The 70027-nt window shown below is 42.3% G+C and overlaps 4 protein-coding genes across 5 annotated transcripts in view; 3 read left to right on the forward strand and 1 right to left on the reverse strand.

Moving 5' to 3' along the window:
* Window positions 1–4824: 4824 nt before the first annotated feature.
* On the reverse strand, window positions 4825–24035 carry TACC3 (transforming acidic coiled-coil containing protein 3). 2 transcript variants are annotated; one of them, XM_058838361.1, is made up of 16 exons: window positions 23959–24035; window positions 20171–20351; window positions 19886–20031; window positions 16485–17567; window positions 15281–15380; window positions 14660–14852; window positions 13621–13667; window positions 12621–12754; window positions 11879–11996; window positions 11035–11187; window positions 8671–8747; window positions 8537–8580; window positions 7431–7591; window positions 6018–6124; window positions 5677–5797; window positions 4825–4994 (listed from the first exon to the last, which is right to left on the reverse strand). In XM_058838361.1, exons 2-16 carry the CDS (start codon window positions 20348–20350, stop codon window positions 4929–4931), a joined length of 2730 nt encoding a protein of 909 aa, XP_058694344.1. In that variant the 5' UTR covers window position 20351; window positions 23959–24035; the 3' UTR covers window positions 4825–4928. The 2 variants fall into 2 exon arrangements, with proteins under 2 accessions (XP_058694344.1, XP_058694346.1); XM_058838363.1 differs by lacking the exon at window positions 23959–24035 and having other exon boundaries at window positions 11885–11996; window positions 20171–20371.
* A 1639-nt stretch (window positions 24036–25674) lies between these two features.
* Window positions 25675–33108, forward strand: TMEM129 (transmembrane protein 129, E3 ubiquitin ligase). The gene is made up of 4 exons (XM_058838942.1): window positions 25675–26019; window positions 27121–27595; window positions 29840–29999; window positions 32482–33108. The coding sequence occupies exons 1-4, from the start codon at window positions 25815–25817 to the stop codon at window positions 32728–32730; spliced, it is 1089 nt and encodes a 362-aa protein (XP_058694925.1). The 5' UTR covers window positions 25675–25814; the 3' UTR covers window positions 32731–33108.
* Window positions 33109–35951: 2843 nt separating this feature from the next.
* LOC131578852 (uncharacterized) lies at window positions 35952–64899 on the forward strand. The gene is made up of 25 exons (XM_058838089.1): window positions 35952–36204; window positions 37597–37713; window positions 39559–39663; window positions 48382–48513; window positions 49289–49438; window positions 51309–51425; window positions 51828–51935; window positions 52240–52353; window positions 52496–52600; window positions 52968–53099; window positions 53888–54037; window positions 54831–54971; window positions 55578–55694; window positions 56097–56204; window positions 56890–57003; window positions 57146–57250; window positions 57618–57749; window positions 58533–58682; window positions 59474–59614; window positions 60223–60339; window positions 60742–60849; window positions 61254–61367; window positions 61743–61856; window positions 62579–62771; window positions 63638–64899. The coding sequence occupies exons 1-23, from the start codon at window positions 36152–36154 to the stop codon at window positions 61846–61848; spliced, it is 2736 nt and encodes a 911-aa protein (XP_058694072.1). The 5' UTR covers window positions 35952–36151; the 3' UTR covers window positions 61849–61856; window positions 62579–62771; window positions 63638–64899.
* Window positions 64900–67391: 2492 nt separating this feature from the next.
* LOC131578800 (histone RNA hairpin-binding protein-like) overlaps window positions 67392–70027 on the forward strand; it is a 7586-nt gene continuing 4950 nt past the window's right edge. The window contains exons 1-2 of the mRNA XM_058837979.1: window positions 67392–67705; window positions 67948–68079. Coding sequence (XP_058693962.1) covers window positions 67662–67705; window positions 67948–68079 — 176 coding nt within the window. The 5' untranslated portion in view covers window positions 67392–67661. The remainder of the gene's footprint in view (window positions 67706–67947; window positions 68080–70027) is intronic.

Genomic DNA, 70027 nt, shown 5'->3' on the forward strand with positions numbered 1-70027 from the left:
CACACATTTACTTGTGTTGGGTGGGTGGTGATATTGATTCTTGATTTAGAGAAAAAAAAAATTATATTTACTGGAGAGAAGATATTAGAAAAAATGAAAAAGTAAAAAGTAAAGTAGTTGGCTGGGCTCCAGGATGCAATGTTGCCTAGCAAATTTGGAAAACAGAGATAAAAGAAAAAAATTAAATGATTCATTAGCTAATCCAGTGTCATCCTGCACCATTTCCTGCAGAGGAGTCTGAAGTTGACTCTGGTATTGTACAAAAGTCGTCAAGTTTGGGGCTGAGGTGATACAGAAGTTGGTAGTGGAAGGGTTTGAAAATCTTCCCCACAGTCTTGTGCTGCAAGTCTAAGTGGATTTAAAGAGGAGAGAGCAAGATTCACCACATTTGTGTCCCAAGTGGCTCTTTCCTCAAGCCAAACAAGCCAATCAACACCAGTGGGCACACTTGGTGCCACAACACGTGCCAGCCCTGCTGAACAGCCACAGCTGCTTCTGGGCCACTGAGGCCCATCACACACACAGTCAGGCAAGCTGGTCCCCAGCTCCAGCAGCTCCTGTAGTGGTCTACCCAAGGGAATGTCCTCTTCCACACTCAGAACCAGGAGAGACTCCATGGAGATGAATAAAGTTACACCACAAACCTCTTGAGGACAGCAGAACTTCATTGTGAAACCCTCTCACAAGGAGAGAAAAAAAAATAATCAGGGTTTGACACAGGTTCTGTCTGCAAACTACAAGAGAGACTTTCAAATGGCAAAGACATCACCAGCAAAAATCTGGTAGCAGAAGCTGAAAAGCAAATAGCTGATGTAAATTGCAGTTAATTTTACATGCACTATCATCAAAAATAGGACAAAATTCATGAGGAATTTCCTTCCTCTTGACCAATACAAAGGATTTAGTTTGTCTGTATTAGATGTGCTGGAGAGGAAAAGAAATCTGTAAGAAAGTAGATGCTGTGACTGATCCATTTGTCAAAGTCAAACTACACAGATCTTCCAGAACCATAAAAGGATTAGTCATGTCATGATCTAATGACTTTTAAAGAAATGGAGACCTCCTCATACAGCCAAAGAAATTGCTGAAATTAAATGTTTTTACCATTTGTTTTATAATGGAAAATTAATACTAATTTCCCTTTTCTGCTTTAAGTTATTCCTGTAGGCTTTTGTTCAGGTAATAAATCCATCCTCCAAACTGAGTAAAAAAGGGAGACTGTTGATTATTTCTCTGATTTTCTTCTGTGTTTTAATTTTTACAAAAGGGAGGAGAAAAATACTTGCTTTGGAGCTGTAACTTGAAACCTAAGAAGTAAAGCTGCTTAGAAGTCCAGCTGAAATCAGAGTTTGATTCAGTCCTTGCCTGGTTTTAATTTCATGCCAAGATGACTCCTGAAATTCCCTCATGTCAAACTGTGACGTTTCTTCACATACTCTGTGCTGTCAAAGCTTTACAATAGGACTGGAAAATTGGTCAACATGCAACCCACTAACTCTAGAATCAATCTGGAGAGATTCCCTGACTCCAAAGAGGTTTAAAGCCACAATGTCAGAACAGCAGTCTTTAACCATGCAGGAGACTAAAGTCTGCGCTTGGACAATGATGAATGTTCTGCTGAAAATTTGTTTTGGTGGAACAGGAGTGAAAATGGCTGGGAAAAAGGTTCAGTGCCTTTGCTCTACCTTAATCAGCTCTGAGATAAAACACATCCTTCCCAAGTACTTCAACTGGAAACAGGTTGTCAGGAGAAGGAAGTATCATCCTCTGTACAGCACCTGACAATTTTTCATATAAGTAATAAATAAAAGGCACCAAGTAGTATCACTTTTCCATCCTATAACCTGCTTGCAGAACAGGCAGTTCACATCAGTAAGTAAATGGCAATAATACGAAAAACAAGACAGCATAATTCTTAGTAAGCAAACACTAACTAATCCTACTGAAACTCATGTATTTTCCACACAACAGTTCACACAAATTGACTAATATGTATTTAGGCACCTCCACTGTAAAGCTGAGTTCTGAGGGGACTGTCCAGCATTAGGATAGTCACAAGAACAATTCTTTAAATAAGGAAGGCAACACTTAAATGATGCTTTCAGCTAGGAATTACAAAATACCAAATTCTTACAGGTGTGAGTATTAATTTGGAGGTACAGATTGCACCTGCAGAGAAAAATCATCCAGCTTTTCTGAGCATTTTAAAATACAGAGGCCTTCCTTGCCCCCTAGCCTTTGGTAAGGAAAATAGTTATCCAAGGTTATATCCAAGTTATCCACTGAGGTTAAGCCCCAGGGACTCGTATATAGAAAAGTTGCTCACTCCTCCCTGCTCAGTGCCCTGGCATTTTATAGCCATCTCCATTCAAGCATTGGTTTCCATGTACTGTCAGTTTTCTTGTAGGTACTGACACAAGCAGCAAACAAGAGAGCCCTGGGCAGATTTCCCATGGCAGGGGTCACAGATTACAGTAGGAATGTGGCAATTTCCAGTATTTAATATCAACAGGCAGTAACTGGACACACGAGGAGTGATTCTTAACAAAATTTTTCATATCAGACAAGTATTTTCAGGCGTCAACACAACCCTTGCACCTGTATCTGGCATGCTGGTCTCTACTGGTGTTTGTATTCACCTCCATCAACACACTGGGGGTGGTGGTGTCTGTACAGCCGCTATATTCAATAAACAACAAAATACATTTTAAGTCTCTCCTCACGTCACCTAGCACACTAGACCAGAGATATTCTGCATCAATAATAGAAAGCCAGGGGAAGAATACAAAGTCATTTTAGCCTGAAAAACACAAGGAGGAAAGGAAGAGCCCAGTGCTCCCTGATGCAGCAGTTTCCTAAAGGTGCACACAAGTGGTGCAATGCTTTAGCACCTGTAGCACAAGAACTCCAGAGAACATTGTCACTATTTACAGTTTACTGTTTATCATACACTGTGCAGTTCTTTATCCATTCCAACAGAAATACATAAAAACACTTGTCTTACCAGCATTAAGCACAACTCGAGAAGAGGGACAGCCTCCAGCTCTGCAACGTGAAGCAGCAACCCCATAAAGCCCCTATTTCAAAGGGCAGCAGCTACACCTTGTGGAAGTATTTAGGATTGCAGGCTTATCTCTAATAAATATCCCTTCATCCCTGAAACACTCTGCCCTTGGCTACCCCTCTTTCTATGCACAAAGTGAACCTGTATAACACAGTGATCTGTTGTAAAACAGCAGCTTCAACCAGTCACTGCTCTTTCCCCCAGACCAGTCTGGCTCATCACACCACAGCAATGATCCAACACCAGGGAGCAAAGCACAGGTCTGGCCTCTGGGACTGAAGGCTGAGCCCTTGTTAATTGTAGCCTAACAGCAGCAACTTCCATGCCAAGCTCGTGTCCTGCCCAGAGAATCTGTGGATAACCCACCCTGGGAATTGTTCAAGGCCAGGCTGGATGGGGCTCCAAGCAACCTAGTTTCATGGTCCCTGCCCATGACAGGGGGGCTGGAATGAGAGGAACTTTGATGTCCCTTTCAAACCATTTTATTGCAAATCTAGTAAAAATCTGTTTCCATAACTATGACATTTCCCAAATTCGACAAAGTATAAGATTTCTCATCAGTATGGTTGTCTATTTAAAAAGGAACATCCCAAGGGAATCCTACAACCTGAAGTTGAAGCAAAGGATAGTGAGTTTTGGTTTTGTACACTCTTCTACAGCTATTTCTTCTCTTCCATCTGCCACTTTCCTAAGCTACAAGTTAAAAAGTACAGCACAACTTCTACAAGAGCCAGGCATTTAATATCACTGCCACTGCTGTCACTCTCTCACATTAGTGCAGAAATCACAAAGAAAACCCCACCAATCACAAACCTGAAGCACATTGATTAACTGACTTTGATCTATAGGATGCTCCTGCTACCTGCACTGAGCAGTAGCTGCCTCACAGAGGAGCTGACTCTGGACTTCAAGGCATTGCTGCTCATTTTTCCACCTGCCCAGGCAGACTACATTGATTTAAGGGAAGGGCTCCAAGTGCAGCTCAGCACACTCAGCAACAACAGCCCTTCTGAAGAAGATGCATCTACAAGTCAAGGAAGTGAGGAAATAAACTCCCATGTAATTTTATAAATCTAAAGTTATAGCTTGCAGAGACAATCCTGCTGCTGTCTGTCAGGTAATAACAACTTATCCAAGATGTCAGCTATTGCTTAGGGCTGACTTCATCACAACCTGTGACCTGCAGCCCACAGCTCTCAAGACTCTCCATTACAGGCAGGGCCAGGGAGATTGACTGAAGATTTTGTAGTCAATAGTGTCAGACAGACTAATGACATGGAAAATCCCAGAGAAGGAGAGCAGCAATCAGTCCTGCCATTAAAACATCTGCTTGGCTTATCTGCAAAAACAAAATCACTCCAGCTCATCTTAATAATAATAAAAAAAACCCAAACCCACAAATCAAAGCCAAAGTTAAGTTCCAAGTCTTTTTAAATTATTAAATACTTTATAGCATTTGTGCAGGCTCAGTTTTACTTCAGTCTTGTAACTTTGGAATGCCTTGATTTAAGTGATAGAGCAGCAAATGCAAAATAGAGACAATGCTCATGGCAACCTTCCCCAGCAAAGCCAGGTCAAGAGTACAGAGCTTTGGAGTTCTTATACAAGGAACAGACTAAAGGTACACTCATTAAAAGTTTTTCCTTTGAGCAATGTGTGAAAATGCTATCAAAGACATCATTACTTACTGGAAACAGCAGTTGAACTTAAGTTAATAGATGTTTCCTAGAAAAGATACAGCCAATAATATAGAAGACAAATGTGAATCAAGAATTTTATTTTTTCCCCACATACATAAAAAGTGAGTGAACACACAAGACAACAATTTAGAGAAAATAAACATATTTACAAGACAGTTAAGATATCAATTTTTTTCCATCTTCAAGATCAAGTCATCACAGATTTTCGTTAACTCATCATTTTCTTTAGTCTGTGGAAGAAAAAAAGCAAGTTTCAGGTACGTCCAAGCTATGTTACAACCTTGTAGTGAGCTGAACTGCAGTAAGTCCTGTTTGCTAATAAATGCAACAGAAAGTCCATTTACATGATGGTGGCTCATGCAAATTTCATGTAAAGGACAGTCTACTATGCCAAAGGTCACAACATGGCATCCTTAGGAGCCTCAGGAAATGATCCAGAATCCACTATACTGTTTCTCTTCTCCCACAGACATACCCATAATACATGGAGACCAACTAATCCAGGGAAACAAGGCTTTTGGGACTCAGCCTTTGTAAGGTACACCAAAATTCAAGATATGGACAGTTTTAGATTTTAATCTTCACAAGACAGACTCTGTAAAATGATGCCTTGATACTTCTACTGACATGTGGCAATTTCCTGTTTGTAGAATTCTTTATAATCTTCTCACACAGGAGCCCAGATTGGTTTGGAAACAAACCTTGTGCTCCAAAAAAATCTGAACATAGAGGCAAGTCCTGACATGACAGCTGTGCCTTATGCCTCAATGCCAATTTCCCAAAGCCTGCCAGGACAGCAGCCATCCAAACCACCACAGTTAGCAAGGTATCTTCTAGCCTTGATACAAGGCAGTTCCTGACCTATTCTAAGGCAATAGCTTGAAGAGACTCACCCATAGCATTGTGACTGACCTTTTGCTCAAGGCTTTTCTCTAAAGACTGGATCCTCATCTGTTCTTTGCGCAGAGTGGCTTGAAGTGCTGCAGTCTCTGATTTTGCTTTGCTGCGAACCTGAGCAATTTCCTCATTGGCTCTGAAACAGGTGCAAGATGGTGTTTACATCCCCTCCAGACAGCACAGCAAAGCTCCCGCAGAATCTCACTAGATGCTTGTACTTTGGATTAATCACCAAATGAAGTATTTATTTAATTTAAATTTAAGCCAAGTTTTGGCACTATTAAACCACATTCTGCAGCAACTGTGAAAATTATATATGTCACTCCTGCTACCTGGCTTCTTGACATGGTACTTACTGCTTCAGCTTTTCTTCAGCATGTGCTTTGAGTGCCTGGTATCTCTGCTCCTCTTTCTTAATTCTAGCCAAGTAATCTTCTGCACATTTCTTCAGAACTTCTTCATTCTGTCCCAAAACCCCAAGAAGTTCAGTTAGCTGTTTAAGCTAGTAGATGGAACAGTCTCCCCACTTGACAAATGGGTTATTTGACTACACCTGAGTGACAGGACTGACTGGAATAACAGGAACGACTATGAAATCCCACAGTCCTATATGGACTAAACTGCCTCCTTTCAACTACCTTAACTTTGCAAACATTTATTCACCATATTTCCCCACAATACATTATTTAGTAGCAAACTCTACTAAAGAAGGTCACTAAAATGACAGTCACTATTTGGTTTTGTTTGTTTTGCTCCAGTTTTTTTTTTTAAAATCAGCTTTGTATTAAGTTACAAAGGTCACAAGAATAGCTAGAAATCCAACTTCTTTATAGAGCCCATGGAAAGATTCAGGCTTTGGACCCTGATGTAAACAGCAAGAAAATTACCTTGGTAAAAAGTTCACACTATGAACACATTTTATTAACTATTGTCGGAAGTTGGAACTGTTTGAAACAATTGCTAAGACTCTACTAATTGTAGATCTTGAATTTAGTAACTGTGTTTCCTAGTTGTGTTTATCTCTGTGCTAAGGAAAGGGCCTCTGGATTTTGGGTGGAGATGGAAAGGACACAAGATGAAGGAAGCCTGACATGCTAGCAAAGAAGAAACTGAAGTTGTTACAGCCACTATGCCTGTTTCTAAAACTTAGACTTACCATAAAAAGTCTAACGGGCTAGTTTTTGAGTTTTAGTAAACAGGATCATTAAAGGAAAACTGAATAAAAAAACCTGAAGGTACTTCTTTTACACACCAACCAAATCAATTTTTATGCATTTCATAGAGTAAGAAACCATAGCTTATACTCCTCATTAGCTTCCTTCCTCTAGCCTCTGAAGAAGCTGCAGAACGAAGGCTTGACTTTAGCTTTAGAAAAACCCTGCAAGCATTTTAGTAGGGAGAAACTAATAACCTATTATTCTGACTTGTAAGTGCACATCTTCTTGATTATCCATTAAATATGTAGGGGAAACAAACTGCTCTTATGCAGCAGTTGCCACATAAGAGTATCACTAAGATTAACAAAAAAAATGTGTTGCAGCAAGAAACAGCTCACTTCTGTCTGAAGAAACTTTGACTTGAAGTAAGATGATATCTTAGAAAGCAGTCACTAAATACAAATTAGTAGTTTTTTATAATCTTTAAATAAACAACTTAGCACCTGGTTTTACAGGTAGTTCCTATACTATCTAATTAATGGCTACTCCAGAAAGTTCACCACTAAATCTCTTTTATTTTGGAAGGATATTATTAGCATTCAATCATCTTACTTTATGGTAACCCTCCAATGCATCTTTCTGTTTTTCAAGTCGCTTGAAGAGCTCAGAGAAGGACTTCTCCATAGAGTTCAGATCTGAAATAGCTTGCTGTTTCTCTTCCATCAGCTTCTGTATTTCTTTCCTTGAGATTTCCTTCTGCTTCTGAGCATCCTCTAGAGAAAGTGGAGTTAACCCATGATAGTTACTGCTTTAGCATAAGACCAGTTCCACAGAACAGACAAACAACTCCCCCACCTTCAATTCTTCCCTTGCAAAGGTCTCATAACACAGCCTCACCTGTAAAGACACCATGTCTGTGCTTTTAAGAAGTCTTTGTATCTTTGTTATATATTTCCTCACACCAAACACCATGACAATGCTTGCCAAAAGCATTTTTTCTCCTACACTGTAGTCAAAATACTCCACTCAAGTTTACCCTAACAGGAGCCCTGAATGCTGTGATAGAAGTAAGGAATCCAAAAATATTTTTCATTAAACATACACAACAGCTGGAAGATCTGGAGGAGACTGGGATAACAAGTCAGACTAGCACAGCAAACTTTCAGAAGAGGCTTGGGTTAGCACACCCAAGTTATGTTTCCCATGGCCTTAGAGGAGGAGCACAAAAGAGCTGGCACAGATGTGCCTATTTCAGCTTTGAGCTAACAAAGTGTAACTATATAACAAGAGCTTCACTGCATGTCTTTCCTAGTTTCGAAGCCACGAACTTGACTAAAGCAAAAGGCCAGATCTGTCCAGCAAGAACTTCTAGTGATACCTTGCCACTTAAATGATGTAAAATTATAAACAATTAAACACAAAGTGCTGACAACTGGATTTGCCAGTTATAATAAACTAACAGCTCACACTCCAGTGGAGAATAATAAAAAGTTGTGTTTATGCTTGATTCAAAAAGCCATCATTACCTATCAAGTGGTATCACATCTGTATGAATATGCATAAAATTGTCAGTCTACCTTGTCTTAAACCTTACACTTACCCTGGACGCACTTGAAATGCTAATGTCAGAGATGAAAGACTACTAACTTCCTTTAGTAACTCTGGGCTAAGCATGCCCCAGCCCCCCAAGGCACTCAAAGTGTAAATATGGAACTTACCCACAATTTGTGTTATTGTCTGTTCAAATTCAGCAACTATTTTTCTAAAAACCAAGAAAAAGAAAAGTTGAACATAAGTAAAAAAAAGCATCTGGAAAAACAAAGTAGCTATAAAAGTCAGGACAGATTCATACCCCATTTCCTTGTATTCCATGTGAAGCTTATCATACTTCTGACTCCATTTCTGAATCTCCAGCTCTTTCTCTTGAACCTTTGAGGGTGAAAAGGTAAACCTTTACTTTTTGCACAAAAATAGATAAAAGATTTAATACTAAAAACAGTCTGAAGGGCAGGTTTTAACCTAATACAGAGAAAAAAATTAAGTTCTTATTACTTAATACAATCAAAATTGTTTAATTACAAACTTGACTCAAAAAAACTTATATATTTTGCATATATGATTCCCAGCACATTGCCAGTATGTCTTCAAGTGGCAAAATCAGAGCCAACTCAGCCCAATCAACCTCTTGGCTACTCTTACTCAGTGTCTGTGTAAATAACTGTAACTTCTGAGAGAACACAATGGGCCAAGGAACATTCTCTCAAGTGACACACATTTCCCTCATCTACAGCACAAACAAAAAAAAGCACTCCACAAACCTGCTAATATTAACATGAGAGAACAAATACCAGAAGCCTGTTCAAGATCAAATTGCTATTTGCAGTAACTTATATTCAACACTAAATTAGGGAATGTGGAAGGGGGAGAATTAAAAGATGCCTCAATTCATTTGAGAATAATGATACCTATTTCATATCAGCTAAACTAAAGCAGAGCTTACAGTAACAAAATTAAGCAGCACAAGTATTCTTTGCTAAACACTTTGTGCAAACTCCATAACAAAGACCTCAAGACAAAGTTATGTTTAAAAACTAACACAGAGCTGACTGCACTGTGGGAGGCCTTCAAAGACAAGAGGCTGAAAATGCATAGAATAACCTGGAATTTAAAGAAAAAGAGAAAGAAAAAGCACACGATTACTGCTAGTTTTGTCACAAACCTACATAGTAAACTATAGTACCCCGATTTTTCAATATTTGTTTTAGAGCAATCTAATTTTAAATATATTGCATATTTCAGGTGACAGGAAGCAGGACACTAGTGAAAAAAATGTACAAACTATTAAGAGAATTAGTAATACCTAAGCTAGAAAAAAAATTACAAAAGTAAAAGTATGTGAAGATAGAAACAAGTTAGAAACTTGCACTTGCAAGCTCAAAAAGGGTTCAGTAGACCCCAAAAAAGCAAGTGTTCCTAAGTGCTGTATTTCATCAGAAGGAAAAAAGTTTTCACTTTCCTCATATTCCTGAGTTGTTTCACAGAAAAAAAAAAAAAATAATAATAATTTAAAAAATTTAGTCTGTCTTCCTTTCCGGTCCATGCTGTAATTCCAGACCTTTTTATTTCAGTGACACAGTTGAAGTCATCCAGTCATACCTGCAACAATGTTTGCAGGATTAAAGTAGTTCTTTGCAACATGAAAGAGCAGCACTTTTAAGATATTGCAAGCTTTACCCCTTGCTGTTATATAGATTCTCAGTTTTAGATCAATGTACTAAAAGCTGTCCCCTGTCAAAGCCACATTTACTTTCTTGTACTAAACAATATGATGGGTGAAAGTCACCTCCTAAATGACGGAAAGGAAAAGTTATTCATAAAAAAGCCACCATCTCTGTGCTCTAAAACAAAAGAATAACTTAAGCAGCAAATAATCATAGGTCATCCTTGTTTGGTGCCCCTAGTGCCAGTGACTACAGTAGAGCAGTCAGGAATTTTGAAAACTCCAATTTTTGCTAAGCAATACAATTAGCTTTAAGGACATTTATGCTTAAATACTCCTCTTACATTACTTAGTGTTTGTAAGGGTATATAGCTCAGAAGTCATAATGAATCAAGTAATCAAATTTTAGAAATGAGTGGATATAAAAGTCTTCTTCCATCAGTCAGAAGACTGGCTTTTAAAGGCAATTTCTGTAATTACAGAACGGGCTTAAAATCTTTCCAACTACTTCCCTCCTTCACTAACATCCTTCTTCTCTGGAGTGAGCTCCAGATCTCACCTTCACAGCTGGACAGACTATTATGCTTTCCCATCCCACAAGAAAAGAATTCATCACAGCACTGGACTGGCACTAGAGTTTTAGCTTGTTTTAGGGAAATTACATAAGTCACTCTCTTCCATTAGTATGAAAATGTATTTCCTGCCACTTGAAAAAGTATCCAGGTCACTGATTTTAAGCCTAACCCATCTCATAACATGTGACGAGATCTAAGGCAGAACCTGACTAATAATGAAGTTTGTCCTATTCCCTTAAGTGTTAGCTCTAAAGAGTCCTATACCTACAGCACCCGTCAAGTCCACAGAAAGTTTTTCATAACAAGATACTTTTGTCAAGTATGATAAAAAAAACTGTCAAGTAGAGATTTATCCAGGACAATCCAAACAAAAGGACCTTTCAAGGATATGGCAAGTTCTGCTTTGGAAGGGCCCCCATACCTCTCTCTTGACCAGTTCAACAGCTGCATCCATGTCTTTTTGGCTATATTTTAGCACATCTATAATAGCATCCACTGCAGTGTTTGCAGAAGTGGCAAAAGGGACCGGAGGAACATCACTACTCAGTGAGTCTGGAATTAGGGGAGCAGCATCCTGAAAAGAAAAACGCAAAGTTCAGATTCCTACTGTCATACATTGACTAGGTGTACACATGTTATTTGATGCCAAGTCAACGTCTCTCACTTAAACATGCAAGATACCTCCAGAACTTAGTTAGCATGAAACTTTCTTACTTTGAAGTTGACCAGCTCTTAAGAAATATCTACAAGGTAGAAGCAGAACTGCTATCCACCAATTACAGCTATCAGAAACAAAGCAGATGATACCATGCTGCTCCACACAAGTGAAAGAGAGACCATTTCAGGATGAGCTGCTGTGGGCAGATCTGTTCAAACTATAAACCATAGCTGCAAAAGCATCCAGTTTAACCTAAGTGCTTTTCACCCCACCAATGCAATTACAATACACAGCTTGCCTTTTGTAGTTAGACTTATATTTAAAAAAAGATTGCTTGACTAGACCACTCTTAATAACAGCTCAAATTCCCTCAGATCCTGTGCAATGACATCAGTTTCCAAAAAAATACTTTTAATACTTAAGAAAATGTTCATCACAAAGTTCAACTTTGATATAAATGAGTATCCAACCTGGTTTAAAACAACAGTTTAAATAAACATTTATCACATTCTGCAATCCCTAAAATATCTGCATAATTCTTAAATCCAGAACCTAGGCTATCTCCTTCCCAAACCATCAACATAAAAGCTGATAGCATTCCAGACACCCTTACAGAAGTTGTAAATGTTCCCAGAAGATCTAATCCTTTTGGTTTTTCTTCACTCTGAAGACTCACTAGAGGCTTTCCAGCTTCCTCACACAAGTTACTTAAATCAGCAACAGGACTGAAAATGAACAAACATAACACCATAAAATTCAAGTACCATCTTTATTTGCAAAGCTCTTGTACCAGCTCAGTCTGTCCAGCCAGGCCAGGGCAGTGATTGTCCCCCTGTACCCAGCACTGGTTAAGCCACACCTTGAATCCTGTGTTCAGTTTTAGGCATCTCACTAGAAGGACATTAAGGTGCTAGAGCATGTCCAGAGAGGGGCACAGAGCTGGGGAAGGGTCTGGAGCACAACTCTGATGAGGGGCAATTGAGGGGGCTCAGCCTGAAGAAAAGAAGGCTCAGGGGGACTTTCTCACTCCCTAAAGCAGCCGGAGGAGAGTTTGTAATGATGTGGGAATTGGTCTCCCAAGGAACAAGTCTAGATGAAACAGCCTCAAATTTCACCAGGGGAGGTTTATATTGGACATTAGGTGAAACTTCTACACTGAAAGGGTGGTCAAGCGTTGGAACAGGGAAGTCACTAGACCTGGAGGTATTTAAAAGATAAGTGGATATGGTACTTGGGGACATGGTTTAGTGGTGGACTCCCCAGTGCTGGGTCAACTGTTGAACTTGACAATCTGAAAGGTCTTTTCCAAGCTAAACAACTCTGATTTTCTGTACTAAGTCAATACCTACCCAGGCTGAGATGGAGCTGTCATGATGCTCTCATTTGATTCAAAAGTACCACAAACTGGCTTTCTTGGACTGTCTCTCAACAGAGGGTCAAACTTCAAATACAGTGACTGTTTTCTCAAGGCTGATTCTTTGAACTGAAGGGAAAGAGGCATAAACTGGGAGATCTGCTGCTTCAGAGCACAACACACACATCCCACCCACACACAAATAATCCTCTGAAGAGTGGGTGAGCCTATTCTTCAGTGGCCAGAGCACTGTTCTCAGGAGGAAAATTACATAAGAGAACTCTGTGCCCACATGCTTAAGTCCTTATGTAATATCAAGAGACCTCAATCTGCTCACAGACAGAACCAAAAGGGCAAACATTAATGAACTACTCCAAACCAGAAGGACACAGAAAAAAGCATAGTATTGTAAGCTGAAAAAGCAGTGTATGCCATTTTCTCTTTGCTCATAAAACAGTAAGAACAATCACAGCATAACCAAAACAATTTTAATTCAGTGCATTCACTGTTCTGAGATACTCCTATTCTGGACCCAAGCAGAAGAAAGAATAACTAAGCTGAACAGATTAAAACATGACAAGCCCCACTTAGAGACAGATTTCCTGAAACTGGCCATAAAGCAAAAGAGCTTATGAAAAATGTTTTTGAAACAATGATCCTGCACTTTTAAAGCACTATGTTCTAGCAGTTTTGGCCAGAAGTGAAATATCATTCACCTCGGTTCCACTGCTATTAAAGAAAAATCGCACCTTTGCACACTGACAGCCAGAGACCTTAGGTTTTTAGCTGAATTGCTTATAACTACATTTCCTTGCACCATCACCCCCTACCCAGCCTTGTCATCACATTCTTTGGGAATAAATGACAATTTCTAAGGACAATTCAATACAAAGTTAATTTTAATTCATGGAAACATTTAAGGCTTCACACTTTCACCTTTGCTTTCTCCTCCACACTGCCAGGAAGGCAAACAAAATACTTAATGTCATACTTACTGATGAAGACCCAAACTGTTCCAGATAGTCTATGCCCATTCCAAAAACTGGAAAAGGAGGGAACAATACAATGAAGATGCAATACTGCCAAACTGTCCTACCACAGAGAGAAACAAATGCATGTGTATAAAGCAAATAAATCCCTGCTCTCATTCTCATAACTTATAGCTCTTCATTTGTTCAAAATACTGTCTTTTTATCCAAACCTGAAAAAAACAAGGATTTCTAAACTATGCAAGCTTACAACTTCCATTTGTTCCCAAATACTTGTAAGAATATGTAGGATTTAACATACAGCTGAAGAACTTCTGTTGTTCTATGGTTAAAGTGACAAGCACACTCAGATATTATTATACACAATGTCCCATGAAAGAGCAAGATTGTCAATCTCACCATTAAAATTAGCACACAGCTCAGATTTCAAGCATGGAGTTATAACCATTTCCCAATTCAGTGATTCCACTCCAATATGAAGGTAAGTGACAAACTGCACTGCAGTCAAACCATTTGCTCATCCTTCCACATAATGCTCCTACCAGGAATAACCCTTCCAAGTGTTAAGTCACAGCTGTATAAGAAGCTCTCAAAACAAGCATGCTTGTCAGGAAGATCATTCACACTGCAATATCACACTAGTGCTAAGGCCTGCAATAATCTACAAGACTCAAACACACACCTGTACAGCTCTCGAACTCTCAATTTACAAAGTCTGCAACACCAGAAATAATTTTAAGGGAGCAAATTTTCAGCACAGAAACTGCCACTGAAACTCTAAACAGACAGAATTTATGCTGGTACAGAAACTATCCCCACAGGCCGCTGAACTCTAATAGCCAGCTTTTTGAATTTAGCTTAAACCAGAAGTTAGAACTAGGCTTAGATACATTTCCCAGTACTGCTAGTCATTGTGGGTTCTGGAGTCCTTTCATAAGGGCAGAATGAGAGAAAAACTAGAATCCATAATAAAACTTAAGTAGAAATATATATTCACATTATTGAAACAATACATTTTCTGTCTGTTTAAAAGAAATGCCCTTACCTTCTGATGATGGTCTGAAGAGCTCTTCAGGTTCAGCATTAGCTGTCTCATCCGCTGTTACTTCAATTCTGGGGGAACTAGGTTTAATTTCTTCTGCAGCCATTGACTTTTTTCTACTGTCAGTAGAAACCAAATTATCTTGAGAGGGGGCAACATTAGCTGGAGACATTTTAGATGGGCTCATTTGCTTCTCCTGATGAGAAAAACAAAATCCTTTTAATTGTTAAAATAATCATTTAAAAATGCAATTAAAATAATTTTAATGATCAAATTGGTTTGTCATAAACTAACTGGGCAGCCAATATAATAGAACAAGTATTTAAAGGCATAAAAACTAAACTACCAACACTGAGCACAGCTCAGGAGTCACTTTTTTAGAGTCTACACCCTTATATACAATTCCTGATCAAAAAAGATACTAAATACCAAGGTACCAATTTGATATTACTTTCAAAACACAGGTCTGCACACCTGACACTCCATCTAGAGCTGCTAAAGATGCATAAACCCTAATTCTTAGACAAAATATCAAAAACAGGTTTCACAAGATTAAGTCATTAAGTCAGAACTCTGTTTTATGGAACAACTTGGTAAGAACTGGCTATCCTTCCTATACCTTACCACTTCTCCTTTTCCTGGAAGTTCAGCTTCCACTTGAACTCCTGGCTTCTCTTCTTCAGTTTTTGGCATGTCTTCTACCACATTCTGCTCAACAATTTCCCTAAAGAAAACAAACAAACAGAGTAAAAGAGAAAAACAAAAAATCAGTATTTATGTCACACTGTTTGAATTCTGTACTACCAGATGAACAGAAGAAAAGTAGATTCTTTGAGAGTTTCTACTGCCACAGCACAGGAAGCTTTACAGAGGGTGGGGATGTAAATTTACTGTCTCACCTGGTGACAACTTATGTGACACAAAGCTCTCCCTCCATCAGAAGCAGTAAGTCACAACAGCATCACTTATTCATTTAACACTGCTCTCTTATTTCCATTTTTAGGCTCATTGCTTTTTTTTTAAGTTAAAGAACAGAATTACATTCAGTCTGTTCCTCTTTCCAAGGCAATGCTGTGATTATTGGTGTGAACTTCATTAGAGAAGTCCAATACTCTACTTGTGTTATCAGCAGTAAGTAAACTTTTCACCTTGGTAAACAGTAACTGATCATGTTACACAGGGAGCAAAAGTGCAAACATTTCTGTCAAACAAACAATTTGTGCCGCTCTAGTTCTGGCAAGCACCTGACTGTCTATAGTAACATTAATAACTAGACTTTCTAGGAAAGGTAACAACATATTCCATCCTCAAATAAAAAGCTTGTGTGCTGCCAAAAAAAAAATGCAGCTTCAGAGACAGGTTTTTTTATTGGAGATAGCGTTTAGACAACAAGAACATCCAGGGAAGAAACAGCACATCAGAGTTCAGCAGGGAAGAAAATCGCCTGATCCCTTCCCATACTGCACCATGTGCAACACTGCTGCCTACTTCCCTGTTTTATTTAAAGACAGTAACAGTCACCTGATTCTCCACACTTTAATCTTGGAGGAGTGGGGAAAGCACCACTTGAACAATGCTCTTTCCATCTAAGCCTGTTCTCTCCCATTCTCCCAGACTAAAGAACACCTTTTGCCTAAAGCTAGTCATCTCAGGAGTTTCCCCAATTAAGGTCTTTGCTGTTGCAACATAATTGTGTTATAGATTACAACAGACTCTGCCAACCTGGGAGGGATGCAGTCTAAGAAGTAGGAATGGACTAGTTTGAGATGCTGTCTAACTTTTCCCATGAATTCAAAGTGCTTCTGCATTCAGCTACAGATTCACTTACAGATTTTTGGGTTCTTCTTTCTCAAGAGTTTCACAGGTACTTGGCCTGTCATCCTGCTCCACTGGAAGAGGTTCCCTTCTTGGTGAGGTACTCTCCTGTTCTTCTGGCAGGTGAACTTTCTGAGAGCTGGGTTTAGAACACTTCGGTGAGGTAGAAATTTTAGAGCCTCCTCCAAATGGATTAAAGTTTGGATCATCAAGTTTGTCCCAGTCAAACTTATAAGATGCTTTAGGAAGAAGGATTTCATCTTCCACATTACTTTTATTTTGCACTTCAGTATTCTCTGGTTTTGTTTTGGTAATAGGAATTTTTTTGGAAGGTGGCTTAATTCCAGGTCTTTTACCTAGTTTCTTAGGAGGTGGTTTTCTAGCAGTGGTATTATCAAAGTCAAATTCCAGTTTTACTGGTCCAGGCTTGGTGACATCAGGCTTTTCTGCAGGTTTCCCTTTGGAGATACCCAGCTCTTCATCAGGCTTTGACTCTCGTGCAGAGGCTTTTTCTGCTGCTGAAACATTCTGAAGCTTTGATTCTCTAGTTTTAAGAAAGTTACTTGCATCAGAACTGCTGGGACCTAAGTGGCCAGGTGACTGTACAGGAGGTGTAGGTGCCTCTGCTAATACCACTGAATTATCAGTTTGGCTTGCATCTGTGGAAGCAGACTTCACACCCTGCGCAGAGTCACCAGTTGTTTGCTTAGGGGACAGCTTGGATTTGCTAGACTCCAGCTCACTCAGTGCAGATTCTTTTTCAGAGATGAGAGCCTTGTCTTCACCTAAACAATCTGTAGTTGCTGTGGTTGAAGCAAAAGGAACTGCATCGTCCTGCAGAAGAGAATCATTACTTTTTTCAATAGTTTTCTCAGGGCTGCTGGACACTTTTACAGGAGACTTTTGCAGATTTCCAGGAGAATGAGGCAACTGTACTGAACTTTGAAAAGGATTTATGTCATTTAAGTTATCAAAATCAAGACTGTAGGAACCTCGACTCCTCACTGGCATCTCATCATCTGCATAAGGAGCCACGCTGACCTTCTCTGGCATTTGCGTATTGTTTGTTTCAGCTTCAGTCTTTTGTTGACATGTGCTGCATTTAAAAAATAAAGAAGAAAGATGACATAATAACTTTGCAGGCATAGTTTGAAATTATCTTTAGAAAGATTTGCAGAAGTAGCTTTGCATGTTCTTGTCACCTAAACAGTCAATGCTTATGATCTCTGGTAGACATGAAACATAGGGAGATCAACCCTTGAAGTTAGTCAGTGTTCTTAAGCTACCTACTCTACACAGCCTTGCCACATTATGCCAGTCATCCCTGGAGACTGCTCCACTCACCACAGCATTTGGACATTGCCATTTGGACACTGCTCTTTCACTAGGCACCGAAACACATTGCTGAAAGAGCAGCTCAAACACAAGCACATCTTGTGGTACCACCTTCATGCAGATTCATCTGAGTCATGACAAACAAGTCTGGGACCAAACCAAGTCATGATTCAGGTACTCCCACACTAATTATTACTTTGTCTGAGTATTCTGGCAAATATTTTTTCCCCCACTGAAAGTATTCATGAGCATTTGATTTTCGAGGGCCTACATAAAAAAAGAGAACCTGGATTTCAGGCACTCTAAATTCTGTACAACAGCAGATCTGAAGAGCAGAGTGATATACAACAAAACACTTCTCCAGTAAGAGAAAGGTAAGATTTTCTAGTAAAATACACAGGTTAAACAGTTTGTGTACTCGTTCTTGCTGAGTATTCTACAAGTTATTGCTCTCCACTTTATTTCCCCAAACTCTACACAACTTCTGAAAGCTCAGCCTCAGACTACAGAGAGTTAAGCCATTACTTCCTGAAAGAGGATTTCCTCCCATTGTTTTCTCCCTCCATAAAGTTATTATTTCTATGTGCCATCCTTATCTGCTGCAGAACAGAACATGATTAAAAGCCACTCACTAAAAACTCCACTTTGATAAACTTGAAAGCAGAGGCAGGAGATAAGAGCTGAAGAAGTTCTTCTCACCCGGTTTGAGCGCCTCTTCCCGGCAATAGCTCAGCCCCAGGCTGCGACTACTCAGGTCCCTCCCACTCTGCTTCAGTGTTTAACCTAATAAATGCCAGTCAGGAGGGAGATACCTGCTTGGAAGGTCAGTCGCTTGTGATGAGTCAAAAGTGACCCGGTACAGCAACACAGAGCCCTTTCCATTATTTGCTACAAACAAATCCTCACATTTTAAAACTAGAGAGGACACATTCAGTACAAGCAGGGCATTGATACAATCATGTCCTAACTGAAATAATTCAGTGCTGATCCTTTAAACTCACTTGAACCCTATAAGTACTAAATCTTTATTTGTGCAAGCAATGAGTATATAATAGTATTTGTGCAAGCATAAATACCATTACATTATTTAATTGTGGTGGTTAGTACAGAAATAGCTTTCTGAACTAGTTTGTACATGGAAATAAACAGTTGAAGCAAATTTATACACTTAAAGAACATTTAAGTGTTGCCAACTTTTCTCCTTTCTCTCCCTCCCAACAACAAAAACAAGGATCAAATGAAAGTATTGGGAATTAAAAACAAACAAAAGGTTTGTTCTGTTTGCAGAACGCAAAATTAAGACCTGAGACTTCTTGCTGGTGGGATTACAGCTGTTAGATGTCTATAGTAGTTTAAGGGGGGGGGGGGGGGGGGAGGGGGCTACAAGTCAGTAACAAAAATTTACATTTAATATTGTCACAAGACCCCCAAAACTGAAACATTACAGATTTTATGCTCTCCTCCAAACAGCTACTATGAGCCACTTTGAGACTCAGGCTGCTAGACTATAGAGGCACATAAACATGTTTACACTTGTGACTGATGTTATATTCACTTTGTGTTGCTTGATTAAAGGAAATCTTAATACACCCCAACTCAAGGTGTCAATTCAAGCTAAACCTTCAGAAGATTTATCTCTTTAGATTTTACTCCTCAAGATACAACAGTACTTAACACATAAGATATTTTAAGGCCTAGCTTTAAGTCTTTAGCTTCAGAATAGTTTTACTCTCACACAAAAACCTTACATCAAACAAAGATTACAAAACTGTTTCTTACAGTATCTCTCCTTGAGGTATTTATCCATACCATAAGTTACCTTAATGAAATTAGTTACAGAGGAGTTAGAAATAAAGTTCAATAATTAATACTAAAATCAAAGTAAAATTTTCTTTAAAGTAATAAGTTACCTTGAATAAGTTCATGAATTGGTCAGTATTAATTTTGGTCTTCTTGCACAATTTACATCTTGTTATAGAATAGAAAATTATTTTTTAACTATACAGGTTTAAAATAGGCTAAGTTAACTTGAGCATGTCCCACACAGGTAACACAGCAAGCAGTGGATTCACTACTCACTCAGCATAAGAGAGTGCAACTAAAACATCATCTGCCACATCTTCACGGCAATCGTCAAGTGCAAAAGCAGTCTGAAGTTTATCTGTCATAGTAGGACTCAGGATTTTTCGAGTGTGAGGATCTCTTTGAGGAGTTTGAAAGGTTACCTTAAGAAAAGGGCGGGGGGGGAAAAAAAAAGGGAAAAACATTAGCACAGTATTTTTCAAGCACCAAATAGCACATGCATTCAGTAGAAGAGATCATAGAAGGAGAAAGAATAAAAATAATGCAAAACCAAAAGTTTACCTTCATCACTTTTCCCACACTTTTTGGTGGCAAGTTTTCTTTCTGGGACAGGCGAAGAATAGAAGGTCTCCCCGTAGGTTCCGGCGGCGCAAAGAAAAAGCCACAGTCTTCCGCTGTTAAATCATCCTTAATGCTTCCTCCATTTTCTGCATTTTCTGCATTTAAAATCTGCAGACTCATTCTAGAACATCAACACACACAGCACCGCAGCATGAATGAGAGGGTGTGGTCAGCCAGATGCACTTCGAGATAATGGAAGAAGTTGGCAGCCTGGGACTGACTATCCAAGACTAACAGCTTCAAAGAGAAAGTTGGAAGCATTTCCTGGAAAGTCTTCACAGGGCCTTTCTCTAAGGTATCTAAAAGCAGCAGTGCAGAGCCCCTCTGCTTTTGGTAGGGGCTTGAGAAGCTAATTGTTGACATTATGCCTTCCACAGCTCACATTCTAGCCTTACTAATTAAGCTGCCTGTCTTTTAAAGGGAGCTCAATGTTTCCCCATTCCCAACCCCTTCAGCCAGTGAGGTACAGCCACATCTCTTGTAGCAGGGCATCCAGCTAAGCAGCACAACTGCTTCTGCAAGGGGCAGATGAGACAGATGACAATCATCTGTTTACTCACATGGTCTCATTACTACATTGTACACCAGCAAACCGCAGAAACAAATTTGGCTAGTTAGGGTGTGTTTGGGATCAGAGCCCTGAATCAAATTAGCCTTCTCCTGCACCGTCTGAGCATATGCTGCTCTTGTAAAGCACACAGTACTTAGGAATCCTTTGCAGCACAGACATCATTGGTATGCAAATCTGAGAAAAATCATCATTAGAAAGGTATTTCTGAAATATTGTTCTTATACTGGATATACACAAGCTTTGGTAGATTGTTAAATAGTGATCTAGTTATACTAGTGTGAAGAACTTGAAACTAAAGCCTTGGCTGCAACTAAGATTAAGGATGAAAATAAATTAGAAAAAAGTACAAAGCAGCCTTAAAATACACCAGGCAAGCCACCATGCTGTATGTACTTGAACTCTGCCTGCTTTTTATTCCCACTGGAGCCTCTGCTGTTCTTAAAAGTTAACACTAACACTCAGTGATGCACAGCTGCTTCTGAAAAAAAAGCAACAGACAGAAGGTAAGGCAAGGAAGATCTAAGCATAACCACTGTCTGTGAAGGATGACACCTGAGAAGTGCAGTTATTTATCAGAAAAACTGCTATCAAAGCAATTTATTTCATAAGAGTTGATGTATTCTCTTTTATCATGTGCAAGATAACCACTATCAAGCGAAGATACACTGGCTTTCTGCAATGTGTGACCATTCTAAGTGATCTCAAATGCTTGATTTGACCAAACATGTCATGACCTTAGCCTATTTTTCCATCATATATTCAGGATTAATCTAGAAAATCAGCTGAGGAAGACTACATATGATTGTTTTCAGTGTCATACAGAGGTAACAAGAACATTTCAACTGAAAATTTTAAGTCATGTTTTCAATCTCCTTTCCCCTATGTATTTAAATTTCTGTACATAATCCTCCAAACATTTCTCCACTCCTACATTAATCCTTACAGGAAAATTTGTTTCGTACTCTCCACAGAACTCAGCTGCTTTGTCTGCAAGCCTGACAGCAGCACTTTCAATCAGCAATGGAATGCAAACAATAGCTGCAGAAGCAATGGCATGCAAAGCACGCCGTTATTAGCTATTTCTTCATTCCTTCTTTATTCATCATATGAATGCTTCAGGTTATTTTTTGTATTAAGTATTTTTACATTAATCACTTGTAGAACTTGAAGTGAACATCATTGCTTTCCTTTATTCCAAACTAAAATTGAGACAACAGATGAAGTGAATCTTTACAAACCTTATTTTTTACTGTAATTATTTTAGAAACAAGCCTAAGACACAGAAAAGTTGTCAACGCCTTCTAAAACAAGCTCCATAAGCAGGGGAGGTTTGTTTGGAGACTTTTTCGGCTTTGTCATTGAGCTACTTGCATATCCTTGCTAAACCAAATAAACTGACACCATAAACATATACCACTTTAGATATTAAATCTAAAAATCAAGTTTCTTTCTAGGATTGAAATATTAAAAGTAATGCATTTTATTTTAAAAATTTGCAGTCAAGATTTGATCTAAATTGTATTCCACAAGTTCATTAGCTAGTAGGTGTGATAAAGTAAAAGGGAAGCCTTATTCATATCTGTGTTTAAAGTGGTCAGCATCCAAGGCACACAAGTATTATGAAAGGCAGCAGATTTTCTCACTATAGCACAACAAAGTTCAAGGCCAGATGGGGCTTGGAGCAACCTGGTCTATTGGAAGGTGTCCATGTCCCTGAGAGGGTTCCCTCCCTGTGAGGGAGGTTAGAATCAGATGATATTCAAGGTCTCTTTCAACCCAAACTTTTCCATGGAGCTATCAAAGTTCACAAAAATGAAAACACTCCTTGTTTTAGAAGAACAGTTATGTGGGCACATGCAGGAAACCTGCCATTCTACAGTTAAGAATCAACATAAATTCAATGACATGACATCAGATAATTAATCCTCAGTCATCTATCATTTGTAAAGTCCTTCAATCAACCTGTTGTTTAACAAATAATGGAACCCAATATTCAAAACACCAACATGGTCTCAAATGTGTGAAAAGCCGCTGAACATGCAGGGCAGAGACGGAACTTTTCTACTTAATTACCCTTCTGAACTCCTCCAGCAGCCGAGATGCAGAGCACTCACTCATGGCAAAGCATATTGGTACGTGCAGTGAATATTTCCATACAAACTAACATAGAGCTGACTGATATATATTTATTTTCGTGCAAGTATCTCACGTCAGAACAAATAAATACCCTCCTGAGAAGCAAGTCTTTCCTAATCACCTTTTCCTGACTGCAAGGGAGGAGCAGCAAGGCCAGGGAGAGCTTTTCAGGAGTTCCATCCCTGCCCAAGGGACCGAGACGCGTTATAAGTATAAAAAACAAAAAAAAAAAAAAAAACCAAAACAAACAAAAAAAACTCAAAGAAAAACCCAAACCCAGCCCTGCTCCAGTTACTGATTCACCCCAGGTTACCCATCAACCCCATATCATCCTCAAAACACACAGAGATGCTCCCAAGACCCTCACCTCACCCCCGACTTCAGTGGGGCGGAGCACCTGAGCTCCTGCCATTACCCCCAAGCTCCTGCCTTCGCTTCATCCTTAAACTGACAGAAATAACCCTCAAACATCTTAATCTGAAGCTCACAGAAGTGCCCCTAACACCCCAGACAAGGAGACACCCCCAGTCCCACAGCACCCCAAGCACGAATTTCGCTAAAATCCCCAAGCATCACACCACCCCAAGCTTACTGCGGGGTCCTCAGTCCCCCCATCAAACTCAAACCACCTCAAGCTTAGAGGGGTCACCAAGCCTCCCCCCAAATTCACAGGGTAACCCCAGAGCTCCGCTACCTCAGAATCACAGAAAGGCCCTAAACCCTCCCCCAACCCCAAGCTCCCAAAGAAGACCCTCAGCTCACCCCCATAGCACCCCAAGCTCCCAGAGCGGTCCCCGAGCGCTCCAATCTAACCAAGCGGTCACGACACATCCCCCCAGTCCCACACTGCCTCAAGCTTACAGAGCCCGAACTTTTCTGCGCCTTCCCCCCCCCCCCCCCCCCCCATCGCTCACAGAAGAGTCACCAAGCCCCCTGCAGCACCCAGTCTCACAAAGGGATACCTAAACACTTCGCCCCAGCCTCTCACCGCCTTACAGCGGGGTCCCCAAGCCCCGCGTACCTGCCGGCAGTTCCCGGGACGAGCCCTCAGGGCGCTCAGCTGAGGCAGCGCACGCTTCACCCACCACCGGCCGCAACCCCTGCGCCGCCGCCACACGATTTCAAACCCAACGGAAGCCCCGGCCCGCCAATGAGGGAGCGGCGTCCGGGGAGCGCCCGCCAATCAGAAGAGCGTCCTGAGGGAGAGGGGCGGGGACAGCGCCACGCGTGACCGTTACTGCCCCCCCCACCCCCCAGCGCGCGCCCCCGCGCGGGGCAGAGCGGGCAGTGCAGGCGCGGCTCGGCCCGGGACAAACTCCCCGGGCTGCACAAATGTCACCGTGTCACCGTGTCCCCGTGTCCCCGAGCACGGCCCCGTGCCTGGCAGCGCTCAGGGCCAGGCTGCATGGGGCTCTGAGAAACCTAGGCTAATGGAAGGTATCCCTGCCCATGAAAGCGGGTTGGAATGAGATGAGCTTTAAGGTTCTTTCCAACCCAAACATTTCTGTGATTCTACAATCTCAGCTGTTCTGCTTCGACATGCTTTTGCATGAAATCACAGAAAGAAAACTTGCTGTTCCACAACCCGTTTTTTATTACTGAACTTCATAGTCCATTCAGCACATTAAAACAGTCCTTACTGATGAGTCACCAGACAACAACAACGAAATGATTGTTAAAACAATGAACTCGTTAACAAGGACATCTTTTAGAATGATGTAAGATGCACAGAAAATCCATGCATGATTTTACTCAAGAGTCACTAAACCACCATGAATTCCCGATCTCCATCACAGCAGTAACACACATCCATCTGCCAGCGTTAGGATGTCACACTCACGGGTGGCATTTACTGGGTGGCATTTACTATTGTCTTGGGTTTTCCATCAGCAGTACTATATATAAAGCATCGCATGATGCTTTCTTTGCCGTGTTTTTCCAGTTATACAGTTATTCCCCTTTCTCTAAAAGAGATAAATATGGAAGTTGTGGTTATAACAGGGTGCGAGCAGGGGATTTCCTGTATTTTGTAAGAAACAGCAAATCTTGCCGCTATTATCTATTATTTGTACTTCAACAGTAACAAGATATTCCAGTCAGGCCTCTCCCTTTAGTGGGTTCGGGAGTGTACGAAGATACCTTGAATCATGCCTCCCTTTAAGGCATTTTAAGATCCTACATCCCTTATTAGAAAGTATTAGAAAACATTACATAAAATACACAAAGAGAAACAAAGAGAAGCTTTTTTCGACGCTTAAGTAAAACAGGCCTTTTCCCTGCTTCAGAAAGACGCTGCCTTCATCCAACAGAGCTCTTTTACGTTCACAAAGAACTGGAATCGGTTCCTTCTGCCAGCCCTGTGGAGCATGACCTGGAGCACGGACAGTGTCGGAGGCCACGGGCAGGGGCTGCGCGTCCCGGCCGGGCTGGGCGGGGGCTGCGGGCGAGGCCCGGCTCAGGGCTGCAACGGGGACGCGGCTCGGGGGTCGCGGCCGGGCGGAGGCGAGGGAGGGGACGGGTGGAGGGGAGGGCGGAGATGGATGGAGGGGCGGGGACCATCAGTAAGAAGCGGCCCCGCCAGCCCGGCAGCTCCCGCGCCGCGCATCCGGGGGTGCGGCGGGAACTACCGCTGGAGCGGGGGGAACTGCCGCTGGAACATCCGGGGCTGCGAGGGGAACTACCGCTGGAACATCCGGGGCTAGGCGGGGAACTACCGCTGGAACATCCGGGGCTGCGCGGGGAACTACCGCTGGAACATCCGGGGCTGCGCGGGGAACTACCGCTGGGGCGGCGGGAAGCACCGCTCCCCGCTGGAGCATCCGGGGGTGCGGCGGGGACTACCGCTCCCGGAGACCCCGGCGCCCCACGGGGCGCAGCATGGAGAGCCCCGCGGTGACCTTCACGCTGGCCTACCTGGTGTTCGCCGTGTGCTTCGTGTTCCCGCCCGACGAGGTGCGCTCGGCGGGGCTGACGGTGCAGAGCCTGCTGTCCGGCTGGCTGGGCAGCGAGGACGCGGCCTTCGTGCAGTACCACCTGCGGCGCAGCACCGGCACGCTGCTGGCTCACTCCCTGCTGCCCCTGGGTGAGTAGCGCTCGGAATGAGCGCCCCGAGCTTTGTAACCAGCGCGCTGCACCGCAGCACATGCACCCACCGAGGAGCTGCAGTTAAAGTACGGACAGCGGAATGAGATGCTGGAGAGCAGGGCCATGGAAAGGGAGCTGGGGGTCCTGCTCAGGGGCAAGTTGAACTGGGCCAGCAGTGCCCTGGCAGCCAGGAGGGACATCCCTGTCCTGGGGACATCAGGCACTGCATCACAGCCGGGCAAGGCAGGGATTGTCCCGCTCTGCTCTGGGCTGGGGCGGCCTCACCTCCAGTGCTGGGGGCAGCTTTGGGTGCCACAATAAAAGAAAAACATTGAACTATTAGAGAGTGTCCAAAGGAGAGCAACAAAGATGGTGAAGGGCCTTGAGGAGAAGCCGTGTGAGAAGAGGCTGAGGGCACTTGGTCTGTTCAGCCTGGAGGGGACTGAGGGGAGACCTCAGTGCAGGTACAAATTCCTCTAGAGGGGAAGAGGAGGGACAGACATTGATCTCTTCTCTCTGGTGACAATGGCAGGACCTGAGGGAATGACCTGAAGTTGTGTCAGGGGAGATTTAGGTTGGATATTAGAAAAAGGTTCTTTCCCCAAGAGGGTGGTTGGGAACTGGAACAGGCTCCCCAGGGCAGGAGTCACAGCACTAAGCCTGATGGAGTTTGAGGACGCTCTCACACACATGGTGTAACTCTTGGGGTGTCCTGTACAGGACTGAGGGTTGGACTTGATGATCCTTCTGAGTCTCTTCCAGCTCATCATCTTCTGTGATCTGTGATTTAACCAAGGAATGCAAATCAGCTTCCTTTAGCCATATAATTCTACTAAAACTAAGTGGCATCTCACAGGCAATTTTATTCAGCAACCGAATTCAGATCACTTTCCTTCAGGTATAAGATTCTGGTAAGAATCAGTGATGCCTAAGAATTTATCTCAGCTTGCATAAGACAGGAGGCTTGAATTTGAAGTCATCCAGAAGTACAGTACTTCTCTTGGAGGTGAGCTCACTGGTTAGATAACCATATGATTCAGGTTATCTGTTTTTTCAGGTACTTCATTGTCTTCTGAAAGTAAGTTTTTTTTCCTTGCAGGTTATTACCTTGGTATGTGCTTTGCTGCACCTGAAAAACATCTTTGTTTTTTCTACCTGGCTTCAAAAGAGTGGAAAACTTTCTTCTTCTTCGCCGTTCTCCTCCCAGCAGTCACCAGTGCCCTGGCATATTACTGGTCACGGAAAGGCTGGAATAACCACCCGCTGGCCCGGACACTCGCTGTTCACGCTCTCCCGCAGTCGGGTTGGAGGGCAGTAGCTTCTTCCATCAACACAGAATTTAGGAGAATCGATAAATTCGCTACCGGAGCTCCAGGAGCCAGGGTGATCGTTACGGACACGTGGGTGATTAAAGTGACCACCTACTGTTTACATGTTGCCCAGCAGCAGGACATTCACCTGACGGTGACAGATTCCAGACAGCACGAGCTCACCCCAGACTCCAACGTGCCTGTGCAGTTCCTCACCATCCGAGTTGCCAGTGTTAATCCCTACATCAAGGCATTCGATATCAGGTAAAACAACTGCTAAACCTGTTATGTTACATGTGTGCTGTTTGACGGTGCTGAGGGAGCACTTTTGTGCCCAATCTGGAGACTCCCTGGTCTCATCCCTTCCTTTCTGGTCCCTGCCTGGTGTGGTCAGGGCTTTTGTATGTGCAGTTCTGCCATGCAGTGCAGGTTGTTTAGAAAGCTTCATACACATGCAACACTGAATACAAAACGGATAAACAAAGGGATTGGCCTCTTTGATCCATTCTTAGGGAGAGGATTGTGCTCGGTGCAAAAAGAAGTAGCTGGATAAAAGTAGGTGAGAGATGGAGAACAGGAATGAAAGGTAGAATTTTTGATCTTCTAAATTTTGGGTGAGGAGAAATAGTTACTTGTCTAAAACTGTCTGTTGTTCATCCACAACTTTGGATTTTCCTTGTGCTTAAGGCTGATAATTTTGTCACTGCTCAGAAGAGTTCTCACTGAGCTATTGCAAGCCAACTGCCCCTATAACAAGGAAAAAATTTTGGTCCTTTTCTGATTTATGTGTTCTCATAGCAGTAAATCATAACAATTGTGAATGTTAGGGCTTGTTTTGCAAGGGCCTATGCTGTTTATCTCAGCAGTCTCTGTGTAACCAGGCTAAAGTACAAGCAGAAGCCTCTTTGTTGTTTTATTATTAAGAACTATGTTAGTGCTCCTAAAACTATATTTGAAAAGGTATTTGACTGTCTTCTTGCTGTAAATTTGTATGTCAGAAGCATTTATTAGGTAATTAAAAGGAGGCACATCACCAGACTTGTATGTGTGCAGTGGGGCAAGCATGAGGAAGGGAAAGAAGTGATTATGGTAGAAATCCAGCTGAACAGAACTCAGAACAAGAGGTTGGTTAAGGTAAGCATGACAGTGCTAAGAAAAAAGACTTTTATAGACCTGTGGCAGTGGTGACCAAATTAGCATTAAACAACTAATGATTCTGCAAGCACTTCAATGCCAGAGTGGTAAAACTACATCCCCAGCTGAGAAAATTGTGATTTGACAACTCCTTTTAGGGAAAAAAAGTCCTAAGCCCAAACTGCATTTTGTGACTAAACAGAATAGCATCAAGAACAGTGTATAAAAGCTGTTTTAATAAGACTTCAGTAATAGTAAATCTCTGCTAGAATGTAGCAGAATCATACAGGATCATTGTATATATCCAGAATCGGAATCAAATACAGTGAGATGTTTTTGGAGGAAAAATGCTTCTGTGCAGGTGGGCCACGGTTCCCTGCATGTTCAGTGTGAGTTGTTCCTCTTGTGTATAAATGTCTCTGTGATTTGCATGGATAGCATCTGTTAAATGACATTATCCTGTAGCAGTAAAAACGATGGAGACCACTGAGAGCTAGAGCTAAGCCAGCCTTGCATTGTGCTGGGCTTTGGGAACTCAGTGAGCGATAGAAAAACGAGGGCAGTCTTCCCAACATTTCTCCATGAAAGCTGTTTAATGAGTGGAAGCATTGAGCTGGAAAGTTCTGACACTACAGTTCAGAACTCTTATGGTAAAAAGGGATGACAACAGGGATGTGTCACTGTCATCTGTGTGAGGTCGCAGGTGCCACTTGCAGGCATCATTTTAATTTACAGAAGCAGCTTGTGTGAAACACAGCTTGCTGCAGCCTGAAATCAGCAGTGATTTGTGACCTTTGTGAAATTTCTGGGATAATGTTATGATATAATCTAAAATTGTATCATAAAATTACAGAACCTGATAGATTGACACTTTTGCTACTTATATGGTACTATATCACCTTGTGGTGCCTGCTGCATGATACAACTAATTTCTCTTAACTAAACTCCTCAGAAGTTTATAATGGAGAATTTAAATATCATCGAAGTAAATAGGCATTAAAAAGGTGACAGAAATGGTGCAAACAGCACTTTCCAGTTAATGCATGATTTGTGTACCTATATTGCTTTTGTTCATGCTGATTATTTCAAAAACTTTTATTTTTGTATAACGTTTTAGCTGATCTCTGACATACCCTGCTGCCAGTCTGACACAGATATGAATGAGGACAGCATGTTCTGCTGACCAAGTTGTGCCAAAACAAATAGCTGAATAGCAGAAGAAAACAAGAAAACACAGTGCTGTGTATTTATTCTGACCAATAAGTACCAGCTTTTCTGTGGATTGGCTTCCTTGATGTTAACCTCTACAAGGTACTATCAAGGTATTTGGGTGGATAATCATAGTAACATTTTTCTCCATCTTTTCTTCTTCAGGTTGAACTCCACAGAGTATGGGGAGCTCCGGGAGAAGCTCCGTGCTCCTATCAGCAATGCAGCTAATGTTGTGATCCATCAAAGCCTTAGTGATTTATTTTTAGAAACCTTTACATCTCTGGTGGAAATAAACCAGACATACCATGTTCCAAGTACTCAGGTGAAACCTTCTATCCATGTGAGACTGTAACAATTATACTTTCAATATAGATGTGCCTGTGATTACTGTGTAAATGATAAATGTTTACCTAGGGCTATCTCAGGTAAATTACTAAGAGAATTCATTGTTGTGAGGTTAGCAGAAAGGTTTAATTAAAAATATGGATTAAATGACAAATTATTATTAAATTTTTATGTTATTACTGCTTAATAATCCTCATTTAATAATTAAGCAGTATTCAGTCAGTAATTAAATGGTAAGTGAACAGCAGTTAAACACCCTATTACTTGTTACACTTCTAATAATTCAGCTTCCATTCAATATGTTTTAGATCAAATATAAACTATTACTTGCTGTAGATAACAGATACCAAGTAAGGGATCTCTTGATCTCAAGAGGTCCTTCGAGAGGTCTCCTACCTACCTGAGGCTGCCCTACAGGAGAGTTCCATGGGCTTGGGGGATGTGGTCCCTTACTTAGAGAGTGACTGGTGGTTAGAGTTCCCCTTGGTGTGGGTGTATAGCTGTAGGACTTACTGCTTCCTCTCGTTGGCCCCTGATAAGACATGGCCTAGATTCCTTAACTTCCTGAGAAGATGCAGCCAAGCACAGCTTCTTAGGGTCTGCACAGCCAAGGCTGACTCCAGTCAGGCCGCCTGGTCAGTGATGCCAGAAACCCAAGTGCTCTTTGCTCAGTCAGGGTGATGCTTCCCTCACAAATGCTCACCTGTGTCAGAAAACTCATCATACACATAACTCTGGCTGCTGCTTCTGTTCCTGCTACAAGGAACACACTGTATTGTGAGCATTACAGTTTTGAGACATGAGAAATAACATAGTGAAATAAAGTCCTCTGTAATAATGTCTACAAAAATATTACATGAATGCATCTGGAAATGATGACATTGCACTTGCAGAAAGTTTATGGGGAGCCAGAGCCACAGCTGCTGTTGCTGTTCTTTAGGCAGTTTGCTCCAATATAGCTTGCTTTTCTAGACAGCCAGGTTTTGTTGGATCTTCTGCTGAAATAAACTAATCATTCTTAATTGGGGTTCGCTTTAGTTATTATGGCTATTATATGGTGTTAATTATAACAGCACAGAGTCCTACCTCCATTAATACTCACAGAGACCTGGTCATTATTCTACTTGTGCAGCAGCTGGAGGTGTGACTGGAGCACTGTCCAGTGTACCAGAGGGAACCAGTTAAAGCAGTACTGGTGACCCTGCAGGGAGTCTGTGTCCAGTGGTTCAGCTGATGGAGTGAGGGGTATCTGTGGTAGTGTTGCACAGCTTATATAGTTTATGAACTAGCTAAAATAAAACTGGATCAGGTGTGTCTGCACATTATGTTGTATGTTCTGATGGCACTTCCAGCAAAAAGAACTAGTCACAATAAATAGAAGATATTAAAGCTGATTTCTTGCAAAGCATTTAATTTGTGACACATTTCATTGGCAGCTGAACTTCTGAACTCATGTTTGACTTTGAGTGATAAATGACATCACAGATGATGATAAGGATGTCAAAAATACAACACTGATTTTTTTTGCTATTCTGAAGCTCCATTAATATGTTGAAAAAGTTAGTTATTCTTTTGATGCTAGAATTTTTCCTGCTTAAAAGCTAAGACCTAATATGACAAGTTAAAGCTGAGTGGCTTGTGTTCATCTGGGTCTGCTCCACAGCCCAGCTGAGCAGACAGTTGAGCTGTCAAAGGAAGAGTCTGGAGATGGGAACTAGAGACCACGGAGAGAGCTGGTTTTTGTTCCACCAGGAGCATTTTGAACAGACTCAGGTCTCTGTGCCTATTCAGTGTGTTGTCTTTTGAGCTTTGTCAAGTTCTTGAACAGCTGGAAAACATGTGGGAAATGCTAATTATTTTTTATTAATTGTAAAACACTTCATAGCAAGATGTTCCCATATGCAACTGCAAGTTCATGTGGCATAATTAACCGTGGGCAAAATCAGTTATTCCAGTTTTATCCAAGAAAAATTAAGTTTCTGGGCCCTCAGGATGAGCGTCCTTTGTTGAGTCCAGCCCTGGTTTCCTCATTTATGTCTCTTAGAAGGATGGAAGATAGGAACAGACGTTTGCTATTTTAGGTAGCAAGAAGTGTTTGCTTGGTTTGTTTTCCTTCTTTTATACTAGTATGTTTTTTGAAAAATAGTTTGAATGACAAAGCTGGCTGCTTGCTTACCTTGCTGTGGCTGCTGGAAGCTCTTCAGAGAGTGAATGAATGTTTATTTTTCAGTCATTTTTGTTTAATCATTAGTCTCATGCAGCAGTTCTGGGTTTTCTCTTCAAACAGAAGCCTTGCTGTCATTCATTACAGTGTTCTAATAAAACCATTTGATTTCCTCTGGTGGGGCAGTTCTGCCTTGATTATTCTGCCACAGATGATTTTCTAAAAGCCTTTGAAAAGCAGTAACAGGAGCCATTCTGTGCAGTTCACAATTCTGATGGTTTTTCTCCTCCCTCAGGAGCTGGAGCCATGCATAGGGTGTATGCAGACTATTGCCAACATCAAGCTCATCAAGAACTGCCAGGAGCCAAACGAGGGGGAATGCCAGCAGTGCTACTGCCGGCCCATGTGGTGCCTCACCTGCATGGGCAAGTGGTTTGCCAGCAGACAGGACCAGCAGCACCCAGAGACCTGGCTGTCGAGCCAAGTGCCTTGCCCGACTTGCCGAGCCAAATTTTGCATTCTAGATGTTTGCCTAATACGATGAGTAGTAACTTGGGTATGTTTTTACTTTTTTAATTTGACTGTTTCATAATGGGTTTGGTTAAAGGCCTGCTAGATCTCTTTCTGAGACTTCATGTTCTACCAGAACTCTAAAAGTTTCTTTTACAGTGTTGAAAACAGATGTAAATCTTTTTAGTTCCTTTCCACTTTTACCTGTATCTGTGGATTTTACTCACCTGATGTCAGCTTCTGGATTTTAATTTTGTTTAAACCCCTGTTTTCTTTTCTTACATTTTGGATGGAATAAGGTTATCCTTCTATATTTGCAGTACTGTTGTTTTTTCAGGTTTTAACGTAGGTTGAATTCTTTACATTTTTAAATTTATCTTGGGTTTTGATTCTTTAATAAAGGGCTAACTGAGAAAATTGTTTTGATTAGACTTCATTGATGCTTTTGTTATTCTTTAATCCAGTTGTAAAGTTAAATTCTCAAAGTAATCTAACATGCCTCCAGTGTTTGTGAGCTTCTTAAAAGACTGTGTTAGAGAAACAAGTTGTTAAAAATTCTTATGAACATGAAAATAATAGGGTACAAAAATAGACATTTGTCTTTGTGATAGCTTCAGGTTATCATCCAAGGAGCCACATGCACATGGTCATTTCTAGAGAAGATCCTCTCTGTTTGCAGTACAGAACACACCACTGCCTCCCACACAATCTTGATGCATTTCTTAAACAAGAGGATGGGGTTTAGAATAAGTTTTCTTACAGCATTTTGTAAAAACAAAACAACAGACCAACAGAAAAAAAACCCAAGTAATGGAATTGGCTAGACTATTTACTGAACTTTTTTTTATTATTGTGTGTAAATCACTAATAGTGATTTAGTTTTGCATTTCCAGCTGTGTGTATGCTTTTCCACATCACTGACTTGTGGGTGGGCAGTGCTAGTAATCTGAGGTATATTATATACATGTGATGTCATTAAACTAAAGACAGTCTGACTGTGGGTGGACTGTGTCAGTTTAAGTACTCCATAGGAGTGTATCATGTGTAGCCCAAATTTCCCAGTGTGGCGCAGGTCAACAGATCTTTCAGAACATGAGTCACACCTATATTATTTATTTCCCCAGCTGTATTAGTTCTGTAATTGCAGTGCTCCAGAAGATATTCGGAAAATGTTATCTCTTGTTTTTTTAGGTTAACATAATTTGTCAACCCAAAAAAGACTTTTTTCCAAGCAGGAGATATTTTTAATCCTTTACATTAATACAGTTTTTCTACCATGAGGTTTGGCATAGCTTGAAACCAAAATACAAAGTTATCATGTGATCTCTGCAGTGTGACTGTTTTTATTGTGTTGAAACTGGACCAAGTTGCCCAGAAAAGTGGCTGCCTCATTCTTGGAAGTGCTAAAGGGATTGAACAGGACTTTGAGCAACCTGATCTGGTGGAAGGTGTCCCTGCCCATGGCAGAGAGTTAGAACTGGATGATCTTTAAGGGCCTTTCCAACTCAAACCTGTCTCTGATATTGCTAAACTTGCTAAACTGCAGCTAAGCACCATTCCAGTCAGGACAAACCTCAGTAAGACTGAGGTTCTCAGTGCCATTTTTAAAGAAATGTTTGTTGACTTTGAGCTGTTTAAGGACTTGAGATATAAATACTCAAGCTCATACACAGATTACAAAACATTTTCTTCCAAAGACATACTGCAGGATTTCTTATTTGTGGTTTTTGAAGTTGGTGTTTTTTGTTTGTTTTTTTTTTTTTGCTAGACAGCTTACCTGTTTAAAATGAACAGTTTTATTTGGATAGCCCTTAAGGAAAAGGCTTAATGAATATATGCAGTTATTCTTAAAACTCTCTGAAGAGCTCAATAAAAATACAGTAGATTCTTTGTAAGACTTCTGGTTTTAATTTTAAAGTTATGTTTACCAGGTAAAACTTTGTATGGGTGGAAATCGGTCTGGCTTATCTGTATTCAGTGTCTTACCTGAGAACAAGAGAATAAATACAAATAGGGCTTAAATTCTCCTGAAGCTGTACATGGTAAGTCCTCCTTGGATGGATTTTCCTACTATGAAAAGCCTGAATGCAGAGGGTTGCATAAATGGATGAAGGTGTGTATGAAATCTCTGTAAGAACTTCAGGGGAAAAAAAGGCCTCCAGATACTTTTCACAACTATCAGATGGGAAGGAGTTACACTGGATGTCATGAAATCAGCAGGGGCAATGACAAAAAGTTTGTCTTTCCAGGGAAGCACTGGCATGTAGCAATGGTGCGTCCTATATAAAACATTTATTTAATCGTGACCTTGCTCAGGTTTATTACCAAGCACCAGTAATAAAGAATCTATCACATTCCAGTAGCAGAGGACCTACTGGAGTACATCCAGAGGAGAGCCATGAAGATGTTTAGAGGACTGGAGCACCTCTGCTATGGAGACAGGCTGAGAGAGCAAGAGGCATTCAGCCTGGAGAAGAGAAGGCTCCAGGGAGACCTTGCAGCACCTTCCAGTACCTAAAGGGTCTCCGAGAGAGCTGGAGAGGAACTTTTGACAAGGCCATGGCATGATTGGGGAAGGGAGAATGGCTTTAAACTGAAAGGGAATAGGTTCAGATTAGATAGAGGGGAAGAAATTCTTCACTATGAGGGTGGTGAGGCACCAGGGTGGAGAAGCTGACCAGAGAAGCTGTGGATGTCCCAACCATGAAAGGGATCCTGTTCAAGGCCAGGCTGGATGGGGCTCTGAGCATCCTGCTCTAGGGGAAGGTGTCCCTGCCCATGGCAGGAGTTTTAAGTAAATGGTCTTCAGCAACCCTTCCCACCCAAACCATTCTGTGATTTTATGAAACTGGCTAGCTGGAGCTAAGTACCCTTGCAGTCAGGATGACCTCAGTAAGACTAAAGTTCTGAGTGCCTTTTTTAAGAAATGTTTGTTGACTTTGAGCTATTTTAAGGCATTGAGATATAAATATTGGAGCAAGCTATCTTTAAGATCCTTTTCAAGCCAAACTGTTCTGTGATTCCATTATGGTATGAAATGTGGTACACATTCCTGTAGCGTGTATATTGAGGTGGCCACCAACCCCTCACGACGTTGACCCCAAACAAATCCTTGGCTATTGCGTGAGGCACCACTGTGATGTGCGAGCTGGGTTTTCCCCGCATTTGCGAAGGGAGTGGGCTGGGCGATGCAGCCGGACGGAGATGGTGTGAGGGCACTGGTGTCCTCGGTGTGAGGGAAGCTGCCCCCGGGCCCTCAGAGGGGCGGAGGACACTTTGCTTCGGATGGAGCAGCACTCCCGCAGAAACAGCACCGTCCCGGGCCCTCCCGGCCGCGGCACCGCCCCGGGCCGCGCCTGCGCTCCCCGCGGGAGGCCGGGCCGCGCCTGCGCTGCGCCCGGGCCGGGCCGGCCGGGCCGGGGCCATGTTCGGCCGGGCCGCCGCCCGACCCAGCCATGTCCAGCGCGCCGCGCCGGCCGGGCGCAGCGGAGCCGGGCGGGCTGCGCAGGTGGGAGCGGCCGCGGGGGGACTGGGAACGGGGCGGGCAGCGCTGGGCGGGCGGGGATCCGGCGCTGTCTGTCCCGGGGCGGCTCCGGAGGCAGCTGCTGACTGTGCCGCCCGTGCTCCTCCGGCGAACAGCCCCTTCTCCCTTCTCACCCCCCGTGCAGGGGCTCCTTCGGCCTCCTCTGTCGGTGGGGAGTGAGGGACCAGCAGCCCGGGCAGGGTGTGTGGGCTCGGCGGGACGCCCCAGCCCGGCTGGGAGCGCTGGGGCTTGGTATCAGGCTGGAGTGGGCGGGGTGCAAAGCAGTCGTTAAACCGAGTAATTGTTTAAAATGGTTAGAGAAGGGTTTTATCTGTTCATTGCCGTAGCGAAAACTGACCGGATTTGGAAGCAGACCTTTTTGCCTGAGTCTGTGATTCTGAGCAAGCTGTTTGCTGTCTGTTGTTGGTAACTTCGAGCCCTCTGGGAGCAGGAAACTCCCAAAGCCAGACAGGGTGGAGGAGGAAGGGAAAGAAAACATGGGTGGTTAACACGGGAGTAAAATACCAAAAATCCTTCCTTCTCCCTTGTTGAGCTAAGGGAGAGACCTGGCACGTACAGAGCAGTGTGTTTGCTGTTACACATACAAAACACGGTGTATTTGCAGTGCAGAAGCTGCAGTACCTGATCGTTCTCTCTGGCAGGGGTGGCAGTGGGTCTGCAGGTGTGGTCCTTAGCCCAGAAGCCCGGTCGGGTGTTACTAGATGCTGCGATTGTGTTTTGTTTAGTAACCTGTCATTTAAGATGTCAAAGTTGTCAGAACCGAGGAGGAGAATGTAGAGAACTCAACCCTTAAGCAATTCCTGGCTGACTAACCAGCGTGTCTTAAGCACTATAGTCTGCTTCTTGTCCCAGGCCTCCTTGTGGGGGCTCTGCAACCACATCTGGTCAAGAATTTCCTGTGTGAAAGTGTTTCCACATAAACATTTGACCTACTTCTCCTTAGTCATTGCGTGGAAGTGTAGTTTCTGGACTTTTCTTTGAGTTTACTACTGGATGGGGCAGTAAATAATTGTCAAATAATGCACTGCTGACAGAGCATGGTCTGTGGATGTTGGCACATGTCCACAAGTCCATAAATATTGGTAGCAGTCTTCCCCACCATTCTTTTTGCAAAACATTTTTTTTGTTATCTAAATATTAACTGTTTATTTGAAAAATTTGATGTCTTAATTGCGTTTGTCAAAGATACTTTCTCAGCAATTGCACCAACACCATTGTTAAGTACATGTTGCGTGAATAAATTGATAAAAGTCACATAGCTGTATGCCAAATCAGATTGTCCATATTTGATTTTTATAGACCATGTTCTGTGACTGCCAGTGACTTGATTTCAAGATGAAAATTCTTGTTTTCTAGTTCGGTGCAACATCCACACCGCTGGCATCAAGAGCAGGAACGTAGAAGCTGCAATGATTCAGATTCTCTCATGGTTGAGGAATATCAATGTGGCCATTCAGACCACTGGTTGGAGAGGTAAGGAATAAGTGTAATTTTTTTAAAAATCTCCCATTTGCTGCATTCTTCTTTAGGACTCCAAGAAAAGCTTGGACATGTTTAGGATGAGTGTTTTCTTATAATAGGGTAGCACAGAGTTAGGAGATGATACCTGCATCATGCCTAAAGAAGACCATCAAGTTTGTCTCATTGAAATACATGCCATAGTATTAGCAAATATTCAAAATGAAAGGGTGAAAGGCTATGTACTGAAGCAGTAGTTTAAGCCCTGTATTGCTGAAGTCTTCAGTATTTGTATAAAACTCCTAATAAAGCCATTTGCTGTTATTTTCATACTTTGCTTATGCATCTTTATGTGTAAATGTGGGTAGACCATCTTTGTCTCTTCACAGTCCACTTGGTATATTCAGCTGTACTGCAGTTTTTAGTGAGCACCCTGTTTTCCCTACAGTCCCTTACTGAGGACAGTTTGAGATGAGATAGGGTTTTATGTCTGTTTATCAGACTTTTTGATTTGGGTTCTTTTTCCCTTTGAACTGAAGATTGATGAGAGGGAGGCGGTTTTTTCTCTCGTTCGGTCTCAGTTGTTTATTTTTTCTTATCAGCATTACAAGGTACAAGGAGCTATGTGCACTATGATAGAAAAGGGGTAAAATGGCTAACAAAGATCTTCTTCAAGGTCTTTTATATGTCCATTTACCCAATTAACAGATGCCAACTAAATTATTTTTCTTAGTGACCCAATGACCCAACACCTGTGTGCTTCACTGTGACATTTTCTACCCAATCACCTACTACTACCCAAACACCCCTAGGAGAGGAACATGAAGAAGAAAGAAGAAGGACAAGAGACAACACCCTAAATCCTCCATCTTGTCTCCTGTTCTCTAAACTACTTTTTCACCCAGTGATTTAAGAAACTTTCTAATCTACACATTTACACATTTCCTATCTAACTTTAACATTTGTTTTCATGTATCACCATGAAAACATGCACATGAATTTCATATTATATGAAATTCAGTGTTTCTTTGAATCCTGGAACTAAATATTAAAAGCAAGGGCACACAGTCTGTATCTCAGACTCCAACAGTTTTATACTTAGGTTATTCTGTGAGTATTTTGCTTGCTTTTTGGATAGTATAGACTAAAGACCCAAGGTTGAGGAAGTGGTTGAGACTGGTATCTTAGAGTCTGATAGCAAGGGTGAAAAGTGGTGAGTGCTGAGATATGTTCAGAAAACTGAACAGAATGTAAGAGGAAATGTTTTACTGAGTGTACAGGAAAATATTTTTTTATGTAATTCATACATTTCTGAGTATTCCACTGTATGAAGGTGATTTTTATTTTTGATGGAATGTTTAATATTGCTTCATTAATGAATGAGTCTTTTGAAGAGTTTAGGAAAGGCCTTGTATTCAGAGTGTTTTCTATGTCTTTGATGTGGTCATAAAAAATACTAACAGTAAGGCGTGAGTGTGAGACTTAAGTGGATGTACCAGCAGTGTTTTGTGTTTCTCTTTCGCTGAGTGGATATGTTCCTTTTCAGTGTGGAATCTTTGTCCTGTGTTACAATGACGTTGTCAGCTTGGATGGTAATTTCATCTGTTGATGTGAAACCATTTAGGGAAAGTAAGACTGTCAGCGAAATCTGCTTCTGTATTACTTCCATGACTTGCTAAATGTTGAGGCATTAAAATTAACAGAAGAGGGCAGGCTGAAGGTGACTTAGAACTGAGATAGAGAAGGAACATGTCCGTAGTTTTAGAGTTATAGAGATGGCTTTGTCCATTATTGCTGTTTCTGTTGTTTAAATGTGTTGCAAGCAGCAAACATTCATGTTGAATTCCCATTATTTTCTAGCTCTACAACATCAGAACACTCTAAGCAGCTTTCCAGTTGCCCCAGCTGGGAAGGTAGAATTGAAGAAGGCAAAACAATGAGGACATCAGATAAAAAAATGACAAAGTAGGTCTTGAACTATTGTTGTTTCTTGTTGCACTGGTTTTAGCAATAACGATCTGATGATCTTTGACTCCTTTACTGTGGAGGCTGGTGATTCAGCCAGCAATGTAACCTCTCTCCCTAGAGAGCCGTAAGGCTCCAGCTTGCCATACTCCCCCTGGGGGAGAAACCCTAGCTGATAGCTTACAGTTGTGATGAGCAAAAAGGAGTTGCCCCCCCCCAGCATGCCTTGTAGGCCATGGAAATTTTGTGTACTCCATGCAGATTCTATGTATCCCATTGGTCCTTCCCCTTTACTCTGCCCCCGAACCCTCTGTGAACTAGTCCTGATCCTCCTGTATGAACCCCTGCTCCCTCTGACTTTCTGGCTCTTCATCCCTGGACACCTCTGAAGAAGGAGCTGAATAAAACCTCCCGAAGAATTCCATACGAAGGCTCCGTCTCTTTCCTGCTGCGTCACCTGAAGAGCTGCATTCACTCAACAGCCCTTTTCAGGGCTCAGAGCTGTAATCACAGAGCAGCTGCAGACATGCCTGTGCCTCCAGGACATCCTTTTAAGGACACTTCTCTAGGAAGGTCGTGGCATTCTTACCATCACTGCCCACCACAACAAGTGGCACCTGAACAGGGACCGCAGCCAGTGGTTCCCTGGAGAAGCGTCTCCTGCAGCATCAGCTGCAGGAATTAAGTCACTCATGGGTTTTGTCTCTTCCCTGAGGAGAACCCCTTGTGTTTTAGCAAGGCTATCTGAAGGGTGATCGGGACTCTCCGAGCACCATCTGGGGATTGAAAGAGACTCCCCGAGGACCGGTCGATGGGTGACCACCCACCCAGCAGGTTTCTGTTCGCCCTGCGGGCTTTCCTTGCCCGAAGAAAAAGTGAGTTTCATTGAATTAGCGCTTTTTTCTTTTACCTTTTACTGCTGAGTGTGGGAGAAGAGTGAGGATGGGCAACAAACTAAGTCATCCAAAGCTCAGCCTTCCTCAAAGAGATGTTTATCTCCAAGTTGTGGGTGCCCTTGTTGCGAGGAAATTTAAATTTTCTAAAGGAGAATTGAAATGTTTTGTTAATTGGGTTTTTAAGTATTTCCCAAATGCAACACAGGATTCTCTTTGTTTAAATTCTTTTTGGGACGCTGTGGGGTAGAAGTTGTACTTAGTTTTAGCAGATGGGGATCTTTCAGTTTCCAAGTTTTTTCCTCTGTTCCATCTCATTGTTAAGACAGTGGATCGCTTGGGGAATGTTTCAGGGAAAGTGTTGGGAAAAGTTTCGGGTCCGCAGCTGAAATCACCTTTCCCTCCTTCCTCTCCTCATGTTCCCAAACCCTCTTCCCCGCCTGAGGGGCAGTCGGAAGGTGGTCATTGCCAAATGGTGCAGGGCTGCTGCCAACTCCCTGACACCTCCCAAACTTCTCTCTACCCCCGCTAGCGAAGGCCCTGCTGCCCTGGACCTTTCCCTCAACCTCCTTCAATGCCCTTGTACTGGCTTTCTCCTTCATCTAGTTTTGCTCTACAAAATGGCACCAGCAACATGGTCAGCCCTGCCGTTGTGTCTCCTTCTTGTCTAAGTTTTCCCACCCTTGCTCCACAAAATGGCCACTTTCCCACCTCTCCTCCACTTTTTCCCATGCTTTCCATCATGCCTGGCTCCTCCTGTCCCCCTGCGTCGATGGATGTAACCGTCTTGGGACCCCCCCATTCCATCAGTATCACCCCCTCCATCCCTTCCAGCCTTGGCTCCTCCCCAGTGGTCCAACTCCCTCTCGGTTCCCACACCACCGACTAGAAGTGGAAATGACGGTGACTGGAAGGAGGCCATATTGGCCTCCTTTCCACCCATCACTTGGCAGCTCCAGTTGGCCTGAAAAAGCCCCATGCAGCTATCTGGCACCTTCCATCCTCCTCGGAGGATGAGCAGCGAGTCTTCAGACTCTGATTCTCAGTCTGAAGATCGCTGGGCCAAGACCCAAAGGGAGGCCACCAAGGAGGGGGATTGGGAATTGGCTCATAGGATCTCTGCCCAAAAGCTGGGAGCTGCTTCCCTATGGGGAGCTAAAAGAACTATGTAAGGCAGCAAAGGAACACAGGCAGGGATCACATTTCTTTAAGAATCTAGTAGAAGCTACCTTCTCTGTGCACACATTAATGCTGCATGACATCAAAAACATCATGAGCTGCCTCATTTCCCCAGCAGAATATATGCTGTGGGAAAGGCACTGGAAGAAAAATCTAAAAACATAAGCTGACAACTACGCCTAAGATGCAAATCTGCCCAGCTTAACAACTGAGCAAATGGCCAGAGAAGGTAATGTTTTAAAACCCACTGATCAGGCCAGAGACCTGCCTGAAGCTGTTCTGCATGATATTGCTGCTGCTGCCAGAACATCACTGTCCCTCACCTCCAATGACTCTACCCCCACAAAAAGTTTCACTACCATCAAGCAGGGGTTCAATGAGAGTTTTATTAAATTTGTTGACAGACTAAAAGTTGTGCTGGAAAAACAGACTGAGAGCCCAGAAGGGAAGAAAGAAGTATTAAATAAAATGGCTATAGCTAATGCAAATGCCCAGTGCAAGGCAATTTTAAGAGTTCTTCCCGTTGACCCCAAACCCTCCATTGATCAAATGGTTGAAGCCTGTACCCAATACACATGATCAGAAAACACTGTGGTGCAGGCTGTGACTAAGGGGATTGTGGGTGGAGTGACTGGAGCATTTACAGCAGTAGCCGAGGACTTCCTAATAAATGATGTTTTAATTGCGGAAAGACTGGACATTTCTTTAAGGACTGTCATGACAAAATACGTGAATTGACTACCGCAAGCACCATCCATGGCCACAACAATGCCTGCCTTACCAGCAGCACCTGAGAAACTTCCAACAGTGCACAGAACAGCCCTGCATGATGACACAAAATCAGAAGCCATTCTTCCCCGCTCTACCATCCCAGAGCAGACGGGAGACCAGACACCAGCTCCAAGAGCTTGGCAATTGCCAGCGCATCAGAGCAGTTCAGGTGGGAACCCGGTGCCAGCTGGTAAGCGACCTATCAATTAACTTAATTGATGAGTGCTTCCACAAGAGTCCACCTGGAAAATACGGACCAGAAGACAGTCCTTGGGACATTTTAATTATTGGTGACCTGTTCAACTCACCTGAACAAATTTATGTAATTCCTGAGGTGCAGACAATATACTCAGGGGACAAAATTTTTGTCTCCCTTATGGGCACTGATGCACCCTACTATTTATTCCAAGGAACACCAATTGCACAGGCCTTTTTACTGCCACCTGTTTGGAAGAGGTTTCCTTCAACCCTACAGCCATGTGGATGCAGACTGTGGGTTCAAATAAACCCCTTATAGAGTGTGACCTGTTCTGCAGAGGGGAGAAGATCTGCTGCCCAGGCACGCTGGACACTGGAGCAGATGTTAACATCATTGCCTGTTTTGAGTGGCCAGACAACTGGGAACTGCAGCCCATGGCAAGGATGATCTTGGGGATTAGAGGTGTGGCACTTTCATATAGAAGAGAAATATTGTTGTAGAAGGTCTGGAGGGAAAAATGGCGACCATTCGACCATTTGTGGTGAGGGCACAAGAATTACCCTTTGGGGCAGGGACCTATTGTCCCAATGGGGGCCCTCTCTATCAGTCCCCAGTAGGAATTTTTAGTTGGGGCCGCTGTGGAGTGTGGAACACCCACCATTCCTCGACTCACCTGGAAACAAGGTCATCCAGTATGGGTCAACCAGTGGCCCCTTTCCAACCAGAAATTGCGTGCTTTGGAAGCCCTTGTGGAAGAGCAACTCTCCAAAGATCACCATGTTGAGACCAATAGCCCTTGGAACTCACCTGTGTTTGTTCTAAAAAAGCCTGGCAAAGACAGGAGGAGGCTCTTCCATGACCTCAGTGAGGTCATTGAGAGCATGGGTTCCCTGCAGCCCGGTTTGCCCTCACCATTGATGCTACTGTGGGATCGGAAACTTTTCATCATCGATACTAAAGACTGGTTCTTTAATATCCCACTCCATCTCCAGGACGCGCCTGGATTTGCGTTCTCTGTCCCCTCCCCTAACAGACAAGCCCCTCTAAAATGGTACCACTGGCTTGTCCTCCCACAAGGGAAGAAGAATTCACCAATGACATACCAGTGGTACATGGCACACATTCTGTCCCCCATCAAGAACCTGCTCCCTGAGGCAGTCATCCTGCACTACATGGACAGTATTTTGGTCTGTGCTCCCACTGATGCTTATCTGGACATGACTTTAAAAAAACCATAAAAGCTACTGAAAGAGAAGGCTTTGAGATCTGGGAAGACAAGATCCAACAGGCCAGCCCCTGGACCTACCTCGGACTTCAAATATGTGAGCAGACCATTGTGCCCCAGCAGCTGATCATCTGGGACGACCTGAAGACCCTGCGGGACCTCCGTCGGCTCTGCTGATGCATCAACTGGGTATGTCCCCTGCTGGGGATAGCAATAGAGGACCTCAAACCACTTTTCAATCTCCTCTGAGGCAGTGAGGACCTGGACTCACCGTGTGCCCTCATGCCCGAGGCCTGAGGCTTCATCACCAAGGTCCAGGAGGCCCTGTCCTCTCAATCAACCCACCAGTATGAACCTAGCCTGCCCTTCAACATGGCCATTTTAGGTAAGGGCCCCTGTTTCATGGCCTTATCTTCCAATGGGACGCTCACTCAAGGGACCCCCTAATCATCCTTGAATGGGTGTTCTCCCATCACCAGTAGACTAAAACAATTACCACCACACAAGAATTAATGGCAGTATTGGTAAGGAAGGCCCGAGCTCGTCTCCGCTCTCTTGCAGAGTGTGATTTAAATGCATTCACCTACCGTTGGCCACTGTTGGGGATTTGGAGCATTTGCTCCAATTCAAGGAGTCTTCAGTTTGCCCTGGATAGCTACCCAGGCCACATTTCAATCCATTATCTCAAACATAAATTGCTCAATTGGGCTTTAATTTAGTCCCCAAATATCTCCAAAGTAAAACCCCTCTCAAGGTTCTGACCATTTTTACTGACAGCTCAGGGTCCTCTCACAAGTCAGTAATGACCTGGAAGGATCCCAGGACACAGAGGTGGGAGTCTGACGTCCAAGTGGTAGAAGGGTCACCACAGCTTGCTGAGTTAGCAGCCATTGTCAGAGCATTTGAGAAGTTTCAAGAGCCTATAAATGTGGTCACTGATTCAGCATATGTTGCAGGGGTAGCTATGAGGGCAGAACATTCCTTATTAAAAGAAATCTCCAACCCAAATTTATAGCAGATGCTTTCCAAACTGATTCATCTTATCTCCCACAGTAAGCATCCATTTCATATAATGCATATGAGGTCACACACTGACCTCCCTGGTGCCATCACAGAGGGAAACAGGAGAGCAGACGCACTGCCATGACAGCTGGGATGATGAACATGCCGGTCATCTTTGCTCACACCTTTTTCCACCAGAATGTCCCAGCCCTCATGTGCATGTTTCACCTCTCGAGAGATCAAGCAAGAGCTATCATGGCCACCTGCCAGAACTGTCAGTCCTTTCAGTTGCCATCCTTAGGCTCTGGAGTCAACCCCAGAGGCCTCAACAGCTGCCAGGTTTGGCAAACAGATGTAACCCAGTTCCCATCCTTTGGAAGAATTTGGAAGGTGTCAGTAGACACCTTCTCAGGAGCAGTGTTTGCCTCAGCCCACGTGGAAGAAGATGCAACATGTATCATCAAGCATCTTCTGGCGTTTGCCACCCTAGGAGTCCCCAAGGAAATAAAAACTGACAGTGGGCCTGCTTACACCTCCCTCATATTAAATGCCTTTTCCAATCAGTGGGGGGTGAAGCACACCACAGGCATTCCTCATAATCCCACAGGCCAGTCAATAGTGGAATGGACCAATGGTACCATCAAGCGAGTCCTTAGCAGTGGGGAGGGACAGAGACAATGTCTCCCACTGAGAGACTCTGTAAAGCTCTCTATGTGATTTAATTTCCTAAACTGCTCATTTTCAGTGCCAGCCCCAACCCCCTCCCCTCCATACCCTGGCACTTCTCAAATTTGGCCCAAGTTAAGCTGGACAAGAAGCCGCCAGTGCTGATTAAGGATCCTGAGACCTGACAAATAGCAGGGCCTTTCCCACTGATTACCTGGGGGAGGGGATATGCCTGTGTGTCAGCTCCACCTGGCCCAAAATGGCTCCCAGGGAAATACATCAAACCTTATTTAGGGCCAACAAACACTGCCCCTGGCAAAAATATCAAGAATTCCTCCAAGTCTACCACAGAACCACAGGATCAAATATCAACTGCCTGGAGATGGAAATGCTGTAAGACACAGCTTCTACAAAGACTACATCACCCCATCACCAAGTCCCAGACCAAACACAACACCGGAAACAACAATGCCAAAAGCTGGGCACATCCTAGCAAGTTTTCTGCTACCCCCAGTTGTCCCCTGACCCTCACTTCCCTTTAGACTTACCTTCCCCATGCTTACCTTCCCGCTACAGCCCTCTTCCCTCTTTACTAAACTTCCCAACTCCACCTATACCTTCATTCTTTTAGTCTTATTAAGGAAAGGGAGGATGAAGAAGGGGGATGAAGAGTATAGGGGAAAATCAAAGGGTATGAAGGTATTCCCTCCTCTTCCCCCAAAGGTCTAATAATGTATGTTTATACACCCAACAGAAGCTCTTTTCCCAGCCAAAGATTAAAAACATCTATCTTAACACCCACCTCAACACCACCAGGATGATCATCTGGATGCTCCTGATGGCTTAGCATGTCCTTGGCTGGATGGTCAGCCAACCCAGCCATAATGTGTGGGTCACCCTGGCCAGGACCTTACAGCAGAACAATATGTGCCTGCCCATGGGCTCAGTCCATAACTCACTACAGTCATGTCTGCTGGGGATTCCCCTCAGGCCCAGTGAACACCCCTTTGTGGGGAGATGGCCCAACCTGATAGAGAGCACTATGGAGGGATGGAACTGGTGGATAGAGAAGTTTCCTAAGGCACCGGAGGAACCTAGAGAATTAGACTTGTTGGGGTCATCCAAAGCCAGTTTTTGCTTTAACTTTTATTTCCTTAACCCTTCAGTTAGTTACACTAAGGATGTAACCCCAACCAAGAAAATTTACAATTCAGCCGAGTGGTGCAACTGCACAGTTGAGACATCATTTGACTCCTCCAGTTCTGTCTTTCCCAGAGTGCTCCCCCTGGCTGTGTTTCTTCTCTGTGGAGACAGGGCCTGGGGTGGAGTTCCCTCATGTCTCAGAGGAGGTCCCTGCATTTTTGGCCAACTTAGTACCCTCTCCCCAAACATCACCCTGTTACAAGATTGGAGACAGAAAAACAAATTGGCATGCCAAAAATGTACTCTCACCGGATCCGATGAAAATTGTGGTTCTAAATTTACTGATTGGCCAAAGAATTAACGGGTCTCAGTGTCCATCTTCCTCCCGTGGGTGGCCACTGCAGAAGGCCTGGGCAAAATTTCGCATTTGGGGTGTTGGCTTACTAAACAGGCCAACAGAACATCTAAGGCACTCAGCACCCTTGTCAAAGATGAAGAGATGACCAGACACGCCACCTTGCAAAAAGCGTGCAGCGATTGACTATCTCCTGTTAGTCCATGGACTCAGCTGACAGAACTTTGAGGGCCTCTGCTGCTTTATCCTGTCAGACCACAGCCAGTCCATATCCAGGAGCATCCAGCTGCTCAAAGAAAATGCCAAAGAGCTTCAGATGGAGAAAGACCCAAAGTGGTTTACGAATTGCTTTAGACATTATAGACTGAGGGGCTGGGTTGTCTCTTCCCTTAATAATGTGTTGTAGATTCTTTTGGTTATTGTGTTTATGTTTTCATGTTTTTACATTTCTTAAAGAAAGCTATAGGGGAGGCATTCTTAATAAAGAAGGAGGGAGTTGTGGAGACTGGTAATTCAGCCAACAATGTAACCTCTCTCCCTGGAGAAAAAGCCCTAAGGCTCCAGCTTGCCATGCTCCCCCTGGGGGAGAAACCCTAGCTGATAGCTTACAGTTGTGATGAGCAAAAAGGAGTTGTCCCTCCAGCACAGGCCATGCAAATTTTGTGTACCCCATGCAGATTCTATGTATCCTATTGGTCTTTCCCCTTTGCTCTGCCCCCGAACCCTCTGTGAACTAGTCCTGATCCTCCTGTATGAACCCCTGTTCCCTCTGACTTGCTGGCTCTTCATCCCTGGACACCTCTGAAGAAGGAGCTGAATAAAACCTCCCGAAGAATTCCATACGAAGGCTCCGTCTCTTTCCTGCTGCGTCACCTGAAGAGCTGCATTCACTCAACAGCCCTTTTCAGGGCTCAGAGCTGTAATCACAGAGCAGCTGCAGACGTGCCTGTGCCTCCAGGTCGCGGCACTCTTACCATCACTGCCCGCTGTGACACTTTATATGCATTAATGAAGATTTGAAACCACAGACAGGCTGTTTTATATCAAGCCTGAAGAAAGACTTAAGGAGGGAGCAGCACTGAGAAATTTTATCTCAAAAGCTACTTCAGTATGTTTATTTGATACTCAGATTTGATTAGCACAGCTTTCACTTCTGTGAAGTACTGACGTAAAAGTTGTATTTGCTGTCTTATCAGTAAGAATACAGAATAGAATGTGTGTTCATCTAACTTCTTATAAAGCTATTGAGGTTCTTTTTATATTAATTCTTACTTTCATTTTCAAGTTCTGTTTCAAGCAACACTGGTAATCCAGCTGAAAGAGAAACTGATGAAGAGGTTCTGAGGAGGAGACAAAAACAGATCAATTTTGGAAAGAATACCCTCGCATATGACAGATACATTAAAGAAGTCCCAAAGTAAGTGGCACTGTGTTGCAGATTTCCAAGTGTACTCTTATTTCTTCCTGGTGGGTGGGTGGTTGTGGGTGTGTGTTTGCGTAGAATAGCACACAGCCTTAGTTCTCTTCAAATGCTTCCTGAGGTTTTTATTGCTGAGTGTGATATTATGTGATGTGTGATATCTCTGGGTAATTTGAGTCAGCTGTCCCAGCACTTTTCCCTCTCAACTTAGTGTCCACTCTCCCCTTAGTGTCTGTGGGGTGAAAGGAGAAAGGAGAGTGCCTTGAAGCTGTGCAAGCACTGTTCAGTAATGCCCAAAAATCAGTGTGGTTATCAGCACTGTTTCAGCAATCAATGCAAAGCACAGCACTACAGGGACTGCTGTGGGGGCAGGTAACTCCATCTTCAACAGGCTCAGTGCAGTACTAAACAAAAGAAGTTGCAATTTGTCAATTGCAAAAGTAAAGTGGAAGGAGCTGGAGGTTAGGATAATGTTGAAGCAGTATGAGTTATGCTTCTGTTTTGTCTTTGTTCATGGGCAATAAGGATCAGCTTTTGGCAGCTGTCAGAGTGCTGGACTGGATGAGCCTCCAGTCTGACTCAGCACATTAGTTGTTGCTCTTGTGATCTGTTTTTGATAATGTCTTATACACATTTCTGTGAAGTGTTTAAAAATATAAACATTTTATTTCTTAGACCACCAATGCTTGTGTGACCCTGATGGGCTAAGGATTCTTTTTAAGGAAAAAGCTCCTTATGTTCTGAAACACTGAATGTTACTGTGTATTGACAGGAACCAGCGAATTCCGGGAGTTCACCCTAGAACTCCCAACAAGTTTAAGAAGTACAGCCGTAGGTCCTGGGACCGGCAGATCAAGCTGTGGAAGATAGCCCTGCATGCCTGGGATCCTCCTGCTGAAGAAACCTGGGATCTGCAGCCCGTGTATGTTACATGGGTGAATTAAGTCAGAGCTTAAGAGATTTAAGGAGGGCTCTGTAGTTCATTTAGAGCATTTTGGACTGGGAGAAAAAAGATCTGACTCAGAAATGGGAGTCTTCTTGAATTCATTGTTTTCCACTGGAATTCTGTTAGTCTTCAAGACATTCCAGTTATTTAGTCCAAGTTTATCTGCAGTCAGGTGTTATGGAGAGAAAGGCATTTGTTCTGCCTGCAGCAGTACATTCCCTCCCGCTTTGTATTTGCACTGGTGGGCTCAAGGTAACATTACTGTTCTGGAAAGAGAGAGAGAAAAGGAGAAATTTGGCAATTACTGGTCCTTGACTTTGATAACTTTCCCTCTTTCCTTTTCCTGATGTCAGTGGAACCACATGTCTCCTAGACTGACAATATGTTAGAGGATTTGAGATGTTTAGGAAGATGCGAGAGAGATTTCGGTGCTCTCTGTAGGATTGTGGCAACTGTGTTCAAGAAGGCAATATTTTTGTTTTCACAGCCCTGAATTTCTGTAACAGGGCTGGCTCTGCTACTTAATGCCACCTCATGCTTTACAAGATTTGGACTAGTAAATTGGGAAAAGAGTGAATGGACTTCTCTTAGCTGTTTAAATAGTTTTACCCGAGTTGTAATTGACCTGTGGTAGATGTGGACCTGATTTTCTGAGACATTTTCGAGCCTGTCAGTGGCTTTCCCAAGGGAAAGTCTCTTGAGAAAATTTCTCGCTCAGTGATGATTTTTGTAAATAATTTATAGTTCTCAAAACAGTATTGTACAGCTATGAAGAATGTGTTTTCGCTTGTTCCAACAAAGGGACAAGAGAGGTGTTGTTCCCTTTACCAATCATGTTAAACCTGTATCATAAGACCCTATAAAGGAGCTGAAAAGTTCTGAAAAAAACCCTTCAGATGATCCTCTTTCTACCTGTTGCATTAAATCCACACTCCTTATTTCGTGTCCAACAGTGACAGGTAGAAGTTGCAGTTTTTACGCCATTTGGGTGTCATATGAGATGAACTGTTAATTATTGCTGCAGCTTAACTGTTTTCTGTTTGGGGCAGTAAACCATATGAGTAGTTTTGGAAAGCTTTTCTTTTTCCTCCTGTGTTTAGTAGTACAGAACCTTCAGGTAGTTCCCAGGAATGGTTCTGCAAAGATGAGGATGTTTCTGGCTCCTTTGTGTTTGACAAAAAGCAGAAGAGAAATGAGTGTGAAGATGAATGTAGACAGACTGCCTACTACACACCTGAGAGGTATGAGAGAAAACTTCTGTGCTTAACTTAGGGAAAGAATTCAGTACATGTCAGTGCTGTCAGGTTGTTGTAGGAAATGTTTAGTGTGGAAGGGCAGTTCGTACTCAGCTTTGGTGTTTGACACTTTTGCTGTTGATCGCAATCCATCGGTGTTACAGAGCACTGGATATGGAAAAAGAAAACAGCATTGAGGAATTACATGATTTAGCAGAAGGAAATGCAGTTTTTTCAGCTTCTCAGTTTATACAGCGGAGTACTGAGGTTTCTTTAACCACTGCTGGAATGTTCTGAAAGTAGGGGTGCTTTTTCAGAAGCAGGAGTCCCCATCTTAGTCATATTGTGCCTGTCTGCAGAACAGCAGGGAGACTGACTGTGACATGCATGTCCCTGTTTACTGAAATATCTTGTCCTGGGGGAACGTGTATGGAGCTCAAAATGGTTTGGCTTCCAAAATGTGAGCGCTTTGCTCAGTGTTCCTCTGTGTGACTGAAGAATCATAGCTCAAAAGAAAACTTCCTCTGTAGCATGTGCTATTATTTAGCAGAACACTGTTAAATGTTTAAGCATAGATAAAAATGTCATGTGTGTAAAATCTATTTTTGCAGTTCCTGTTCTCCCGATTCTTCTCCAGTATGGAAACGCAGAAAAATAAACAATTCTGACTCCTCTGTGGTTTCAGAGAGCAAAAACCCTTATCTTCAGATGTACCACACACTGGAAAGGTACAAAATGATTCTTCATGTGGGAATTCATTGATATTATGAACTGACTTCAGGAATATGACTGGTATTTTCCCCTCCCTTTGTTAATAGCCTTAATTTTATCTAAATGTGTGCAAATTAACGAGGAAGGGAAATCATGTCGGAATAACTGTGCTGTATGATAGCAAATATTTACAGTGCTCCATTGCAAAGTGTCAGAAGACACAGCACAGGTTGTATTTTGTCTGTGTAGATTTAGGCAACACTAAGGCTTTTGGCAGTTTAGTAGACATTTCACACTAACCTTAGTAAAAATGTTCATACAGGTATGGTTTCTTCTCTCTTCTTAGTCCCCCTCTGAACAATTAATAGGAAATGGGTTACCACAGTGCATGGATTCAGACATTTTCATTTTCTTTCCAGCCTCACTGACTTAGAACATCAGGGGGCTTATTCAAAGTGCTCAGAGTGGGAAGCCTTTGGTGAAAAAGATGAAGCAATGACAGTACAACAAAGCATAGAAATAACAAGGTGAGTACCCCAGTGACTATGTTGTTGTAGTTTCTGTTTATTGCTTATGCTGTAACGATATCCCTTTCTGTTCTTTTTAATCTTTTCCTTCACTGGTTACTACTACTTTTCTTTCTTTCTGCTGTCTCTGCCATCCCAGGTAATGCTGGAAAATGATGAGCCCCTTTCATACTCTGTCTTGTGGAAAGACTTGGTAGTTTGCCTCTCACTTCTTTGGTCAAAGAGCTGGAAGCTTCCTCTCTGTCTCTCTGGAGATTAAGTTGTTTTGTAGTGACAACAGTGATAGTTGTTTCTTTTTATGCAGTTACCCGATTCCAGCCAGTTGTTCTTCAGGATGGACCACTCCAAGTCAGAAGCAATCCAGCTTCTTTCTGCCTGACAGCAAGCCCTGCAGAGATGCAGACTACAGGCTGGAGAGGTATCAAATACTGTTCATCAGTTGGGGATTCATGCCTATGGTTTGACAGTTATGGAGCTGGTTTTCTTTATTACTGATGTTTCTGTTGATTAAATGTGTTACAAGCAGCAAGCTTTCATGTTGAATTCCTATTATTTTCTAGCTCTACAACATCAGAACACTCTAAGCTGCATTCTAGTTGCCCCAGCTGGGAAGGTAGAATTGAAGAAGGCAAAACAATGAGGACATCAGATAAAAAAATGACAAAGTAGGTCTTGAACTATTACTGCTTTTTGTTCCATTGGTTTTAGCAATAACGATCTGATGATCTTTGCCTCCATTACATGCATTAATGAAGATTTGAAACCACAGAGAGGCTGTTTCATGTCAAGCCTGAAGAAAGACTTGAGGAGGGAGAAGCACTGAGAAAATTTATCTCAAAAGCTACTTCAGTGTGTTTATTTGATACTCAGATTTGATTAGCACAACTTTCACATCTGTGAACTACTGAGGCAAAAGTTATGCTCGCTGTCTTATCAGTAAGAATACAGGACAGTTCTAGAATGTGTGTTCATCTAACTTCTTATAAAGCTATTGAGGTTCTTTTTATATTAATTCTTACTTTCATTTTCAAGTTCTGTTTCAAGCAACACTGGTAATCCAGCTGAAAGAGAAACTGATGAAGAGGTTCTGAGGAGGAGACAAAAACAGATCAATTTTGGAAAGAATACCCTCGCATATGACAGATACATTAAAGAAGTCCCAAAGTAAGTGGCACTGTGTTGCAGATTTGCAAATGTACTCATTTCTTCCTGGTGTGTGTGGGTGTGTGTGTTGGTGTGGGTGGGTGTGTGTTTGCGTAGAATAGCACACAGCCTTAGTTCTCTTCAAATGCTTCCTGAGGTTTTTATTGCTGAGTGTGATATTATGTGATGTGTGATATCTCTGGGTAATTTGAGTCAGCTGTCCCAGCACTTTTCCCCTCTCAACTTAGTGTCCACTCTCCCCTTAGTGTCTGTGGGGTGAAAGGAGAAAGGAGAGTGCCTTGAAGCTGTGCAGGCACTGTTCAGTAATGCCCAAAAATCAGTGTGGTTATCAGCACTGTTTCAGCAATCAATGCAAAGCACAGCACTACAGGGACTGCTGTGGGGGCAGGTAACTCCATCTTCAACAGGCTCAGTGCAGTACTAAACAGAAGAAGCTGCAATTTGTCAATTGCAAAAGTAAAGTGGAAGGAGCTGGAGGTTAGGATAATGTTGAAGCAGTATGAGTTATGCTTCTGTTTTGTCTTTGTTCATGGGCAATAAGGATCAGCTTTTGGCAGCTGTCAGAGTGCTGGACTGGATGAGCCTCCAGTCTGACTCAGCACATTAGTTGTTGCTCTTGTGATCTGTTTTTGATAATGTCTTATACACATTTCTGTGAAGTGTTTAAAAATATAAACATTTTATTTCTTAGACCACCAATGCTTGTGTGACCCTGATGGGCTAAGGATTCTTTTTAAGGAAAAAGCTCCTTATGTTCTGAAACACTGAATGTTACTGTGTATTGACAGGAACCAGCGAATTCCAGGAGTTCACCCTAGAACTCCCAACAAGTTTAAGAAGTACAGCCGTAGGTCCTGGGACCGGCAGATCAAGCTGTGGAAGATAGCCCTGCATGCCTGGGATCCTCCTGCTGAAGAAACCTGGGATCTGCAGCCCGTGTATGTTACATGGGTGAATTAAGTCAGAGCTTAAGAGATTTAAGGAGGGCTCTGTAGTCCATTTAGAGCATTTCTGACTGGAAGAAAAAAGATCTAACTCAAAAATGGGAGTCTTCTTGAATTCATTGTTTTCCACTGGAATTCTGTTAGTCTTCAAGACATTCCAGTTATTTAGTCCAAATTAATGTGCAGTCAGGTGTTATGGAGAGAAAGGCATTTGTTCTGCCTGCAGCAGTACATTCCTTCCCGCATTGTATTTGCACTGGTGGGCTCAAGGTAACATTACTGTTCTGGAAAGAGAGAGACAAAAGCAGAAATTTGGCGATTACTGGTCCTTGACTTTGATAACTTTCCCTCTTTCCTTTTCCTGATGTCAGTGGAACCACATGTCTCCTAGACTGACAATATGTTAGAGGATTTGAGATGTTTAGGAAGATGAGAGAGATTTCTGTGCTCTCTGTAGGATTGTGGCAACTGTGTTCAAGAAGGCAATATTTTTGTTTTCACAGCTCTGAATTTCTGTAACAGGGCTGGCTCTGCTACTTAATGCCACCTCATGCTTTACAAGATTTGGACTAGTAAATTGGGAAAAGAGCGAATGGAATTCTCTTAGCTGTTTAAATAGTTTTACCTGAGTTGTAATTGACCTGTGGTAGAAGTTGCAGTTTTTACACCATTTGAGTGTCATATGAGATGAACTGTTAATTATTGCTGCAGCTTAACTGTTTTCTGTTTGGGGCAGTAAACCATATGAGTAGTTTTGGAAAACTTTTCTTTTTCCTCCTGTGTTTAGTAGTACAGAACCTTCAGGTAGTTCCCAGGAATGGTTCTGCAAAGATGAGGATGTTTCTGGCTCCTTTGTGTTTGACAAAAAGCAGAAGAGAAATGAGTGTGAAGATGAATGTAGACAGACTGCCTACTACACACCTGAGAGGTATGAGAGAAAACTTCTGTGCTTAATTTAGGGAAAGAATTCAGTACATGTCAGTGCCGTCAGGTTGTTGTAGGAAATGTTTAGTGTGGAAGGGCAGTTCGTACTCAGCTTTGGAGTTTGACACTTTTGCTGTTGATCACAATCCATCGGTGTTACAGAGCACTGGATATGGAAAAAGAAAACAGCATTGAGGAATTACATGATTTAGCAGAAGGAAATGCAGTTTTTTCAGCTTCTCAGTTTATACAGCAGAGTACTGAGGTTTCTTTAACCACTGCTGGAATGTTCTGAAAGTAGGGGAGCTTTTTCAGAAGCAGGAGTCCCCATCTTAGTCATATTGTGCCTGTCTGCAGAACAGCAGGGAGACTGACTGTGACATGCACGTCCCTGTTTACTGAAATACCTTGTCCTGGGGGAACGTGTGTGGAGCTCAAAATGGTTTGGCTTCCAAAATGTGAGCGCTTTGCTCAGTGTTCCTCTGTGTGACTGAAGAATCATAGCTCAAAAGAAAACTTCCTCTGTAGCATGTGCTATTATTTAGCAGAACACTGTTAAATGTTTAAACATAGATAAAAAATATCATGTGTGTAAAATCTATTTTTGCAGTTCCTGTTCTCCCGATTCTTCTCCAGTATGGAAACGCAGAAAAATAAACAATTCTGACTCCTCTGTGGTTTCAGAGAGCAAAAACCCTTATCTTCAGATGTACCACACACTGGAAAGGTACAAAATGATTCTTCATGTGGGAATTCATTGATAATATGAACTGACTTCAGGAATATGACTGGTATTTTCCCCTCCCTTTGTTAATAGCTTTAATTTTATCTAAATGTGTGCAAATTAATGAGGAAGGAAAATCATGTCGGAATAACTGTGCTGTATGATAGCAAATATTTACAGTGCTCCATTGCAAAGTGTCAGAAGACACAGCACAGGTTGTATTTTGTCTGTGTAGATTTAGGCAACACTAAGGCTTTTGGCAGTTTAGTAGACATTTCACACTAACCTTAGTAAAAATGTTCATACAGGTATGGTTTCTTCTCTCTTCTTAGTCCCCCTCTGAACAATTAATAGGAAATGGGTTACTACAGTGCATGGATTCAGACATTTTCATTTTCTTTCCAGCCTCACTGACTTAGAACATCAGGGGGCTTATTCAAAGTGCTCAGATTGGGAAGCCTTTGGAGAAAAAGATGAAGCAATGACAGTACAACAAAGCATAGAAGTAACAAGGTGAGTACAGCAGTGACTATGTTGTAGTTTCTGTTTATTGCTTATGCTGTAACGATGTCCTTTTCTGTCCTTTTTAATCTTTTCCTTCACTGGTTACTACTCTGTTGCCGCTGAAGATGAATAGATCACACGGACACAGGTAGAGGTGTGGTGAAGAGAAGAGAGAGGTTTATTTTTCCCTCCAGGATTTATAGGCTCCTGTCCACAGCCAGGGATTGGATGGTCAGGATAACACTTTCTCACAGCACTGGCCATGAGAGATGTCTATCACAAGACGTGTAACAGAAAGAATGTACACATATCTATGTTTACAGTTACTGTCCTGGGAAAGTCTTTAAAAAACTATGTTAGCAAGCTCAGAAGCTGAGTTTTCAGGGCAACACTACTCCTTTTTTTTATAATTATTTTTCCTTCTTCCATTTCCTCCAGCACGTGGCATGGTTGTCATTTCTGTTCTTTGAGTTGGCTTTTTCCAGTCTGACTCTCCATCTCTTGCTTTCTGCTGTCTCTACCACCCCAGGTAATGCTGGAAAATGATGAGCCCCTTTCATACTCTGTCTTGTGGAAAGAACTGGAAGTTTGCCTCTCACTTCTTTGGTCTAAGAGCTGGAAGCTTCCTCTCTGTCTCTCTGGAGATTAAGTTGTTTTGTAGTGACAACAGTGATAGTTGTTTCTTTTTATGCAGTTACCCGATTCCAGCCAGTTGTTCTTCAGGATGGACCACTCCAAGTCAGAAGCAATCCAGCTTCTTTCTGCCTGACAGCAAGCCCTGCAGAGATGCAGACTACAGGCTGGAGAGGTATCAAATACTGTTCATCAGTTGGGGATTCATGCCTATGGTTTGACAGTTATGGAGCTGGTTTTCTTTATTACTGATGTTTCTGTTGATTAAATGTGTTACAAGCAGCAAGCTTTCATGTTGAATTCCTATTATTTTCTAGCTCTACAACATCAGAACACTCTAAGCTGCATTCTAGTTGCCCCAGCTGGGAAGGTAGAATTGAAGAAGGCAAAACAATGAGGACATCAGATAAAAAAATGACAAAGTAGGTCTTGAACTATTACTGCTTTTTGTTCCATTGGTTTTAGCAATAACGATCTGATGATCTTTGCCTCCATTACATGCATTAATGAAGATTTGAAACCACAGAGAGGCTGTTTCATGTCAAGCCTGAAGAAAGACTTGAGGAGGGAGAAGCACTGAGAAAATTTATCTCAAAAGCTACTTCAGTGTGTTTATTTGATACTCAGATTTGATTAGCACAACTTTCACATCTGTGAACTACTGAGGCAAAAGTTATGCTCGCTGTCTTATCAGTAAGAATACAGGACAGTTCTAGAATGTGTGTTCATCTAACTTCTTATAAAGCTATTGAGGTTCTTTTTATATTAATTCTTACTTTCATTTTCAAGTTCTGTTTCAAGCAACACTGGTAATCCAGCTGAAAGAGAAACTGATGAAGAGGTTCTGAGGAGGAGACAAAAACAGATCAATTTTGGAAAGAATACCCTCGCATATGACAGATACATTAAAGAAGTCCCAAAGTAAGTGGCACTAAGTTGCAGATATGCAAATGTACTCATTTCTTCCTGGTGTGTGTGGGTGTGTGTGTTGGTGTGGGTGGGTGTGTGTTTGCATAGAATAGCACACAGCCTTAGTTCTCTTCAAATGCTTCCTGAGGTTTTTATTGCTGAGTGTGATATTATGTGATGTGTGATATCTCTGGGTAATTTGAGTCAGCTGTCCCAGCACTTTTCCCTCTCAACTTAGTGTCCACTCTCCCCTTAGTGTCTGTGGGGTGGAGAAAGGAGAGTGCCTTGAAGCTGTGCAAGCACTGTTCAGTAATGCCCAAAAATCAGTGTGGTTATCAGCACTGTTTCAGCAATCAATGCAAAGCACAGCACTTCAGGGACTGCTGTGGGGGCAGGTAACTCCATCTTCAACAGGCTCAGTGCAGTACTAAACAAAAGAAGTTGCAATTTGTCAATTGCAAAAGTAAAGTGGAAGGAGCTGGAGGTTAGGATAATGTTGAAGCAGTATGAGTTATGCTTCTGTTTTGTCTTTGTTCATGGGCAATAAGGATCAGCTTTTGGCAGCCGTCAGAGTGCTGGACTGGATGAGCCTCCAGTCTGACTCAGCACATTAGTTGTTGCTCTTGTGATCTGTTTTTGATAATGTCTTATACACATTTCTGTGAAGTGTTTAAAAATATAAACATTTTATTTCTTAGACCACCAATGCTTGTGTGACCCTGATGGGCTAAGGATTCTTTTTAAGGAAAAAGCTCCTTATGTTCTGAAACACTGAATGTTACTGTGTATTGACAGGAACCAGCGAATTCCGGGAGTTCACCCTAGAACTCCCAACAAGTTTAAGAAGTACAGCCGTAGGTCCTGGGACCGGCAGATCAAGCTGTGGAAGATAGCCCTGCATGCCTGGGATCCTCCTGCTGAAGAAACCTGGGATCTGCAGCCCGTGTATGTTACATGGGTGAATTAAGTCAGAGCTTAAGAGATTTAAGGAGGGCTCTGTAGTTCATTTAGAGCATTTTGGACTGGGAGAAAAAAGATCTGACTCAGAAATGGGAGTCTTCTTGAATTCATTGTTTTCCACTGGAATTCTTAGTCTTCAAGACATTCCAGTTATTTAGTCCAAGTTTATCTGCACTCAGATGTTATGGAGAGAAAGGCATTTGTTCTGCCTGCAGCAGTACATTCCCTCCCGCTTTGTATTTGCACTGGTGGGCTAAAGGTAACATTACTTTTCTGGAAAGAGAGAGAGAAAAGCAGAAATTTGGCAATTACTGGTCCTTGACTTTGATAACTTTCCCTCTTTCCTTTTCCTGATGTCAGTGGAACCACATGTCTCCTAGACTGACAATATGTTAGAGGATTTGAGATGTTTAGGAAGATGAGAGAGATTTCTGTGCTCTCTGTAGGATTGTGGCAACTGTGTTCAAGAAGGCAATATTTTTGTTTTCACAGCTCTGAATTTCTGTAACAGGGCTGGCTCTGCTACTTAATGCCACCTCATGCTTTACAAGATTTGGACTAGTAAATTGGGAAAAGAGCGAATGGAATTCTCTTAGCTGTTTAAATAGTTTTACCTGAGTTGTAATTGACCTGTGGTAGAAGTTGCAGTTTTTACACCATTTGAGTGTCATATGAGATGAACTGTTAATTATTGCTGCAGCTTAACTGTTTTCTGTTTGGGGCAGTAAACCATATGAGTAGTTTTGGAAAGCTTTTCTTTTTCCTCCTGTGTTTAGTAGTACAGAACCTTCAGGTAGTTCCCAGGAATGGTTCTGCAAAGATGAGGATGTTTCTGGCTCCTTTGTGTTTGACAAAAAGCAGAAGAGAAATGAGTGTGAAGATGAATGTAGACAGACTGCCTACTACACACCTGAGAGGTATGAGAGAAAACTTCTGTGCTTAACTTAGGGAAAGAATTCAGTACATGTCAGTGCCGTCAGGTTGTTGTAGGAAATGTTTAGTGTGGAAGGGCAGTTCGTACTCAGCTTTGGAGTTTGACACTTTTGCTGTTGATCGCAATCCATCGGTGTTACAGAGCACTGGATATGGAAAAAGAAAACAGCATTGAGGAATTACATGATTTAGCAGAAGGAAATGCAGTTTTTTTTCAGCTTCTCAGTTTATACAGCGGAGTACTGAGGTTTCTTTAACCACTGCTGGAATGTTCTGAAAGTAGGGGAGCTTTTTCAGAAGCAGGAGTCCCCATCTTAGTCATATTGTGCCTGTCTGCAGAACAGCAGGGAGACTGACTGTGACATGCATGTCCCTGTTTACTGAAATATCTTGTCCTGGGGGAACGTGTGTGGAGCTCAAAATGGTTTGGCTTCCAAAATGTGAGCGCTTTGCTCAGTGTTCCTCTGTGTGACTGAAGAATCATAGCTCAAAAGAAAACTTCCTCTGTAGCATGTGCTATTATTTAGCAGAACACTGTAAAATGTTTAAACATAGATAAAAAATGTCATGTGTGTAAAATCTATTTTTGCAGTTCCTGTTCTCCTGATTCTTCTCCAGTATGGAAACGCAGAAAAATAAACAATTCTGACTCCTCTGTGGTTTCAGAGAGCAAAAACCCTTATCTTCAGATGTACCACACACTGGAAAGGTACAAAATGATTCTTCATGTGGGAATTCATTGATATTATGAACTGACTTCAGGAATATGACTGGTATTTTCCCCTCCCTTTGTTAATAGCTTTAATTTTATCTAAACGTGTGCAAATTAACGAGGAAGGGAAATCATGTCGGAATAACTGTGCTGTATGATAGCAAATATTTACAGTGCTCCATTGCAAAGTGTCAGAAGACACAGCACAGGTTGTATTTTGTCTGTGTAGATTTAGGCAACACTAAGGCTTTTGGCAGTTTAGTAGACATTTCACACTAACCTTAGTAAAAATGTTCATACAGGTATGGTTTCTTCTCTCTTCTTAGTCCCACTCTGAACAATTAATAGGAAATGGGTTACCACAGTGCATGGATTCAGACATTTTCATTTTCTTTCCAGCCTCACTGACTTAGAACATCAGGGGGCTTATTCAAAGTGCTCAGAGTGGGAAATGTTTGGTGAAAAAGATGAAGCAATGACAGTACAACAAAGCATAGAAATAACAAGGTGAGTACGCCAGTGATTATGTTGTTGTAGTTTCTGTTTATTGCTTATGCTGTAAAGATGTCCTTTTCTGTTCTTTTTAATCTTTTCCTTCACTGGTTACTACTCCCTTTTTTTTATAATTATTTTTGCCTTCTTCCATTTCCTCCAGCACATGGCATGGTTGTCATTTCTGTTCTTTGTGTTGGCTTTTTCCAGTCTGACTCTCCATCTCTTGCTTTCTGCTGTCTCTGCCATCCCAGGTAATGCTGGAAAATGATGAGCCCCTTTCATACTCTGTCTTGTGGAAAGAACTGGAAGTTTGCCTCTCACTTCTTTGGTCTAAGAGCTGGAAGCTTCCTCTCTGTCTCTCTGGAGATTAAGTTGTTTTGTAGTGACAACAGTGATAGTTGTTTCTTTTTATGCAGTTACCCGATTCCAGCCAGTTGTTCTTCAGGATGGACCACTCCAAGTCAGAAGCAATCCAGCTTCTTTCTGCCTGACAGCAAGCCCTGCAGAGATGCAGACTGCAGGCTGGAGAGGTATCAAATGCTGCTCATCAGCTGGGGTTCAGGGATATTTTTTGCATGTTATTTTAGGAGCTTAGTTGCTTTTTGCTGTAATTAAATCCAAGAATTTATTATAAACATTTCATTTTTAATTTTTATTTAGCTATTTTTACTATTTGTCTTTAAGATGTGTTGATACCTATGTTTAAACATAGAAATAACAGAGAAATAAGAAACATCTAAATTTTATGAATATGAAGTATTTATTTGTTGTGTGGTAAAATTCTGTCCTTCTGTTTTCATGTTACAGGGTGTGTTAATTTATATGGATTGTAACTGTATTTAGTATTGAAAAGTTACTGTAGTAAAGCCACTTAGTCTCTGTGTTCTGGTTTTATTTATTTGTAGGCTTAAACTTTGTAGCAGTTTACTGGAAGGACATCAGTCAGAATACCCTAACAGAGGGTGGGAAAGTGCAAATACTGAAGATACAATATTGAGGAGAAAAATCTAAATACCAAGGTGAGTTTGTGCTGTTCTGTTTAAGTAGCCCATCGACAGTATCATTCTAGAGAATCCAGCTGTTAAATCAGTTTATGTTTTATTTTATTAGTGTTTTATCCCATCCTCTTGCACTTAATACAGCATCTTAATTTAAAATATCTTATGCTTTAGACCCACTTAATTGAAATTGCTACCTGTCAGCCAGAAAATGTGTTTTTATCTCTCAAATTAAAAGTGCCAGGTTTTTTAAGTATTTCACTAGCACCTTTTCTGCCTCTTAATGTTTTTGTGATGAAGTCACGACTTAGCATTTGCAGCAGTCGATTTTATTGAAAATTTTCTCTTGGACTGTAGATTCCCGTGGTGCATTAATAGGATGGGTGGGATTCTGGGTCAAACAGATTTTATTAGCAGTTAGTCTTTTGTGTAATTAGATTGTCTTTGATCTGCATTTGATGCAGGCTCGGAAACATGGACTGGGATATAAATGTCTGTTAAACAGTGATCTTTGAATATTTTGCCTTTTAAAACTCATTAAGAATATGGCCAAAATTAGTTCTGCACTTATATTTTGAATTATAGCAATGTAAGGAAAAGGCAGCTAGAGCTTTTAAAAAATTATGCTGATGGCATTTGTCTTTTTACTTTATCGATTTTTAATTTAAATTCTTTGAGCATTAATAATATTTAACATGCATTCACTTTTCTAAAGAGCTAATTCAATATTTGAAAATATGTAGTTTCTCTTTGTATATAGAAGTATTGAAGAAGGAAATTCTCCTGTGACAGAAAAAGACTTGAAGAATAGGGATGTAGTCTGAGATCAGCAGATCAAGTCTTGGAAAACTGGTGCTGTCATGCAGGATCTGCACTGAAAAAGGAAGAGATTTACAGTCAGCATATGTGCAATCAACATAAAGTGAAATTATTCAGGTATAAGAAGCATCTCTACATCACAGTTAAGAGCTTTTCTGGTTTCCACATAGTTGATATTTAGCTTTTTTGCAGCAGTCTTTGTTGTAAATAGGGCTGTATTAAGGAGTGTATATATTCAGTGGGTTTTTAATCACTTGTCCTAATTGAAAAAAACGTTCTGTGAGATGTAGAATGTACAAACTGAATTAAGCACCTTCTCTGTGGAGCAACACATTGGTTTTCTGGGATGGAAAGGTCAGTATTTAGAACAACATTGCCTTTAACCTTGTCTTTTAGGTGTGATGAGCTCTAATTCTTAAGTGTCAGGAACTTTATCTGTGGAAGTTTAATCTTGCTTGAAAAGCAGATTTTGTTTTACATGGTAGAATTCCACACTATATTCCCTTTTGCTAAAAGAAAATTTCTTAAATAGGAATAAATGTGAATGTATCTCATTGCTTTCTAGGGAAAAACCTTAGTCAATAGGATACGTAAGGTGTGGCAGAAATTTGTTAATTAGGATTGAGATAAAAGACTGTTTTATGAATTAATAATGACATTTAGATGAAAAAGAAGCAAGAGGTTGGAAAAAATAGGCTCAGCTGCTTCTTTTTCTCTCTGACAAATACTCTAGGAATGTAGGGTATCTAGTAATGTAATTTTTCAGTGATTTATGTTCTCAGAATGTTCATACTAGCTGTAACACTTTTTTTAGTATGGACAATATGGGTTTCTCCTTTATACTGCACTGTAAGTTCACCAAATGCAGTGTTTTGTTCCATTTACTGCTACTGTGACACTACAGCTTAAAAGAGGAAATATTTTGCTGTTAATGCCTGGAAATAGCACATTTATAAAATGCTGTTACATGCTTTTTTGTTTAGGTTTCTCCAGATCTTTATAAGGATAGATTGTTTTCTGCAAGCTGTGCCTCAAGTGTAAAATTTCAGATTTCATGAAGCCTGTGCTGCAATGACAATGGATGTTCCTTAAAGCTTTTGTGAGGACATTCCTGCTGTGCCTGCATTGGCAGGTGACATGTGCTTTATATTTCAAAGACTGCTTCAGTTTATGGATCCTGGCATCATTCCCTCTGGAGATCTTGTTCCTCAGAGTGTGCTGATGTTTCACCAGTGAATTGGTTCAGTGTCAAATCAGACTGAAGAATGCAACCTTTCCAACCAAGGAACCTCCTCTGCTCCACTGGACCAGAATTGGACACCCAGCCTGAAGAACTGCTTCAAAAGAATGTAGATAATTTCAGTTCATAACTTTTGGATTGGGTGATCACCCATTTGGCCTATTTATTGTTCTCTGAGATGTATTAAGCTGGCATTTGTCTAAGCCAGGTGAGAGAAGAGAAAGGAAAGGTAGATGGTTTATCAAAATCAGATCCTTTTCTTGAAGGGGCTGAGTGACTTTTTTTTTTGGATTTTGCTTTTACATGTGTTGCAGCCTGACCCAAAGAGCCAGTCTACAGTTAAAGAGTAGAAGAGGATGCATTCAGTGCCTGTTGTTCCTACAACTATTGGGGATGAATAGCAGTATTTGCAGGTGTGGAGCTGCTCTTATCCAGGCTAAGGGTTGTGATGGTATTGGGATAGGCTCTCCTTTTTTTTACTCTGCTAGCGCTGTATGCAGAGCAGAAGTTTGAAGTGAGAGCTGTAGCTACAGTGGTTTAGATTAAATTTGTGTGCCAGTTACAAGAATTTTACAGCTCTTGTGTAGCATGTACTGGGATACCAATGTCTGCTAGAGCTGGGAGTTGTCTCTGCAGGAGTTTGGTTTTGCTTTCTGTTGCTGTGGGGCTGGCAGTACCCAGGGCCAAGAGCCCATTGTGCTGCTGATTTGGAAGTAAGCTGCTTCCCCAGAAACTACTCTCACTCCCAAAATGTTATTTCCAGGCAAGCTCTGGCATTTTTTTTCTCAGCACAAGGGTGTATCAGTCACGCACCACAGAGCGCGGAGCGTGTGTGTACAAGGGACGCATCTGTACAGCACTTTTCTAAGAGGTAATATTTAGAACCTTATTATTCCAGTCTGCATGTTTCCTTGTGATTTATGATGATTGTAAATAAGGGAATGTGTTACATTTTTGGCAATTTGCCTTTATGCTGAAGAATTAAAGACTTTAAATTTAAAAATCCTTGTTAGTCTGCTTTTGCAGTTGTGTTGTCAATTTGATTATAAAAGGAATATATAGGTTCAGTATCCTTTATTGTTTGATTTAGGGTGTTTTGTTTGGGTAATGATTGTGGATTTTTAGCCCTTGCTAAAGGGAAAAAGAGGAGTCTTCAGAGATTAAAATTAAGGCAGTTTACAATGTTTTGTCCAGCCCCTCAGTTTGTTCGGGGCATTGTAACTTAGTGGGAGGGAGCAGCTGAAGTCCCAGCACCCATTCTGCTATGGAAAGGTGTCCTGCTGGAGAAGATGGAACTGCTAGGTGAGAGTAATTGGCTGTTGAGAAATACTTCAACTCATCTTAAGAATTTCATGAGTATTAAGAGTCCTTAAGCTTTTGCTTGTGATTGACAGGGCCTGCAGTGGATTTTGGGACACATCTGCAAGATTTGTAATTCAGCAATTACAATTCAGTCCTTAAAACATGTTTCTATTTCTTGAAGATACTAAACTAGACATAGCATAACCAATCTGCCTGTGGCAGTTAAACTTTGGGCAAATTTATTCCCTAATCCAGATTCTGTTGAACATAGCTTGAACAAGCTGTGGTAGCACAAGGGAAGGAATGAAACAGCAGATGAAGTTCGAGGTCTGCTAAAGTCATTTCATGCAGTGCTGCCGCTGGATGTAGAATCATCCTGTGTTCTAGTTAGTAACCTCATTAGTCTAAACAGAACAGTCAAAACTGGAATGCAGCCTGTCCATGTACTTGTTTACCTACCCAAGGCTGTCTGACACAGAGTTTACAACTGAGCTAAGTGAAACAGAAGTCTGGCACTCCACCTCCAGTTCTTCCTTTAATTTTACCCAACTTAATTAAATCTCCTCTGCATAAATCTGTGCTCAGTTTGTAATTAAGCCAAAATGTACCCTGAACTTCAGCCGACACCTTTCAGTTTCTCCCTAGAAGTGGCAAGTATCTTCTATTGGCATGCTTCCACTGACAGAATCTCCTTACAGATGATACATTATCTGTGTTTCTGGAAACCATCCTTCACTGCCTGTCCTGAAATGCCACGGGTTGTGTGTAGTTTGTTTTGTTTGTAAACTCCTTTGCGGTCACAGCTGAGGAAATCTCCTCTCCTTAAATTCCCACCATGGTGTGAAACTATTTTTCTGAAGGATTTTTGTTGCTGTCAAGGACAGAAAGATGCAGTGCAGCTGTAATCCCTGAGCTGTGTCCCAGCAGATCGTTCTGCCGGAAAAACTGAATTTAATTTGTCTATAGTGTTGTGCTAAAAGTGCTGTGGGCTGCCAGGCTGTAGCTGTTCTCTGTCTGCCTTGCTTGGGTGTGTTCAAGCTGTTCTAGCTTATGTCAGAGCCATACTGAAGGGAAGGAAGTTTGTTTGTGCATGTTTTGAACCTCTGCTGTACTTCAAGCATGACTTTGGTTCAAGAACACAGATCTGTTTTCCATAATAGTGTGTGTGGAAAAGGAGAGGTGGTGCCAGCAAAGCAGACTTTCTGTAAGAATGTGGATGCTCATGCAGATGCCACACAGAAGATGTGTGAGTTTGTACAAAATTTACTACAGTAAGGCCAGGCAACACGAATGGGGTTTTCAAAGTAAATCCCTTCATGAAGGCTGAAGAGTATCTATTAAAAAAAAAAAAAAATCAAAACCAAACACCACTTGTTACTGTGTACTCAGAAAGTTTCTCCAAAACCATTGCTGCACTTCGATAGTTGCCTTTGTGTTTTAAGCTGATTAGAAAAACCCACCAAACAAATTTTTGCTACTTCTGCCATCTGTTTTACCAGACGTGATATTTGGGGACACTTAGCAGTGCCTCGTTAATAATGGTTGTATTTGATGGTCTTAGAGGGCTCTTCCAACCTTACTGAACCTGGTTTTGTAAGGCTTTTTCAACCTTAGTAATCCTGCGATTGTAAGGCTGACATGTCTCTGAAGTGTCCCACCAATCTTGAGGTTGCAAATGTATTATTGTTTAAAGCTGTTTGTGTTCTGCTGGAGTTCTTCAGGTTGTTTCTAAATTACTGTTCTAAAATTTGTGTGCCCCATAGCAGGACAGACAGGATCTCACCATGCATGCATGTGCAAGTAAAAACCTCAGAAAGGCCCAAGAACATAAAGGCATAGCCACCTCGTGTCATTACCCAACCTTCTTCACTATAGATACGGAATTTAATGCCATGTCATTGTGAAGCTTATGTGGTAAACGTCTGGGCTGGGGTTTGAACTGGGGTTTGAAATACCCTGTGCGCTTTATCGACTGTAGAGCCGTGCCGAGGAACCGTCATCCTTAATATTTAAATCGCGGGAATTCGTGTTTTTCTTTTTGTTTGGGATGGGGTTTTTTTTCCCGCTTCACATGAGTCCCGCCGCAACCGCGCGCCAAAACCGCGCGCCGCCGCGCTCGATTCTCCCGCCAACACGCCCCGGGGGCGGGGCCAGGAGAGCGGGCTGAGCCATTACCTCGGCGGGGGGGTGGGGGATGTGTGTGAGCGTTTAAGGGCGCTGCACTTTCGCACTCGTCCCCCCCTCCGCACCTGTCCCGGTGGAGGCGCCCCGCGGGGAGGCGGAGCGGGCGGTGTCGCTCAGCACCGGCGGGAGATGCGAAGGGGCTGAGCGGGAAGGCGGCAGCGCTCTCTCGGCTCTGCCTCACCGCCTGCCAATCCCCGCCGTTCGGCTCTCCCTCACCGCCCGCCTCATCCCCGCGCGCCCGGCTCTGCCTCCAGCCCTCCTTCCCGAGGATACACCGCGCCATGTCCTTCCGCCAGAGGAGCCCGCACGGCAGCACGAAGAGCAGGTAGGGCCGCCGGGCCGAGGCCGGGGGTGGTGGCGGCGCCGGGCCCCGTGTCCCGCGGCCCTGGCTCCCCGCCATCCGCAGTTCTCTGAGGGGGTGGGGGGGCAGAGCCCCCTCAGAGGGCTCGCGGCGAGTGGCGTCGCCTCTCTGCGTTGATGGGGGTGAAATCGGTAAATAACCGTGGGCCCTGACGGAGGTTAAAGCGCTAAAGCCCACCTGGGTGCTCGTGTGTCGCTTTTCCCCAGCCCGCAGCACCCCCCGCGCTGGGCCCAGGCACGGAAACGCGGCGCCGATGGGAAGCGGCGGAGGCAGAACGAGCCCGAATCTTCCGTGTTTGAGGCAAACGAGCCCAGGCCTGAGGACAGCCGGCTGGACAGGTGAGCAGTGGTGACAATGGCAGCGACTCCCTGCTCTTTTGTTCACCGGGAGCTGTTGAACTGACCCTTCTACTCAGTTTTCCAAGCCCTGCCCGTTTATCAGTCGCTCATCAGCTGCTAATAGCTGGTCTTAAAGGAGGGAAAAGGATTGAGTGTGCAGTGCTCTTATCTTAGAGTCAGTTCTTAAGAGTCAACATTTTTCATTCTTAGTTCTTGAAATGTGTTCTTGATAATTTATTTCCTGTTTCATGCTGGTTTACTGCCATTTGTCAAAAACGAATACTTTCTTTGTAAATACAAGCTGTACAAACAATTATGGCAAAACGAAAGAAATTACAAAAATTAAATTCTTAGAAATCATATTTTATGTTTCTGAAGGGGGTACAGACCACCCTGAGAAGTTGTGTTATATTTCAGCACAAGGGGATCCAGCTTTGAGGTCACCCCATAATACTGCCTTCCGTGTTTCCCAGCACAACTAGACTTAAGTATATATTTTTTTCCCCATCACATTTGCAGTCTGAGCTCTTTATGCCATGCTCTCTTTTAGTCGCTTTGATCTGTGGATGGGAGTTGTGGGCACAGCCCAGCTGATTAAATCAAGGTTTCTAATCTAAAACAGCTGAGGTTCTGCCCACCCATTTTCCTTTCCTGACAATAAGCACGGAACACGTTGGTCAGTGGTTCAAGTTACACCATCCAGAGTAGTTTAAAGTAATTCCAGGAAGCATGGTCGAACAGCAGTCGAAAGGATGAAACTTTACAGATAGTTTCAGTGTAAATAATCAACACTTGTGTGTCTTCTAGTATTGTGCAGGCATACTTCCTGGTTTCAGTTTGGGTTGACCTCTGACTGAAAGTGTTCTCTTCCTCTGCCAAAACTACTTTTTGTTTATGCCCATCCAACCATGTCAAATTAAAATTCTCAGAAGTAAAGAAGAGCAGGATGGAGGCTGGGTCATCTCGATAATCACAGCACAGGTGCAGAATCAAGCAAATATAAAAAAGTACATCCCAGTGTTGAGGAAAAAGCTCAGGAGTTGGGACTAACTTGCATTCTGCTGTTTGTTCTCTACCACGGGAGACCAATAACTGAATGTGCCTGTATTCTCTGCAAATCTAGAAATTGGTATAAGCAAAAGTTAAAAATCCTTGGAGCTTGAACAGATCTTTGCTGAGGGACCTGTACTATTTGCTATGGATTTTTAATTTTGCCAAGTTGGTAACTGGGTTTCATCTAAAAAGAACTTTTAGTTTGAATTTAACAAAATGTTCAAAGTTGTGCAAACCAATTTGGGAGCAGGGAGGGAGCTGGAGCTGGTTTTAGTGCAAATGGATCTAATTCCCTGATTCCAAGGGACATGTTTGCACAGAATCCTCCAAAGTCTCCAGAGCATTTGCAGATCTACTGAAAAAGCTCTGCTCTGCAAGATACAGTTCTGAGTTTTACTTAGAGAAAATTGATCATCAGGAAAACAGATGGGGGGAACACTGAATAATCTGAATGCATGCAGCAATAGGTGGTTGAAAAAGGATATGAGCTTATTCCCCTGCAAGTGTCTGAACCTGCTTGTGATTCTAATGGCTGTAGTAAAGTTGTTAAACCAGTTTGCAAAGTCATAGCAAACCTCAGTTTCCAAGCTAAAACAGGATGCTTTTGTGCCTTTGCCTTCTCTATTAGGCATATATTTATGTGGAGCATCTCCTGGTGCTAACATGTAATTTTAATTAATTAGCTTTGCAACTTAATTTTGTGTTCCAGTTTTTATCTCTTATATAGCTAATGAGTCTGCAGTTATGGAAGAATAAATAATTGCTAAGTCATTTAGTGGAGTGAAAATAAGTGAGTAAATGAATAAAGCTGATATTTCATGTACCATTTTCTGAAGAACATGAGCTGGAAGTTACTGAAAGCATGGGCTGGGTTATCAAGCTGCAGTGATATGTT

The sequence above is a fragment of the Poecile atricapillus genome, chromosome 4, assembly GCF_030490865.1.
Source record: "Poecile atricapillus isolate bPoeAtr1 chromosome 4, bPoeAtr1.hap1, whole genome shotgun sequence".
In the NCBI taxonomy this organism is placed as follows: Eukaryota; Metazoa; Chordata; class Aves; order Passeriformes; family Paridae; genus Poecile; species Poecile atricapillus.

What these genes read in the sequence shown, in the direction of transcription:
- TACC3 (XM_058838361.1), bottom strand. Translation starts at nt 20,350, where the DNA reads ATGAGTCTGCAGATTTTAAATGCAGAAAATGCAGAAAATGGAGGAAGC. An exon ending in ACAGCTCCATCTCAGCCTGG is followed by an intron (nt 11,997 to 12,620) that starts GTAGGTATTGAC and finishes GTTCATTTTCAG; the next exon opens with TCCTGTTGCTGATTTAAGTA. An exon ending in CATTGGAGGGTTACCATAAA is followed by an intron (nt 6,125 to 7,430) that starts GTAAGATGATTG and finishes GTTTTGGGACAG; the next exon opens with AATGAAGAAGTTCTGAAGAA.
- TMEM129 (XM_058838942.1), top strand. Translation starts at nt 25,815, where the DNA reads ATGGAGAGCCCCGCGGTGACCTTCACGCTGGCCTACCTGGTGTTCGCC. An exon ending in ATCAAGGCATTCGATATCAG is followed by an intron (nt 27,596 to 29,839) that starts GTAAAACAACTG and finishes TTTCTTCTTCAG; the next exon opens with GTTGAACTCCACAGAGTATG. An exon ending in ACCATGTTCCAAGTACTCAG is followed by an intron (nt 30,000 to 32,481) that starts GTGAAACCTTCT and finishes CTCCTCCCTCAG; the next exon opens with GAGCTGGAGCCATGCATAGG.
- LOC131578852 (XM_058838089.1), top strand. Translation starts at nt 36,152, where the DNA reads ATGTCCAGCGCGCCGCGCCGGCCGGGCGCAGCGGAGCCGGGCGGGCTG. An exon ending in TCAGACCACTGGTTGGAGAG is followed by an intron (nt 37,714 to 39,558) that starts GTAAGGAATAAG and finishes ATTATTTTCTAG; the next exon opens with CTCTACAACATCAGAACACT. An exon ending in GCAGACTACAGGCTGGAGAG is followed by an intron (nt 52,354 to 52,495) that starts GTATCAAATACT and finishes ATTATTTTCTAG; the next exon opens with CTCTACAACATCAGAACACT.